A 60,948-nucleotide genomic window follows, 5' to 3' on the forward strand; every position below is an offset into this window, starting at 1 on the left:
CAAAACATTTGCTTAGAACAGCACTGCCAGGCTTTATGACTGTTACATCTCCAGGTTTCTAGAAGAGGTGTGGAAAACCCAAGCTACCCACCCAGCAAGATAATCCTGGGGTTTTTTTAAGTGAAGCTCTAACCTTCCTCCTGCCCAGCTGCTGAACCTGTTCAGTCAGACTCCATAGGCCAACCTCCAATTCTGGCATAGTGCTCTGGCTTCAGAGGGATGTAAAAATGTAAAGACAGAATGTGGATCAACAAACAGAATTCAGGCAACAGTGCTACATGTGCTGTACAGGCAGAAGCAAGACCACTCTTTTAGTGATTTCACCTACATGGAGCTGAAAGGTGAGTAATGTGCTAGCATTATTTCTGTAAATGAAACTAGCAGATCAGACTGATAAGTACATCCCTCTACCCCCTCCTTCACCTCTCCAGGGAAACAAATGCTTTTAGTTGAAACAAGTAATTGGCAGAAACAGATGGTGATCGTATCAAGCAGCTAAGAGAAATGCATTCAAACAGAGCATTTTGGACTCATCACATAGGGACGCTCAAGAAAGTTTCAGGTGCAACATTCTGCTTTGTTGCTGATGATCTTGTAACCTCAAGTTAAAGCTTAATGAGAACTCTGCCCATAGACTGGAAGCCCACTATGATCATGTCACCTAACATGGTAGGTAGTTCCAAGGGGTGCCACCTCCAAGAATAGTGAGACATTCCAGGTGCAATCCAACAGTCCACAGGGCAGCTGATCAGGATTACTCCTAAGAACACCTCTTAACCAGTGCACACTTCCTCTTGCTCAGCAGAAGCAAGGTGTTTAAATGGCTATTTTGCTAACTAGTAACATTAGCATCCAAAGAAAACAGCAGCCAGCTCCCAGTGCATCGTTCTTTAACCATCTGCGCTGTTTTTTCTCTAGGAGATCTGTTAAACAAAAAACTTCTATAAAGTGTATGGAAAACTAATGCTAACTACGAAATCATACTGAGCTTCTGATTCCCTGAGGCCAACATGATGCTTTGGTTGCACTCAATCCTTCAAACCTTAAACAAGACACAACAAAAAATACCCTATTTCAAGTATTTAATGGCACTGCTATCACTGCTCCTGAACCCTGCAATACAGAAACTGGTAAATGCTGAAATGTAACATTTTCCTGCTTGTGAAGAGCTTTATGACCCAGCATAAACAAGTAACACAAAACACTGAGCAGCAGGTTAAACAACTGCTGGGGTGAGTGAGCAAAGGGGTATTCTGTGACCTGCGACCTGCAGCTGATTTTTTTACTATGCTACTGACTATCAACAAGCTGCATGCCAAATAAGCCAATCTTTTCAATACTCAGTCTGAAAGAATACAAAAGCCTGGATCAAAACTTCTACAGCAGAAAGAACAAGTTTTGCTGCTGCTTAGAACTTCAACAACACTAGTAAGGACTGCACAGAAAAGGCTGCTAACCTGTAACTGCTTCTCAGTTCTATTTTAAACTGATGTTTTGAAACACTTCATAACTTTACTCAGTGAAAAAGAATCTTTTAGTCCTTAATACTAGAAAACCCCCAGTAAATTTGAAGGAGAACTGTGCAATTCCGTGAGAGTTCTCTGAAACTGGCAGAATCACCATATTAACCAGTAACGTACATACCCATCTAGTGCTGTCTTGGCCTGACAGGCTTCCTCTGACTTTGGAAAACACTGCTCCATTCTGTCAAAACCAAAGAAGGAAAGTGGGAGGGAGAAAGAAAAGGGAGAAAAATTAAGTTTCGGTTGAATTACTGCTCAGGATTTCTTAGCAGGACATTCAGAGGTATTAATTCAGCCAGCATTTTAGAGTTATGGCTGTGGTTATTTTATGCCTCCGGTCACTCAACTACATTACTGAACGTGAAATCATAAACAACTGCTCCGGCATAGTGTATTTAGAAGGACAACACAAGCCTTGAGGACTTCCAGACATACAAGGATTCCATGATCAGACTTCAGGTTTCTAAGTCAACAGAAGTAAAATAGGAAGATGACAAATACAAACCCTGTTAGGCAAACACCACTAAGGGAAACACAACAGGATTATGCCTCAGTCTTTTCAGGTGTAATCCTAGAGAGTTAAATTTGAAAGCGAATAGATTCATATGACAAAGCCGAGGTGGCTAGCGGCTTGGCTTTTAGCTTTTCAAAAGCATGAAGAATTTCTCATTCACAGCCTTGCTGTTCACAGTCAGAAACTATAAGAAAATCAAAGGTTGTGGTACTACCCAGCACTAAGACTGCCTGCATTTGTTAAGAAAGTCCTCACCAAAAGAAAACAAACTCAGGAAGTATGATACCAATGCAGCTCTTCCATAAAAATAAAATTACTTAGTTCAATCTGCACTGCAACCGTAAACTATGAAGCCATAAAAAAACCCACAGTATTTAATTTACAATAACACTGAACCTCTTTTTCTATTACAGAAAATCAGCCTCACCTAAACATCCCACTCATAGTTTAAAAGCAGGATTTAATCTGTTACCTAGAAAATTATGAACCCTGAATCACAAAACACTAAGGCAACTGCAGGTCTCTCAAAAACATCACTGCTGGAAAAACTTGCAACCAATAAATGCTGTCTTCCTTGTTTCTTCAAAGCCCCGAGATAGCACTTGGTTTGACTTTACTTTCCACAAAAGTCACTTAAGAAGGCTTGTGAAGATTAAGCAGCTAACGACATCCCATTTTAAAATTAACGGGACGCCTCCGGCTGACACAATGACTTAAATATCAGGGTGACAACTTCACCTGATTACTCCTGACACCAGCACCTTCCTAGGGCTACCTACCTGCTCCACGTCAACACTGCAGGAATTGCTAGCCACACGAGGGCAGTTCGGAGGTGGCTCTGGCGCTGCTAAGGGACTCTGAAGAGAGTAGACATTATACCGGGTTTGTTCCACAAAAGGAAGCCTGTGCAGTACAGCTCTCTTACCTTCTGCGACAGGTAGAACTTGTAATAGTACAACTGGAAGAGAAGGAAAATCAGGCTGGTCAGAGAGAGGAGCGCCAGAACCACGTTCTTGTTGATTTTCTGCATTAGTCTGCGGGGCGCTGTCGATCACCGCCTGGAAGCTGCGCCGCGTCGCTCATCTTCCCCGGCTTCCCTGCTCCTCCCTGCGCGCCGCCGGAGGGAAGCGGGGACCGCAGCAGGCCGCAACCAGCAGGCCCGAGCTCGCCGCACTGCAGCTCCGCGCCGAGGCCCTTGGAAAAGCCGCCCGCGCCCCACCCGGCCGCAGTCCCCCTCACCCACCGTGCCACCCTCCCGGCAGAGCACCGCCCGCGGCTGCCCGCGCATGCGCGGCGGGGCAGAGCACGCCCGCCTCTGGGCCTGGGGTTCATCTGCACCGTATCGGGGTACCGGGCCCTGCCAGCCAGCCCCCCTCCGCGGAGGAAGGATGAAACGAGAACACGGGCACGTCCAGTTCCAGGTGTCTCTTTAATAGAAAAACCTCGCGTTCACACAAGTCACAGATCCCGAAACACCGCGCGGCCCCGAAGCCACGCCCGGGGCCCGCCTTCCTGCCCTTCCCGGCCGCGCTGCGCAGAGCCGCGGTGAAGCACTGATGGAGAAGACCTGAGGTAGAGCCAAGGGAGGACCGGGTAAACCCCGCGCCGGCCGCAGGGGTAGGCGCCGAAGGACGAGGCAATGGAGGACGCCGTTGCTTGGCGTGGTGAGGAGGGAAGACTACATTCAAGCTTCCCCTTCCACAGGGCATCCAGAGTGTCCGAGTTCCAGTGAGGCTGGGTGGGGCAATGATGAGCAGAAGTCGCTGCCATTGTCTATCAAACTAAGCATCATTCATAACCTGTGACCGTTATCAGACTAAGATACTGCTGAGCCAGATGTTCTTCCCGAGGGAACTTGTTTCCCTAGTCCTTGTACGAAGGGTGCAAAGCAGGAGGAAAAAGGATTTCTACATTAGCCTCTACTTTCTCTGCTGAAGAGGATGGCTAAAGAAATAAGCCTATTACCCTCCGCCATCCAGATGTGGTATCTGGAGGAGCACCTATCACCTGGATGCTTTTAAATGCTTTCTGAAAGCAGCATCCCTTGCTGCAGGCCATACAGCTTTATGCAGAAACAATTAAAGTTACACTTTTCTGATGTATTAAAAACTCCAGAGAAATCTTCAGCTCCTCGCAAGTAATTCTGAAGTTATTTTAAATTCCTTTTGGTCATACAGCAGGAAACTGCCTAGCCACCAGACAGCACTAACCCCACAGGAGAGGCTCACGGAATATTAAAGTCACCAGGCATGTTACAGTTAGCATTAATTGCGGGGCAAAACCTACATTCAAAAGGTCTAATCCATTGCCGAAGAACAAGCCCTCCCATCCCCAGAAAACGAAACAGTAGCTTCACCAGCCACACCCCTCTCTAGCTGCAGGTACAAACAGTGCACCAACTGTAACAAAGCATCACCAATACATTGGAACCCGACAGACACTAGCTCAGAAAAAAAGAAGAGTCGAAAAAAACCCTAAAGTGCTTAAGGCAATTCTTCATATCCCCATTTACTAGAAACAATTGGACTAGCTGTTAGCAGCAAAAATCTGACATCTGTGCAAACTATTATGTAACAAATTTATGTTTTAAGGGTAAAAACTCACATGTTAAGATCATCTAGGACATCAGTTAAAACTTGCAAGTCACAAGTCACAGTATGAAATACTTCAAGCTTTCTTCTAAGTGTTAAATTACATTTTTACTTGTGCATATCAAATTTACCTTGCAGGTTGCACAACATCTTGCTAGAAAAACTCCATCCTTTAAATGCTCTTATGAAGGGCTGGAGATTACTCATGGTTCTTTCACATCCCACATTAACTACTGTAAACATCCCCTTTCTTTTCAAGAAGGGAAATTTAAATAGGAACTGTAGCTGAACACCCAAAATGAAGCAAGTGACTGGGCACTGTGAATAGGTACTAGCCTATTTCGATGTCTGTCACAATCATTCGGTAGAACAAGTCTCGAAAGATGAAGCATCTGTCTTAACCATCCTCATTCTAAACATCACCTGGGCCCAAGCATGCAATCCTCCCTCACATACCACTGAATTGATAGCAGATGAGCCCCTAAACATCCAGTCAGCTACAGCTGAACCCAGGACAACTGCAGTAAAAAGGAAAGAAGTGAGGAAGAAATATTGAAGATTACTACACAGACTATGTGAACAACAACAATATCTGTAGATAATGTGTGAAAGATTCAGACACTGTTGATTTTAAAACCATGTCACCTTCCAGGATTTTTCAAGACCCAAAACGCTTAACTGGCAGAGGAAGGTGCAGTTAAACTGGGAATTGTTTTGCGCTTTCCTCTGCAAGAACTATTACAGCTAAATTTGTTCAAAATACAAATATTTAGAGATGCTCAAGTTCCAGATATGAAATTAACATTAGGGGCTCAACTGTCCTGTCAACTTCAAGATTTCTCAAGGGAAACAAAACTTTCTGGAGCAGGTATTAGGGAAAAAATTAAGTTTTCCACTGAAAAGGAAAACTTCAATATTCCACTGAACATCACAACCAGTTTATTACTTTTAAGAAATTTCTCCTCCTCTTGAGAAATCCTGATGGATGCAAAGGACCCGCTGATACTAACAAAATTTCACACAGTCAGATGGTTATGTTTTTTATGGGCTGAGAGATACACACACAAAAAAATCTTACTCCTTTCGTACTTTGGCCCTGTAGGAATGGACCCTATCAGCATGAATTAGAAACAGTTTTCAGGTGATCTTAGGGAAAAAAAATCTTCAGTTAGAAAATAGTCAATTCAATTGTGTATCTGAAAATTGCTTCTAGGCTCCTGGACTTGATTAGAGGGAAGAAAGCAAATTGAAGCAGTCTATAATACACAAGTTATTCTCATTGAAAAGCTGAGATTTTTCCATGAAGAATATAACATGATTTTATTTTTTTTTTTAGCTCTCCCACTGTTAATAGTAATTTGACTGTGTTTACTAAGCTTCCAAATAGAAATTGAGATGATGGAACACCAAGGCTCAACATTTCATTTGATTTGTGAAAGAAAACGTAAACCTGCAGATCCAGCAGCAGATTAGGTTAGCTGGGAAAGCACTTGCTCACTGTACACTTTGTCCTTGCCCTTAAAAAAAGGAAATGCCCTAAGTTGGAAGCTATAAAGAGACCTTCCAACACCCCTGCCGTGGGCAGAGACACCTCACACTAAATCATGTCACCCAAGACTTCGTCCAACCTAGCCTTGAACACTGCCAGGGATGAAGCAATTATTGCTTCTTTGGGCAGCCTGTTCCAGTGCCTCATCACCCTCACAGTAAAGGACTTCCTCCTTATATCTAACCTGAACTTCCCCTGTTTTAGCTTAAACGCATTGCCCCTTGTCCTACTGCTAGTCCCTGATGAAGAGCCCCTCTCTGGCATCCTTGTAGGCCCCCTTCAGATACTGGAGGGTTGCTATGAGGTCTCCACGCAGCCTTCTCTTCTCCAGGCAGAACAGCCCCAACTTTCTCAGCCTGTCTCCATACGGGAGGTGCTCCAGGCCCCTGATCATCCTCGTGGCCCTCCTCTGGACTTGTTCCAACAGTTCCATGTCCTTTTTATGTTGAGGACACCAGAACTGCACACAATACTCCAAGTGAGGTCTCACGAGAGCAGAGTAGAGGGGCAGGATCACCTCCTTCAACCTGCTGGTCACGCTCCTTTTGATGCAGCCCAGGATACGGTTGGCTTTATGAGCTGCGAGCACACACTGAAGCCGGCTCATGTTAAGTTTCTCATAGACCAACACCCTCAAGTCCTTCTCTGCAGGGCTGCTCTGAATCTCTTCTCTGCCCAACCTGTAGCAGTGCCTGGGATTGCCCCAACCCAGGTGTAGGACCTTGCACTTGGCATGGTTAAACTTTATGAGGTTGGCACTGGCCCACCTCACAAGTGTGTCAAGGTTCCTCTGGATGACATCCCTTCCCTCTAGTGTATCAACTGAACCACACAGCTTGGTGTCATCAGCAAACTTGCTGAGGGTGCTCTCAATCTCACTGCCCATGTCGCTGACAAAGATTTTGAACTGGATCGGTCCCAACATCAACCCTTGAGGGCAAATGGACATTAAGCTGTTGATCGCAAATCTTTGCATGCAGCCATCCAGCCAGCTCTTTATCCACAAAGACAGTCTTACAGCCACATATACATAGTGTATGGAGCAAGGCAAGCAGGTAATGCGTGAAATTCCATGTTTATTCTGGGTAAAAAATGTCATGCAATTTTTGGAGTTACCTGGTTATTCAGAAAGTTCCCGGAATCCTCACCAGGCTTGCTAGTCAAAGCAGCTGGCAAAAATGTGTGCCTGGACTCAAATAAATATCCTTTTCAAATGCATGTTTCACATCACAAGTTCTAATAGGAAGCCCAGTAATAATATAGTGATGTAATTCATGTTAGGACAGCTAAGAAAATGGTATTAATTATATTTATTCTTCATAAAAAAATAAAAATACTCAAGTCCATAACAAAATGTTTAAATACAGTATTAGAAAAGTACATAAGTTACAGCTTTTGATTTCTCACTTATTTTTTTCAAAAGGGCAACATTTCAGTTTTCTGACATTTGTCTTAATTCACAGTAGGTTTTATTAACACTATAGCCTCAAACCTTTGCACTATCAGTACCCAGGCCTTAAACAACAGTAGGTAGCAAACCCAGTGTAACCCAGTGCTCACAAGCTTCTGTGAGTACCAGCTACACAGGGAAAAAAAAAAAAAAAACATTCAGAAAGAGAAGTGTTTATCAGACATTAGTAGGCAATATTGTTTAGGCTGTTTGTTGAACCACTCAATCTATTTTCACTTTTCTGGACCATGCTAATAGCACTTGGCACCTGCAATCCAGTACTTACTGTAAGCCCACCACACCAGGTCTAAGGAGAAATAAAAAAAAAAAAAAAAAAAATCAATATTCTGAATATTATGAAACATCTGTATCTCTCTTCTCCCATCCCACAATGGAACTACCACAAAACTTATCCTGCAGCTGCATCTGTCTTCTCTTGTTCACTAGTCACAGCGCTCTGTAAAACATTCTGACATAATAGAAGCTAACTTTTAAGACGATAAATTTAAGATAAAGTTTAAGATGCTTCACATGCTATACTTGGTTATGAACTTGGAGCAACAAAGTCTTAACATATAATACAAAAAGTTTTCCCAATAAGAAAACTTCTTTGAAGACCAGCGTGCTAGCAGCAAGTAGTCAGAATGACAATGAAACGCAATACTCTTACTATGCTCCAGTGTCTGAAAGCAGTGCTTAGTTTTAGTATGAGACAGCAGGATTATGCCAATTTGTGTACTATGTTTACATTAAATTGTGAGAAGCTTCAGCAGCACAGGTGCCAGTGACCTTTATTTTACAATTAAGTTACATTCTTTCATGTATCTCCATGTTTATGAATGAATTTGAGAACTGTAATTAGCTTCTTTGTTTTTATTTTAACTGTTCAGGCTAACCCAAGTCATGTCTGCAAGACTGCTGTCACTAAGTACTAAGGCTGTATGAGATGCAGACTAATAGGCTGAAGTGTGGTAAGCGTTCCCTTGGATGCTTTAGGAACTGACTCAAAGAGTCAGTCTTCACAATGCAAAAGGATGACTAATACTTGCATCCCAACAGTTCTGAAGCTATTAAGTTACCCATATGTTGGAAGGGATTAGTAAAGCAACTTGCTTAGTCATCTCCAAATAGCTAGCTATTAAAAGTCTAAAATCCTATTGTCAGTACATCTAACTAACAGTAGAAATTGTGAAAAATATTCTGTCCAATAGAAGGAAAAATCAGGTGTTTGGAAATGCTATATATAAAGGCTGCTGGGGCAAATTACTACTTTTCCATTCCTCCTCCATATCCAAGAGAAAAACAACTTTTATTAATTGGCCTAATCACGCTTCAGAATTACCATGCTGTGTTTTCTATGGCTGAATTATAAGAAGCTAGAGATCAGTACCTAGGCAGCTGAGTTGTTAGTATGAACTAGTATGCTAGCCTCCTCCAGATTCCTAAGTTTTCCTAGACCTATACTCTGCACCCAAAGTATGATGCACTTGATGGTAGCTTATAACGCAACTGAGGCCTCCAGATTTAGTTACTGAAATCATTAAAGGCAAGCCTAAATACAGTAATTAACGCTTCTCCTGTGCATTTTTTTTTCCCCACATAGAATTGCAGCAAGTTTTCACTGTTAAGCTTAAAGCCACAAAAAAGTTATGCCAACCAGTGAAACAACTGAGCTTTTAAAGACTTGAAAGCTAAGAGTTTTGTATCTCAAAAGGGATGCATTTGGTGGTGTTTTATCTCATGACACCTATTCTGACAGCTCACAGCATCTTGGATTCCCACCTGCATTGGTCTGGACTGGTTATTACAGCAGGTTCATCAGCTACCAGAATGTGCTGTTAATTTACCCTACAAAAATTTAATGACTTTAATGTACATAGGCGAGACATCCAGGTGCAGATTTCTCCTACTGGAGTGCTATTATAAGCACCATATGAAATCAAAGAGAAAACAGTTAAACATTTGAAAACCCTACTAGTTAGCCAAAACCAGTGCTCCCAGTTTTCTCCTCTAAAAAAAAAAACCACCACCCAATAAACAAATAAATAAACAATTAAGTCTTCAGTAAACTTAATTTACTGCAGAAACTGAAGAAAATTTTATGAATACTGACCATGAAGCCTGGTAATAATGGCTGAGTAAACTTTGTTCTGAAGGTGTATAACAGCTCCTTTGAGTTTGCATTATAAAATGAAAGCTGACCTAAAAGAGACAGAAAACAAACTGAAATACATGCTTAAGTTATTATGTGTTACTGTATAACTTTTTGTGAAGTTCATTGTTCCACAGTGAAAGATTTCCAGAACACACTAAATACAGTCTACATGGACTAGAAAATTCTCAGTAGCTCAGTATCTACATAGATGAACTCAGGTAATTTGACGTTACAATCATTATTACACAAACAGCTCAGGGCCTTATTTTCATAAAAGACTGTATCAGTCTTGAAGCAATGTACTACTTTAGCCTTGTACTGTTTCAACTTCACACAGGTAGCCAAGTTTTTAAATTAAGATTATAATTTACCTCCATCAAAGTCGCAGTATACTCCTACCCTGTCTGGAACAGATATATCTAGAGTCTTTGTTTTGTTATTGTGTTTTGCTGAAAGTATAGTTTGCAGCCAGTTGTTGATATGGATGCACCAGCTTGAACTAGTCTTTCCCAGTTGATCAAATTTCCCCAGGTTTCTATAGGTTACTCCCACACTGTACGATTTGCAGTCCTTTTGGGCTTTCACCTCCCAGTAGTGCTGTCCACTTTCAATAGCGGTGTCTCCTACCAAAAAAAAAAAAAAAAAAAAAAAAGCAGTTGCTATAATTAAGTGCACCTTGCTATGCTTGCTCCCTTGCAGACACCAGTAATGCCTTCTCTGTTTTACTTTAAGATGAAATACAAAAATCTGAACCATAAGGAACAAAGTTAACGTACAAGACGATAGAATACAAATACGAAGTAGAATAATGATACAGTTTTACTTATACTCATTAAGATACACTTAACATCAACTCCCCATTTAATAGCAGTGAATGTCAGTGACTAAAAGCTTTGTAATAGAGAGCTTCAATAGATTTGAAAACCCTTGCTGTAGCACAAGATTCTGGTGTCATATAGGCAAAACTACCTACTGACAGCATCAAGTACACAACCTTGAACAATCACATATCCTAATCTGCCATTCCACAGCAGTATGCTGTGGAATTTTTTTACTTCTAAGAAAAATTAAAAGTTCACCTTACCTAACACTGTGTATGATTCACCAATAAAACGATCTCTGCCGCCCCTCGCTGAGGGTCCAACAGAAGCCCTCTTTGGAGACAGTGCACCACTTCTAAGAAGAAATGAATTGTTCGTGATTGGCACCATTACAGAAATGCACACTCAAATTCTCCCCAGTCAGTTAGGGGGCAATAAACATACATAAAGCTGACACATGAGTTCAGCCACTTAACACCTCTAATAGTACGCACGCACAAGAACAGAGAGAAAAGACAGCCAGAAAATATACAAGACATTGTAACAGACAAGTTTGGAGGCAGGTGAGAAAGGAAACAGCAGGAGAAAAAAAAAAGCCAATGTGGGGCACATGGTTTGAACGAAAACCTGTGTAAAAGTGTTTTACCTGTGCTACACGGTACCTTGGAGAACACATTTGTGGTTCTCCGCATTTGATTTCTGAAAAGTCTTGTAGACCAGCTACAATCAGGTAAGCATGAGCACACCAGGCCAAAATGCCTAATTATTACTGGAATTTTAATAGCAGTGAATGAGAAAACAACACCATTTGCATTAAAGGTAGTTTTTTCAGAACACGTATGGCTTGTATAAGCAGTGACTGAAATCCCAGGAAACAGTGTAACCCAATGAAGAATGAAAGGAATAAAATTGTAATAATTTCATTTCAAAATACACACAAGGGTGTTGAAGCTAAGCACAGTTTATTAAAAAAAAAAAAAAATAATTGAGTGAGACTTCTGGAGTTCAGTGGATCAGAATTCTCAAAAACAAAACAAAACCCAACCCCCCAAAAAAGCCCCAAACCATACAAACACCAAACGGGTGGGGGTTTATTTGATTATATTACCTGTATCAAAGACTACAGACAATACAACTGTGTCACAACACATCATGCTAGGAAGCACACAGCAACTCCTTAGGAGTCTTTATAAAATTTAAGAGTCTAATCCCAATCAAGAAAGGCTTAGATTTTCTAATCATACTTTTCAAAAGCATTCTCAGGAAGCAACAGCAAAATAAATGGAGACACACTTTGCTCTGGAGAATATTCTAATGAGTAATCAGATGCATAAAAGAATAATTTTAACATAATGAGGTTTTCAAGCATTCTATTGTACCTCAGCTTTGTCCTCAAAAATAATTCCTAGCAATTTAACCATTAAAGACAATGAAGACCATTTGCAAGTTACAGCAAATATGAAGCCTCAGTAGCCAGGGAATGACATCTGGTTATTGTTTTAAAGGCACTTAGTAGCAAAGAATTTTAACTTCTCAGAAACAGCTATGCAGTTTATACAGTCTACAAGAAATCACCGATCAAAAGGTTGTCCAGTTTAGCATCACTGTTTACCATATAAATTTCCCACTACTAATCAGAAGCTTCTAAATAGCCTGTAAGTTACAGGAAGAGGATAAGAGTATATACTGCAGGTGCACCACATCATGCTTTTGAATTTTGTTAACATGGAAGAAGCTGTAGTTTACTTACCAAAAGTTGAAAAATGATAGCATAAAAGAAACAAAACAGCAAAGCCAAGCATTAAAGCATAATTTCAAGGGGAGACATAACTCTTTGCAGAATCCATCCTGCTTCAAGTGCATCAGAGATCATTCACTCATACTCCCAACAAAAGCTGCTGAAATTTTTCTGTTAGATTCAGTATGAGTTATGCAGAAAGCAACATGGTCATTTAAAGAATCACCGTAAGAAAAAATGCCTGTGCCTCGTTAGTATTTTCTCAAGGTTAGCAAGGCATTAAAACATCCTCAGCATCATTTACTTTGTTCAAGTCTTCTGTAAACAGCCACTGTGGCATGTGCTTTATCTAATCCAAATCTAATAACCTTTAACAGTTTAGGTAATGACATCAAATATTTGGCATAAAAGTTTCAGAAAAAAAACCAAAAAAAACAATTTTGGGTTTGTTTGCTGTAGGAATTGTTTGGGGTTTTTTTTTTCCCTTTTTTTTTTTTTTTTTTTTTTTTTTGTGTGGGTTTTTTTTTTATTTCTGAGCACTTAAAGAAATCTAAGGCAATTTTATAGCAATCCCAAGCACAAATACAGGTTGGGCAGAGAAGGGATTGAGAGCAGCTTTGTGGAGAAGGACTTGGGGGTGCTGGTCTATGAGAAACTGAACGTGAGCCGGCTTCAGTGTGCGCTCGCAGCCCAGGAAGCCAACCATACCCTGGGCTGCACCAAAAGGAGTATGACCAGCAGGTTGAAGGAGGTGATCCTGCCCCTCTACTCTGCTCTCGAGACTGCACCTGCAGTACTGCATTAGCTCTTGGGCCTCCAATATAAGAAGTGGACCCATTGGAGTGAGTCCAGAGGAGGACCATGAAGTTGCTTACAGGGCTGGAACACCTGAGAGACAGGTTGAGAGAGCTGGGCTTGTTCAGCCTGGAGAAGAGACGTTATAGGAGGCCATAATCTAAAGGGGGTCTACAAGAAAGCTGGACATGGACTTTTTACAAGGGCATGTGGTGAGAGGACAAGGGGGAATGGCTTTAAGCTGTCAGAGAGTAGATCTAGATTAGACAGTAGGAAGAAATTATTTACTGTGAGAGTGGTGAGGCACTTGCACAGGTTGCCCTGAGAAATTGTGGCTGTCCTATTCCTGGAAGTGTTCAAGGCCAAGCTGGATGGAGCTTTGACCAACCTGGTCTAGTAGAAAGTGTCCCTGCCCATGGCAGGGGATTGGAACTACATGAGCTTTAAGGTCCCTTCTGAACCAAACTATCCTATGATTCCATGAAATTGATGCACTTCGTGTAGAAGAGCTCTCAGCACTGGAGATTTACTGCTGATACCAAGTCAAAAGACAGATCCACCTGATGGATGAACAGAAAGGAATAAAACTTCCTAGAAATTAGGAACCTGAGCCCTTGTTTTGGTCCCACAGCTTTTAAACCAGTGAAAATGCAAGACAGCAAAAACAGGAGAAGTAATTTTTCTATCAGGATTTCTGTTAGAAAAATTATGGGGAAAATTCTACTAAAAACCACAACTGCACAACAAATAGGAGAGTATTTTAGCTGCCTTTACATATCAAAAAGAGAAGTGCTCTTATTTGAGCAACTGGTTCCACAAGTAGAATTGCCATGAAGCTTTTCACACATGTCATTAGGCTACATTTTCTCCTCTCTGAATTGTAAAAACAGTGATTTATTTTCATCTGATCTCTAATAACAGTTACAGCACAAGTTCAGAGGCAAAAAGGTTAACAAAAAAAATTTAAAGTTCTCAAAAGAACTCTTTGTTGTGTTTGTAAAATTTGAGTGTGCCATAAGGTTAAATAAGCATCAATAGGTCTGTAACAGGGATCTTTGTATCAACATTAGAATACATAATGCTCTTTCAACCACTGCAAATCAGGTCTTCTACACACTAGGTAGGAAGCATCCTTCCAGGAAGACTGTTTTCCAGTCACTGAAAAATATATACATAATCTGTGAACAAAAATAAGACTTCAAAATAATTTTAAATTTATTTATTACTGATGTAATGTATTTTAAATGTATTTATTACTGATAAAGGCTATTAGACTTCTCACTACATCAAGCAAAGCAAAGTAGAATGGACTGGCAACAAAATCAGGTGCTAGGTCCTACAAGTAAGAGGTATATTAATCACCTTCTATTGCTCTTCAGCAGAAGATTCTGGCCACTGTCAACGGAAATAAATAGCCATTAAACAACTGCTCTATTATCACACTAAATTACGCCATTTTTAAGATGCCACTAAAACTTACTCTACCGTACTTCTGGCAGCATATGCCTATAGGGAAGGTATTTGTTCATAAATTATCTCAAGCAGCACTCTTTATACCCCAGAGTGCATGTTGAAAGTCAGTTAATTGTCTTTGAGAAAGTAGCCAGCTCAGTGGACAAGGCAAGACAAAGGGACACTGTTCATACCTTGACTTTGGCAAGGCTTCTGACCCATTCCAACACAGTATCCCCAAACCTCAGGAGCTGAGATACAGACTGGGTAGTGGGCCATAAGCTGTGTACAGAACCAGCTGAAGAGCAGGCTCACAGCTGTGGAGAGTATTCTCCAAATGACAGAACCCCATGCAATAGGACAGGCTGGGAGATAACTGAGGGAAGAACAATTCTGCAGAAAGGCAGCTGGGAATCTTGGTGGACAACAGGAACTGACAACATACTGCAGTATGCCCTTGTGGCAGAGGTGACCAGTGACATTCTAGGCTAGCAACAAGACAGCAACCAGGAGGCCAAAGCAAGTGACTGTTCCTCTCCATCTGGCAATGAGCCTCTCCATTTACTAAGCCTGAAGACCTGTGTCCAGGTCTGAGCTCCTCAGGACCATATACTAACATACTAGAGCAAGTCCAGTGGAGGGCCAACACCACAATTAAGGGACTGGAGAACAGGAAGACAACTGAGTTTGCTCAGGATCAGAAAGAAGAAAGCAAACGGCTGTCTTTAACAATATTAACAGGAAGGTACAACAAAGATCAAGCTAGGCTTTTCTCAGAGGGGTGCACACTGATAGCTGTGGGGCACCTGGTACTCACTGTACCACAGGAGATTACAGTCAAGTATCAGGATATTCATTCCCTTCCATGAAGGTGGCCTGGACTGGAGGGCCAGTGGTAAAGAGGGAAGGGTAAAAACTGCTGTGCAAGAGCAGCTGGGAGAGAGGAGTGAGAATATAGCCACCCTGCTATAGCCAGCCCATGGACAATCCCATGCCAGAGCAGGCACATGTGCCTTGAAGAAAGCTGCAGCCCATGGGCAGAGCCCACACTGGAACAGGCTTGTTAGCATGACTTGTGGCCCCACAGGGAACCTACATGTGAGCAGTCTGGTCTTTTAAGACTCCAGCGCATGGAAAGGGCCCAATGCTAGAGCAGTTTGTGAAGGACTGTCTCCCTTGGATGGGACTCCATGCTGGAGCAGGAGAAGAGTGTGAGTAGGAAGATGCAGCAGAGAATGTGTGATGAGCTCACTGCAACCCCTACACCTCATCCCCCTGCCCTGCTTGTGGGGAGGAGGTAGAAAAGTTGGGAGTGAAGTGGAGCCTGGGAAGAAGAGAACAATAGGGGGAAGGCATTTTAAGATTTGTTCTTATTTCTTACTATCTTACTCTGATTTTTAATATGCAACAATTTAAAATTTCCCCAACTCAAGTCTGTTTTGCCCACTACATCAATGACAGATTATCTCGCTGTCCTTAATCTCAACCCACAAACCATTCACTGTGTTTTCTCTCTCACTGTCTAATTGAGGAGGGACAGCTTGGTGGGCACCTGGTGATTAGCCAAGGTCAACCCACTACAAATAGAATTTAGTTATTTTTAAAATAGACTGCATGATTAAGGCACATTTCTAATAGCTTCCATAAACAGCCTCTGCATCTCTCTGACAAAAAAAGGGAAATAATAATTTCTTCCAGATAAAGACTTCGGAACAAAAATTCCTTTGGTGTCCCACTGTCCTCAAGTGATTTTTATTCCTCCTGCCTACTTCCTTTAACTGCCAGACGTTACATCCCAGACAATGTTAACATTTACAAAACAGTTCTTACCTGCTTTTATTTTCCTTCCCTTTTATTTTCAATTGGCCTTTGCCTCCACTAGAGTCCCATTCAACATAGGTATCTTCGACTTTCAAGTTTAGATGAGATGAAGTACTGTCCAAACTGAACACAAATGCTGATCAAGAGAAAATGTAAGTCACTGAAATGGTATAATGCTCTCTCCCAGCCAGTGGCTATTCATAGAAAATGCCAAAAGCACTAGTAAAGCTGTAGCAGAGTACTGTTCAACTTCATAGAAACACTAGCTTTTTAATCTGGTACTTGTAATCAAGGTAAGCAGCTCCTTAAATAAAGCCCAACTACCCACCTTCAGTGCACAGGTTAAATCAAAGTAAGGTTTTCTTCATTTTTATAATGCTGCAATATCAGCAATTAAATTCAGCTAGTGCTTTCTACTAGTTACAGCTTACTTCCTACATTCTTGCCATCATGAATGATTTAAAATGGTATGCTTATTTTCCATACTCTGCAGCACTAATTCTCTTACAAGGTGTTAATGATTAATAAGGACTGCAAACTTGGAGAATACTGAATTGACAGGGTAGCACATACAGAGAGAGTTGAACTGTGAAGTCAACTGCAGATACAAGACAGCACAGGATGCATGCAGCTAGAAGAGACTTTGTATTCATTGCAGCCAAGTCCTTCATCCAGTAATATGAAACTAATACAAAATGCCAAGCTCCCTAAAGATGTTTATTTACAAACTATTCTGCAAGTGTCCTAATATCATCAGGTATTATACTCTGATTCTGAAAGAAAGCACACTTGAGATTTTAAGAGTTTAGAGCTTAACAGTACCCAGGTCTGAAAAACAAGGTAAACTCATAGACAAGGATACTGAATTCCTATGGGCTGATTATTAAAGAAGGTGAACTAAATGCTCAAACAAAAATAGTGAAAATATGGAAAGCATAACTGACCAAACAATTAAAAACAGGATTATTTTTCTGGTACTGGAGTAAGGAATGCAAATGGCTATTAAATGGATACTATAAATATGACAATTACTGTTGCTTCAGAGTATAAAAAGCATTTTAGAAAAGTTACCCAAATGCCCACCAGTTCATTCAAATTGCATACAGCTTTGTTTTTATGAAGTAACTTTCACACTCAACTGACATTTTACGTATTTTATATTGTCCATTTTCCCTTCACACAATAGCTTTGGCTATAAATTAAAGCATCAAGATCTTTATCTCCATCATAATAGTTAAGGTGTGTTCTGCCAAAATATCACTTCCAAGATATTTTTCATATAGTTTATTTACAAAACTATGTTAGGAAGCCACTGCCCTTAGACCAACCGATTTCTAACAAAATGACTTAATAACTTGAGCAATTTGGAACTGCCTGGTTTTTTTAATATTGGCAGCGATTAGAATCTATAGCTACAAAGTAGCTAAAAAAAAAAAATAAAATAAATGCTTTTCAGCCCTTTCTATTTACAGGAAGCTATTACCCATCACACCTTAAGTCCAACTACACCAACAGTTTAGATGCCCCAAGAGTCCTACCGATGTTCAGCCACAAAGTTTTTCTTCTTTTGCTATATCATGATGTGGCAGCACATAGTCAATCCACAGTTCAAAACTACCAACGCCAAGCTCTGTTAGGAACGTTACATCACTACCTCATTTTTAGTGTTTGAACACTAAAAGGCCGGCTCTGTGCCAGTAAGTTTCTTAATCCTTTAAAGACATAGTTGTTTTCCTTTTCACTTGGGACATGTTTCAGCAGCTCTCATGCAGAAACAGGATTAGCATAAAAGTTCATACATGAAGACAGAACAGCAAGTATATCACTACATCTAAGGTCAGAGTTTCTCAAATTTTACCTTTGGTTTCCAGAGTCGCAGGATCGGAGTATTCCCCTGCCACAGCTTTGTTGCAAGCTTTTACTCTAACATTCACATATTTCTTATCAAATTTCAGACCTAAAAAGTGAATGTTCAGAGACTTGAATTGATACTAATTACTGACAATTTTTACAAGACTAAGATCTATTCCATGTAGCTGTCTTCCATTTATATCAAACTACAAGTTTTTGTTGTTTTTTTTTTTACACGATCTCAATAACAAAATAAAAGGAAGAGCTATTATTGTACAAAACAACAAAGAGTAACATGAAACAATGAAAGCTTCGTTACATACAGGAAAATGGGTATTCTGCAAAACTTCCAAGCATTAAGAATTGTATCAACATTCCTGATTTTTTTAAGTATAATACAAACCTTTACCTGGTATTGTATATTCAGTAGCTTTAATATTGTCTATCACTTCCCAATGCTGTTCATCTTTTACTCGAGGAAAGCCTCCAAAATTGGTTTTCCTATACTCCAGTACGAAATGATCAATTCTGCTGTCTTCTTCAGGCATTCTCCATGATACTGTTATGCAATTATCAGCAACCACACAGGCTGCTACATCTATCTCTGGAGCTCTAGGGACTGCAGAAAGACAAATATACAGATCAGTTTAAAGAAGAAAATGGACTGAATATTAGTTTTTTCTCCTTGGATTTAGAGTTCAGAAGTTGCCCTTGGCCCAGTAACATGCATTCCTTTTAGATGATTTATTCCATTAGCAAGGCATCACAGAAGACAAAGTATATAATTTGCACTTAACATGCAGTTTACAGAACAAATTTTGCATTAGCTCTATGCTGAACATTTGCATCACATTTTCCAGATGTTTTGTCAGTAAGCTGGGCTTGATGCCCTTCTGTAAACAGTAGGAAGGAGATGCTAGAGTGGACACACATTCAGAATAATGTTACACAATAAGAACAGTAAGAAGCAAGCTTACTGTGTTCTTCTGCAATTATGTCCCAGTGACCAAGTCCTAATTGTAACTGCCTTTATGCAGGTGAAACGACTATTTCTTGAACAGATTGTCAGCCTTGATTCCCCTCCACAATGACTAATGACAATTAGCATCACACTAATTATGGTTGAGTCTTGTAGAGATGTGTAATTTTATCACCCAGATATCAACACCTCCTAGCTACAGCAGGTCCACCTGAAGCAGAAAATATACTTCATTTTACGCATACCATTTCACACCTCTCCAAACCTTCTCTTCATGATCTGTTCACATATTTTAACATAGCACTACAAAAATGCACCTTTTTACCTCTCACATCCTTGTGGTTTAAGACAAGCAGGGATTACACTGAAAGTGGTGGTATAGGTTTAAAAAGCTTTGGGACAAAGAATCAGCACAGAAGAGACTGAAAGCAGACATATTCAAATCCATACCAGTTTTTGCTGGGACAAAGTTACATTTCTTCATAGAGGTTGTATGGTGCCATGCCTTTTTTTTTTTTTTTTGTTTTTTTGTTTTTTTGTTTTTTTGTTTTTTTGTTGTTGTTGTTGTATAGTTTTGATAACACAGTTTTAGTCATTGCTGAGCAGCATCAAGGCCTTTTCTGCTTCTCACACTGTCCACCAGCCAGTAGGCTGGGAGTGCACAGATACTGTGAGGGGACACAGCTGGGACAGCTGGCCCCAAATAACCAAAGGGGTATTCCATACCATATGACATCATGCTCAGCATATAAAGCTGGGGGAACAAGAAGAATGGAAGAACCCTCAGTGTCCTGGGTTTAGCAGTTGTAGTCATTTTTTTTTTCTCCTTCTTAGTAGCTGTTGCAGCGCTGTGTTTTTGACTTTCAGCCTGGGAACAGAGCTGATAACACTGATGTTTGGTCTGACCAAGGACTTTGTGAGTCTCATACTCTGCCAGGGAGGAGGGGAAGCTGGGAGGAAGCAGGGACAGGACACCTGACCCAAACTAGCCAAAGAGGTATTCCATACCACAGCACGTCATGCCGGGGATGTAACTGGGAGTTACTCGGAAGGGCAGTCTCTGCTCGGTCGGGCTTGTTTCAGCAGGCGGTATCATATTCTCTTCCCTTGTTATTTCTCTTATCATTATTATTACTGGTGGTAGCAGTAGTGATTTCTGTTATACCTTAGTTACTGGACTGTTTTTATCTCAACCTGTGAGAGTTACGTTCTTTCGATTCTCCTCCCCATCCCTCTGGGTGGGGGGAGAAGAAACTGCGTGGCTGACTTGCTGAGAAGCTTAAACCACAACACTCAGTTATGGCATTTTGTCTTCCCAAGTAACTGTTACACACGATGGAGCTCTGCTTTTCTGAAGACGGCTGAACACCTGCCTGCCAATGGCAAGTGGTGAATCTCAACCCACAAGTTCTCACTTTTACACTTCTTATTCTCTTCCTCCCAACCATGGCAGGGGGCGTGAGCAAGCAGCTGTATGCATTGCTTAGCTGCCTGACAGGACTAAACCATAACAAATTCTGAAATGCTAATCACATGCCTTTACCATCAAATTTCAAAGTCATCTAAAAAATAATTTGAGAATAATATTACTAAGATCCCTTCTTAGGCAAAATCAAAATTAAGATGAGACGTGCTTCAGAACATATACCTAAAAATTTAATTAAATATCCCAACTATTTTTGTTATGGTATAAGATACCAGATAAAGAGCCTTCCATGTGTTTGAAGTAACAAAGTCTTCAGCATAATTCTGGCAAGCAGTGTTCAAATACCTGCATTACCACACCACCAAACCTGTTTCCAACTTCCCAAACTAGTAGATTAGTATTTCCTGATTTTTGAAGGTCTATCAATGCTTAGTGCCATTTTGCCTGCAACAGTGAGCTATTGGTATTTCATGTCAGAGTAATTTGATAGCTTGGCACTACAATAGAAGAAAGCAAGACTGATACCCAGCAAGTTGATTTTCCTGTTTACAAATCAAAGGCCTAAACAATATAAATTCCTACATATTTGATAAGGAAAATGCATTTATATACTAAATATCATCTTCGCCTATATATAAGACTTTGTTCATGTTTGCTGTTAAATCTTTATACTCCCATTCCTGTTAAAAGGTGCACTGGGATCAGCTTACCTACCTTGTTCTTTTATCTATGAAATACAGACTCTGGGTGGCAATCATTGCTCTGGGACTAAAAGGTGAATTTCTGCCTAGAGACTACTAGCTGACCGCTAGGAATAATGCTGGTCATCTACTACACCTGCTACCACATACTGTATCTGCAGCATACAAGTGTGCACAAATGTAAACTGAAGCTGCCAAGTCCTTAACAGATCTGGATTAGTGACCTATAGATGAAACAATTTATATCCCTGCCAACAGTATTCTTGTCAATATATTCTTGGTAACAGTCAAGGGCAAAGTGGTTTAAATGGGAAAGCAATACGAATAAAAAGACATGAAAGATATATAGTGGTACACTGCACCTAAGTTTACTTTCAAACAGTAATAAATAGATGCATCAATACACATTTTGTATTACTGTAGTATTACTGGCCTAGAAAATTGCCCCTCTCTTGCATTTCAGATCATATCATATCACTACTCTTTAAGGGATGTATTAGCTTACAGTTCCATGAATAACACTACTGCAGATGACTAGGACTTTGGAGTGTCACCATCAAGCTAGCAGGTACAGTCCTGAGAAACTTAAGAACTTCAGGAAATATAGAGGAACTGGCGACTCAAGAAAAAACAGTCTAGAAGACTCATCCTCACTTCTGAGATCAGTTATATTCTGAAGTTATATAGAAACTAACACAATAAAACTAGAAAACTCTTACTTTCAAGGTATTCAGCTCAATATCTAATGAGTAAGAATGAGTTTAGGTACTCTGATTTGCTCATTAGGATGCAAAAGGTGTGTTTTTCTTTTGTTTAAATATGGCAAATTATTCCTGCAGTAACAAAATCAAACTCACTGCATACAGTTTTTACCTGGCAAAAACTTTATAGCCTGGAGCATGTGCCTCTCCATAGAGAAGTCCACCATCAAGTGAGTCATACTATCACTGACCTCTGGTTTCAGAGACAGGCGGAACGCTGAAGCCACGGTGACTCTAAAGTCAAGAAAGCAGCATTAGCAAAATGGATTTGCATTTTCAAAACCAGACAGCAGTCAGATAATCTGTACTGTTAATGTCAAACTGTTAGCCAAAACACTGGTCAGCAACCAGAACATTTTTCTAAATAACTATTTACCACTTAGCCCAGAGTCCAAAATAGAAAGTTTTCCTAATGTGATTGTCTCAGAATATGGTATAAGCTGCTCCCAGTTCTTCCATATTAATGCATAAGAAAATGACAGAAGTAACTAACTTCGTTTACTAGTGAAAAAATTGGAAAAGTGACAAATCAAAATTCAGACAACTTCAGACAAAATTAAGAAGCATGAAATAATCTAAAGCACTGCAGAATACGACCATGTTTTATGCACTTAGAAATTTGAAACTTCAACTCTTAGTTTAAAAAGGCCCAAAGACTTTTCTGGTCAATAAGATCCACTCATTATCTCCCAAGTGCATTTTCCACATATTAAATATTGCTCAGAAGGCATTTGTAAGTAGCAGTGAACAAGCTGAGTATTCTGATTTCATATCTACCTCTGATCTTACCAGAGAATGAAGAAACACTTTAAGATGCAGACAGCATACTGCTCTGGAACATACAAGTATCTGATCAGTCTTACAAGAATACACTGAACCACAGCTTCTATTTCCACTTCCCAAATCTTTGCTCAGTTCTTATTCTGAGCACTCCTAAAACACTTCTGACAGTTCTGGAAGGACTACTCAGCAACCCAGCCACAGTCCAGGAGGTTCCTCCAGTGTATGGATGATAACTTCCTCATCCAAATGGTGGATGAGCCAACCAGGAGAGGAGCGCTGCTGGATCTCATCCTCACTAACAAGGAGGGTCTGGTCAAAGCAGTAAAGGTTGAGGGCTGCCTTGGTTGCAGCGACCATGAGATGGTGGAATTCAGGATCTTGTGTGGTAGGACCAGTACAATAGCAAGTAGAATTGCAACCCTGGACTTTAGCAGGGCAAACTTTGGCCTTTTCAAGCAATTGCTAGGGGAAATCCCATGGGCAAGGCTGCTTGAAGGTAAAGGGGCCCAAGATAGTTGGTTGGCATTCAAGGATTGCTTATTTCGAGCTCAAGATCAGAGCATCCCGACACGTGGGAAGTCAAGGAAGAGGACCAGGAGATCTGCGTGGCTAAATAGGGAACTGCTGGGTATGCTCAAGTGGAAGAGGAAAGTTTACAGGTCATGGAAGGAGGGGCTGGCCACTTGGGAGGAATATAAGGCTGCTGCTAGAGGATGTAGGAAGGCAGCTAGGATGGCTAAGGCCTCCTTAGAATTAAATCTGGCAAGAGGGGTCAAGGACAGCAGAAAGAGCTTTTTCAAATGCACGGCTGATAAAACTAACACCGGAGGCAAGGTAGGCCCACTGGTGAATGGGATGGGTGCCCTGGTGACAGAAGATACTGAGATGGCAGAGTTATTGAATGCCTTCTTTGTCTCTGTCTACTCTGCCGGAGGCAGTCCTGAAGAGCCCTGTACCCCTGAGACCTCAGATGAAGTCAGGTCAATGGAGCAGTTTGCCTTAGTCGATGAAGAATGGGTTAGAGCCCAGTTGAGCAATCTGGACATCCATAAATCCATGGGTCCAGATGGGATGCACCCACAGGTGCTGAGGGAACTGGCGGAAGTCATTGCTAGACCACTCTCCATCATCTTTACCAAGTCTTGGGAAACGGGAGAGGTGCCTGAGGACTGGAGGAAAGCAAATGTCACTCCAGTCTTCAAAAAGGGCAAGAAGGAGGACCCGGGTAACTATAGACCCGTCAGCCTCACCTCCATCCCTGGGAAAGTAATGGAGCACCTTATCCTTGGTGCCATCTTAAGGCATATCAAGGGTAAGAGGGTTATGAGGGGCAGTCAACATGGCTTTACCAAGGGGAAGTCATGCTTGACTAACCTCATAGCCTTTTATGAGGAAATAACATTGTGGATGGATGATGGCAGAGCAGTGGATGTGGTCTACCTTGACTTCAGCAAAGCATTTGACACAGTCTCCCACAGCATCCTCATAGCTAAACTGAGGAAGTGTGGTCTGGATGATCAGGTAGTGAGGTGGACTGCAAACTGGCTGAAGGACAGAAGCCAGAGAGTTGTAGTCTATGGGGCAGAGTCTAGTTGGAGGCCTGTATCTAGTGGAGTGCCTCAAGGGTCAGTACTGGGACCAGTATTATTTAATATATTCATCAACGATTTAGATGAGGGAATTGAGTGTACTGTCAGCAAGTTTGCTGATGACACTAAGCTGGGAGGAGTGGCTGACACACCAGAAGGCTGTGCTGCCATCCAGCGGGACCTGGACAGGCTGGAGAGTTGGGCAGGGAATAACTTGATGAAATATAACAAGGGAAAGTGTAGAGTCCTGCATCTGGGCAAGAACAACCCCAGGTTCCAGTATAGGTTGGGGAACGACCTGTTAGAGAGCAGTGTAGGGGAGAGGGACCTGGAGGTCCTAGTGGACGGCAGGATGACCATGAGCCAACACTGTGCCCTTGTGGCCAAGAAGGCCAATGGCATCCTGGGGTGTATTAGAAGGGGGGTGGTCAGTAGGTCGAGAGAGGTCCTCCTTCCCCTCTACTCGGCCCTGGTGAGACCGCATCTGGAATATTGTGTCCAGTTCTGGGCCCCTCAGTTCAAGAAGGACAGGGACCTGCTGCAGAGAGTCCAGCGCAGGGAAACAAAGATGATTAAGGGAGTGGAGCATCTCCCTTATGAGGAAAGGCTGAGGGAGCTGGGTCTCTATAGTTTGGAGAAGAGGAGACTGAGGGGTGACCTTATTAGTGTATATAAATATATAAAGGGGGAGTGTCACGAGGATGGAGCCAGGCTCTTCTCAATGGCAAACAATGATAGGACAAGGGGTAATGGGTACAAACTGGAACACAAGAGGTTCCACTTAAACTTGAGAAGAAACTTCTTCTCAGTGAGGGTGACGGAACACTGGAACAGGCTGCCCAAGGGGGTTGTGGAGTCTCCTTCTCTGGAGACATTCAAAACCCGCCTGGACACATTCCTGTGCAACCTTATCTAGGTATTCCTGCTCCGGCAGGGAGACTGGACTGGATGATCTTTTGAGGTCCCTTCCAATCTCTCGCATACTGTGATACTGTGATACTTCTATACTCCATCAATGACACCAAAAAAAAAAAAAAAAAGGACAAGTCTCTTGTATAGTTCTGTAACAACGAAGATATCAGGCCACGCAGAAGAATCTGAATACCACTGACTGCAAGAGAGATTGTGTGCTAACTCCAGGTGCATTAAATAAGGAGAAAACTAAGACATTCAGGTAGTAAAAAGGGGAAGAAAACATGAAGTTGAGCATTAAAGACATAAGCATGTCAAGTGACAAGCATTACAATTTTGGGATATAGACAATTATGACACTAAACCAAACATCTTAAGAAGAACAAATCAACTGATTTCCCAAGACAGAGCTGATGTTCTGAAATTCAGTATGGGCTCCCTAGCAGATTCCACTGCTTGGCCAGAGAGGAAAATATCACCTTAAGAAAGCATAATCCTCTGATTAGCAGTAAGACAGTATCAAATAGTCAGCTGCACACAGCTTTTTGACTTCTGTTTAAGACTCTCACAAGGTCATTATCATTCTTCCAAATGAAGAAAAAAATAACCTTAGCTTTTTTTTTTTTCCAAAACAGTAATGTTTTGCTTTCTAAAAAACAGTTTGAAAACACAGTTCAAAGAAAAACTAGTAGAAATAGCAATTTCCCTGACAACAGGCAGTGACTTCACCCAAAATATTTCAGCAGCTACAAGACTTCTTAGATTCAAAGAGATATTAGCTAGAAAAGTCTGTAAATAAAAACCAAACAGCAACAAGATTCTCATAATTTAAAGGGACAGAGTCAGCTTGAAAAATTATTAATTTCAGCCATCAAGTATCAACAACAAATCAGAAGTTTATTATTAATAATATATAAAGATTATGATAATGATAAAAGTAACATAATAATAATAGCTACTGCAGAGATCTGGTTCCCTACATTAAAAACATCTTTTTCTTTACTAGGGCCAACAGCAAAGAAAAACACTACATGAGAAGCATAGAAGTTTTTACTGCTCTCTCAAAGTTGTGACATGCCATGGTTTAAACCCAACCAGGCACCTAGTTCACTCACTCCCCCCCTTCCTCCCCCCACTCCTGGAGAGATGGGAAGGAGAATTGAAAGAATGTAACTCCCACAGGTTGAGATAAGAACAGATCAGACCAAGGCACAATGCTGATTTATTGGCTCTCAAAGTTGTTTCTCTTGATGTCACAGTTTCAGTATGCCGTAGCTTACTTAGAGCCAGTATTTGCTGTGTTAGTGTTTATCGAGTGTGGGGCTTGGGCTAGGGTTCTTGTTTCACTGTACTTTATGGTAATGGCTTGTAATACGTGCGGGCTCCAGCAGCAGGGCGGGATGGACGTGGCCATGGACTTGTACCTGGCCGTCCCGCTGCTCTTCACCGTCCTGGCCCTCGTCCTCACCTTGGTCTTCGTGAGGCTGCAGGGAGCTGAGGGGGAGCGGCCCCGGGAGCCAGGGGCGGCCGAAGCAGCCCCAGAGAGCAGCCCTGGAGACCAAGCGGCGGCGGGAGCAGGGCCAGAGGCCGGGAGGGAGCGGCTGCCGGTGGAGGAGGTCAGGGAGGTCACAGAGGGGAAGGAGGCGGCTGCTGAGCAGCGGGAGGAGGTGGCGGAGGAGCCAAGCCCAGCCCCACAGCAGCCGAGAACATTCCCCAGCAGCAGCCCTCCGAGCCCAGCGAGCCCGAGCCCCAGGAGGATGCAGGAGACCCCGCAGCACTTTCCAGCAAGGCAGAGGAGAAAGATCTGGACTCAGAAAAAGAGAAGCTGGTGGTGAGAGAGCCGGCAAGCACAACAGCTACACCAGCCCCAGTGACAAGTACAGCAGCATCATTTGAGAGTTCTGAAGGTTTTGAATGGCCTCTGGGTACCCTTGGGACCTGCCTGCTGATTGTGATGGGGATCACCATGTTGGCACACATACAGAGTGTGTTTTACCCACGTCCATTTTGTCTGATCTTGAAAGTCAAGCAGAGTCCGGTTTGGGTCTTGTCTGCGGTTAAACGACGATACAGGAGGACCAAGAGGTTTTCCCCAAGGCTGGACAGTCATGAGTGGCAGGGTGTGTAGGACAGTATGAGCAAGTATCTGGTCCACTGGGCCCCTCCAGTGCTTTGGAAGCGTCAGAGATGGAAGGCAGCTGCATGGAGTCGCCAACGACAAGTTGCAGAAACTGCAGAAAGGGAGGGTGAATTACTGTGAGCCTGGTGGGCCCATGACACTTCAGGCCATCAGGGCAGAGATGCAACATAAAGATGGACTCATGATCGAGGAGCAGACTTAGCAATGGACACGACTGCCCAGGTTATTCACGAGTGTGAACACTGCACACAGCCTCTCCTGCTCTGAAAGACTGTTACAAGAGATGGAGCCCAACATCATGGACCAAATGGACTCAGCAGCTTTATAGGGACTGGTCCGTGCACTAAGATAAGAGTGCACTGAGACAAGAGTGACGGTCTATTGAAAGTGTGGGAACTGAGCATGACATGAATGGTATGGAATAAGGGGTGGATACTGTCCTGGGTTCAGCAGTAGCAGTCATTTTTTCTCCTTAGTAGCTGGTGCAGCGCTGTGTTTTTGACTTTCGGCCTGGGAACAGTGCTGATAACACTGATGTTTTTAGCTGCTGGCCAGAATGTTCAGTCTGACCAAGGACTTTGTGAGTCTCATGCTCTGCCAGGGAGGAGGGAAAGCCGGGAGGAAGCAGAGACAAGACACCTGATTCAAACTAGCTAAAGAGATATTCCATACCACAGCATGTCATGCCCAGGATGTAGAACTGAGAGTCCCCGGAAGGGCGAGTTCACTGCTGGGTGGGGGCGAGGTATCGGTCAGTGAGGTGTTGTATTCTCTTCCCTTGTTACTTCCTTTATCATTATTATTATTGGTGGTAGCAGTAGTGATTTATGTTATACCTTAGTTACTGGACTGTTTTTGTCTCAACCTGTGAGAGTTACATTCTTTTCGATTCTCCTTCCCATCCTTTCAGGAGTAGGGGGAGGGAAAGAAGGGGGGGGGAGTGAGAGAGAGACTGCGTGGCTAACTTGATGACAGGGTTTAAACCATGACATGACATCACAACAAACACTTTGGAAAGAGTCAAAGAACTTGATCTAAGCTGACTATGACCCTTTCAAAAGAAATGCATTTTCAAGGAAAAGATTAATACAAAGACAAAAGCGACAGACTTTGTACTGTACCTATCTTTGATCTCTGTGCCAGCCTTGATGCATGTCAAGGAGAAGAGAGAGAAAGTAGTTAGTATTTCCATGCAATTTATCAATGGTGGTAACATGCAAAAAAGTTGAGAACAATCTCAGATGTACTGCTCAGATTTGAAGATCAAAATGAGTTTAACATTTTCATTAAGATAAATTTTCCCATTAAGCAGATGAATAGTATTGGTTAGAACTGCAACAATTAATCACAAATGGAAAAAAAACTTGTATCAAGAACAACACCAAACTAATTCCAAATGACTCAGCTTTCTGGGTCTGACCATGTCTTCAGATTTATCTTAATCAGTTAAGTTGCTCTCCACTACATTTTGAAAGACCAACTCAACTAAGTTGGTAAAATTTAACTATTATGGTATTTTCTTTAAAATATTAAGTGCTTATTAGTGGCATGTAAACATACCCAAGTTGTTTGTGTATACATCAGAGAATATATACTCTGACAAACTCAAAAAAAAAAAAATTAGGGCTTGTTTCCACTTTTCTTCTGAACGTGTTGTACTATTCAAGAAATACTTCATAAAAGGCTCTCTCCTTATGCCACCATTCAAAACTACAGAACCTAGTTTTCCTAGCATTTAAGTGCTACCACTGAAGGAGATGCAGAAGTGGTGATGGCATATTTCAAAGATAAACATTAACTGTCCTTTGGAAAGACAAAATCCCTGTCCTTCACCAAGAGGAACTGCAAACACAAGATAAAATGTTACTGTTGAAGTAGTGATGGCTTAGTTAGGTCTGCTGAATCCATGCCTGGAGTTGACATTGCTACTTGATCTAACTGCCATTCAGCTGAACCACTCCCTTTCAAAGGGGAGACAAACATCAGGTAGTTTTCCAATTTAAAGTCAAGCAAAAGTGGAGGAATTCCAATTATTTCATTAAATACAAAGCACACTCAAAAAAAAAAAAAAATTAAAATTGTCCATATGTCCCTACCACAAAACCAACTTTATATTCCCAAAGTCAGAAGCAGAAAAAACCCCACATGTTTAGAAATAATTTAGCTTAAGAGTTACCTTTGTTTTACCTCAAACCAATGTTATTGTAAGAACTACTTTCCAAAGTAGCTGGAATTGTAAGAATTTTTTTTTTTATTGTAAGAACTTTCCAAAGTTGTATTTGTATCGTAAGAACTTTCCAAAGCTATTTTAAAACAAAGGCCTTCTTCATAACCTCTGTGCCTTGTGTAAAGTGTGGTAGCCAGGACTCAACAGTCTACTGTAAGACAGGCCTGGCTTACCTCCTTTGAATTTACTTGGTTTCCAGGCTGCAGACAATGATAGGTTTCAGCCCACCTCAGATGACCTGCCCAGCAGTGTCAAATCACATCCTGTCTAATCACCAAACCCTTCTGTGTGGGTGCATTCATGTTCTTTTGACCTTCAGGTAAGTCAATTCAGCAAATAAAGCCACCAAAAACCTAACACAGAAAAAAGAAATTTAAAGTAATCTTAGCTCAGTCTTATGCTAGTTTCTCCTGATCTGATTTACTGGAGCATCCAAAGAAAATTTCAGCCAACAAAAAAATTGTCAGGTCTGAAGCTTTCCTGTGTTCCAGGAACACTTGGTATTCCTATTAGCAGAAAAATAGATTTAGCTAACTAATAGCTAAGGCAATATTACCGTAAAACACCATATCCAAATGCATATTTAGAAATGTGACTAGTATAAGACATGTTTCAAATCTTAAACAGATCAGATTTCAGTATCCTAAATACAAGACATCAAATTTGAAACTCCCAGCAAACAGTAATTTTCCTAAATGTATATGACTTTAAAAAAAAAAAAAAAAAAAGATGTATTAGGTACACCTGAAACGAAACAACCTGCAATAAATTCAAAGCTACATTCTGCCTAGTGCTCAAGAGCTAACTTAAGTTTTACACATCAGAATGACAAGACAGAAAGGACAACTCAAACTGACGTGCTAAGAAAAAATACTCGGTTTAGGAATCGTCACTCTTCAAGGCAAATAAATCAAAGGTGACACTCAGGACACCACACAAACGTGTTGCCAAAAGGTATAACTGACATTAAGACAGCTTTCCTGCCCACTCTTTTAGACTGATTTATGTCCTTGTTCCAGTTAAAATTCAGCAATACAGAAGTAATTGGGTCTTGGATTTGGCCCCACTACTAATGAGAAGATTATGCTAGCAAGCCTAGGGTACTGACTCAGTCCAGTTGCAGAATTGTTTCACTAATTTTTAAGTATATTCTTCCAGTTAGATAAATTGCCTTGTTACAAGTCTGTTGTAAAGTACACGTGTGTATTAGAACTGCAACATGAGGCCCAAATTAGGCTCTCACTTATACGGTATATAAATGCATTAGAAGGTTGAGGAATAGAGGAAGACTTGCCCTGCATTCATTCAGTTTCATAAGACCTTTCAGTACAGCCACAGAGTTCAGGCTTGCAAATTAAAGACCCACAGGTTGCATAAGGCCTGCAAAACAAGGTTTGTCATCCACAGATGGTTACAGCTAGAATCATAGAAAGCTTTAGGTTGAAAAGGACCTTAAGATCAACTATTCCCAACCACATGCCATGGGCGGGGATATCCACTACACAATGTAGCCAAGGCTAGGTCCAAACTGGACTTGAACACTGCCAGGGATGGAGCACTCACAGCTTCCCTGGCAGCCTGTTTCAGTGCCTCACCACCCTCGCAGTAAAAAGCTGCTTCTTTATATCTAAACTGAACTACCCCTGTCTAAGTTTAAATCCATTGCCTCTTGTCCTATCACTACAGTCCCTGATGAAGAGTCCCTCTCCAGCAACGTTGTAGGCCTCATTCAGATACTGGAAGGATGCTATGAGATCTCCGCACAGCCTTCTCTTCTCCAGGCTGAACAGCCCCAAATATCTCAGCCTGTCTTCATACAGCAGCTGATCCAGTCCCTTTATTCTCCACAGTGACATCCTCTGTCACTACCCTCCCTTTAATCTTGGCCCATAAGCTTTCAGTTGGTTCATCAATCCATCCCCAGGCAGAGCTCCACACACTCTATCTACTCATTGACATAAACGGCTATACCCCCAGACCTGTCTTGCTTAAGAAGCCTGTAACTTTCCACTCCAACACTTCAGTCATAGGAGCCATGCCACCATGTATTCCCTCATGCAAATGACATCATATCCTTATAGACGTGCACACACCTCTAATTCCTCATTTATTCCCCTTACTATGGGCATATGTATAGAGGCATCTTAGCCGAGCCTCTAAATAAAGCCGACTCATTGGCTGGAACGGCTGGATTAGCTCTGCATTGTTCTAAGCATTCACTGCAAGTGCTGGCATATGACTTGGAGTTTTGTGATGGATCGGTCTCCCCTCCCCCAACAAATCTGATTTAAAGCTGCCTTCATCAGCCTGGCAAGGCTCCTACCAAGGATGCTCTTCTCCTCCTTGTCAGGTAGACCCCATCAGCCCCGAGTAGACCTGGCTTCCCAAAGCAAGTCCCATGGTCTAAGTGACCAAACCCCTGACTATGCACCACCCCTCTAACCATCTGTTAACCTGTCACCTTTCCTTGGAAGCACCAGTAACTTTCTTCTTTAGTGGCAGGGCAACTAGCTTTTGTTGTGGAGAGTTGTCTTGTTAGCCCCCTGCAGAGCTGCAAAGCAAGTGACTCTCTGCAAGTGTCACGTAACAGGACTGGCCAACTGATGGGTCACTTGCCACAGCTTTGAGTTTTGGCCATCACACACTTTGTATGTCCTGGTTTGGTTTTAGAGACTTATTTTATCCTCACTTTCTGGGTTCACTTACCTAGCATCAGTGCTAAGTCTGCTTAACACTGACTGTTGCCCATGAGAAGTCATTACTTTCCCCTCCCCCACCACTCTAAGAGAAAAACTTTATTTTATTAGAGATTGCATAAAACTTCAAGACTATAATGCCTGACTCTGCCTCCTCAACAGAGCATTTTCATATGCACTTTCATATGCTTCTCTATCCATATTCTCCACATTCCTGTAAGTTTGCAGTACAGTAATGCACGGATATTTCAAACAGACAAAGAGCAACATCTGCCTTACACACATTTGTTCAATGTTTTCTACCTTTAAGAACTCCACAGGGTCCTTTATGTCCAGTGACTGAGTAGCAAGTTCCAGTAGCTCTTCAGAACTCTCTAGGGCATTACGACATTGGCTAAGCTGATCCTGAAGCAAAAACAGAAAGTAAGAGTAATTAGATGCATTCACATTAAAAAACTGGTTTATAAACTACCAGTACTAGAACAACATGGCTTTGCTATTCATTTGTAACAACTTAATACCTTATCTGATCAAGGCTATTACCTCTGACACATCATGTTAACTAGAACTTCACTGTGCTTGACAAGTGCACAGTGATATATGGCACACCTTATAAATCCAAAGGGGAAAAAGTTGGATAGGTGCTGAAGTCTGATTTAAAAATCAAATTTCTTTTTAAGGCCTTTTTCTCACATCATCAGGATTCCAGAAGCAAAGAAATGTTTACATTTATGTGCACCACAATTTTTATTTCCAAAACTGTACTTCATCAATGAACTGATACTGTTTAATGCAACAGTAGTCTTGAAAAAGACAATGATTATATCCCCAACAAGCTCTACAACTATCACAAAAACAATCCTGAAAAATCAATACTGTTGTATAACAAATGGGGATAGTAGATGAAAAGGAACAGACAAAGAAAGACAGCAGAGAAATTTTTCAGGATTATATAAAATTCTATTCTTAGTAAACTACCAATCCCAGTATATAAAACAGTCCACAGAGAACTTCAAGTATTACAGATCATGTAAAGATTAGTTCTGAATACACTGCAGGATCCTAAACATACCATAGGCTTAATGATGCACACTTTAAGCCTGGCAGCAGCTTTTGCATCAGCATTCACCCTACAGTTGGTTTTATACTGTCGTGGTTTAAGCCCCGGCTGTAAATTAGAACCACGCAGTCTACTTCCCCCCCCCACTTCCCAGAGGGATGGGGAGGAGAATCGAAAGAATGTAACTCCCACGGGTTGAGATAAGAACAGTCCAGTAACTCAGGTATAACACAAATCACTACTGCTGCCACCAATAATAATAATGATAAGAGAAATAACAAGGGAAGAAAATATGATACCGCTCGCCGGAAAAGAGCCCGACCGAAAAGAGGACGTGCCCTTCCGGGTAGCTCCCAGTTACATCCCCGGGCATGATGTGCTGTGGTATGGAATACCTCTTTGGCTAGTTTGGGTCAGGCGTCCTGTCCCTGCTTCCTCCCGGCCCCTCCTCCTCCCTGGCAGAGCATGAGACTCACAAAGTCTTTGGTCAGTCTAAACATCAGTTGTTATCAGCTTTGTTCCGAGGCTGAAAGTCAAAAACACAGTGCTGCAACAGCTACTAAAAAGGAGAAAAACTGACTGCTACTGCTGAACCCAGGACAGTATCCACCCCTTATTCCATACCATTCACGTCATGCTCAGATCCCACATTTTCCATATACCCTCACTCTCATTTCAGTGCACTGTTATCTTAGTGCACGGACCAATTCCTATAAAGCTACTGAGTCCGTTCGGTTCATGATGTTGGGCTCCATCTCTTGTAACAGTCTTTCAGGGCAGGAGAGGCTGTGTGCAGTGTTGGATCGTTGTCTGCTGATGCTGATCGTTCCTTCACTGTAGAACTCATCCGGTTCTATCAAAGTTCATTCTCTGTTGGGATGATGGTCGGAGGGAAGTCAGGGCCAGTCGCTGGTGCCCTGCAGACTTCTAGTTGATGGCTATAGCAGGCAACAGCGTACAATTGAGTTCATTGTCTGTTTTCCCCTAAAATCAAATCCCCTTGAGGTACGCATCGGACTTCCCCATCTTCCCGCATTACCCACCAAGTATATCCAGGTCCCTGAGCAAAAGCAATCCCACGAGTGGGTTTGCCTTTACCTGAAGCAGGAATAACCCAGACTGTCTTCCCCAGCAAATTCTTCATGTGCACCACAGGAACTTTGTCCCCCTCTACAATATGTAAAAGTTCCGACTGGGCTGGGCCAGCCCTGTTGGCAGATCCTCTGGTGTTGACCAACCAGGTGGCCTTTGGTAAGTGTGTATCCCAATGCTTGAAAGTTCCCCCACCCATTGCTCTCAGTGTAGTTTTTAACAGCCCATTGTACCGTTCGATTTTCCCAGAGGCTGGTGCATGGTAGGGGATGTGATATACCCACTCAATGCCATGCTCTTTGGCCCAAGTGTCTATAAGGTTATTCCGGAAATGAGTCCCATTGTCTGATTCAATTCTTTCTGGGGTGCCATGTCGCCACAAAATCTGGTTCTCAAGGCCCAGGATAGTGTTCCGGGCAGTGGCGTGGGGCACAGCGTATGTTTCCAGCCATCCGGTGGTTGCTTCCACCATGGTAAGCACATGGCGCTTGCCGTGGCGGGTTGGTGGGAGTGTGATATAATCAATCTGCCAGGCCTCCCCATATTTGTACTTCAGCCATCGTCCTCCATACCAAAGAGGCTTTAACCGTTTGGCTTGTTTAATTGCAGCACATGTTTCACACTCATGAATAACCTGGGCAATAGTGTCCATTGTTAAGTCCACCCCTCGATCACGGGCCCATCTGTATGTTGCATCTCTGCCCTGATGGCCTGAAGTGTCATGGGCCCACCGAGCCAAAAATAATTCACCTTTATGTTGCCAATCTAAGTCCATCTGAGCCACTTCAATCTTAGCAGCTTTATCCACTTGTTGGTTGTTCTGGTGTTCCTCAGTGGCCCGACTCTTGGGTACATGGGCGTCTACATGGCGTACCTTCACCACCAGGTTCTGCACCCGGGCAGCGATATCTTGCCACAGTGCAGCAGCCCAGATGGGTTTACCTCTGCGTTGCCAGTTGCTCTGCTTCCATTGCTGCAACCACCCCCACAGGGCATTTGCCACCATCCATGAGTCAGTATAGAGATAAAGTACTGGCCACTTTTCTCGTTCAGCAATGTCCAAGGCCAGCTGGATGGCTTTCACCTCGGCAAACTGACTCGATTCACCCTCCCCTTCAGCAGTTTCTGCAACTTGTCTTTGAGGACTCCATACAGCTGCCTTCCATCTCCGATGCTTTCCCACAATACGGCAGGACCCATCAGTAAACAAGGCATACTGCTTTTCACTTTCTGACAGTTTATTATATGGTGGGGCCTCTTCAGCACGCATCACCTCCTCTTCTGGTGACATTCCAAAATCTTTGCCCTCTGGCCAGTCCATGATGACTTCTAGAATGCCTGGACGACTGGGATTTCCTATTCGAGCTCGTTGTGTAATTAGTGCAGCCCATTTACTCCATGTCACATCGGTTGCATGATATGTAGAGGAGACCCTGCCTTTGAACATCCAGCCCAGAACGGGCAACCGGGGTGCCAGGAGGAGCTGTGCTTCAGTGCCAATCACCTCCGAAGCAGCTCGAACCCCTTCATAGGCTGCCAGTATCTCTTTCTCAGTTGGGGTATAGCTGGCCTCAGATCCTTTGTATCCCCGACTCCAAAAGCCGAGGGGTCGACCTCGAGTCTCCCCTGGAGCTTTCTGCCAGAGGCTCCAGGTAGGACCATTCTCCCCGGCTGCGGTGTACAGTACATTTTTTACATCTGGCCCGTTCCGGACTGGTCCAAGAGCTACTGCATGAACTATCTCACGTTTAATTTGCTCAAAGGCTTGTTGTTGCTCAGGGCCCCATTTAAAATCGTTCTTCTTCCGGGTCACATGATAGAGAGGGCTTACAATCGAACTGTAATTTGGGATGTGCATTCTCCAGAACCCCACAGCACCCAAGAAAGCTTGTGTTTCTTCCTTATTAGTTGGTGGAGACATTGCTGTTATTTTGTTGATCACATCTGTAGGGATCTGGCGACGTCCATCTTGCCATTTTATTCCCAAAAACTGAATCTCCTGTGCAGGTCCCTTGACCTTACTCCGTTTTATGGCAAAACCAGCTTTCAGCAGGATTTGGATTATTTCCCTCCCTTTCTCAAAGACTTCTTCCGCTGTATCACCCCACACAATAATGTCATCAATGTATTGCAGGTGTTCTGGAGCTTGCCCCTGTTCCAGTGCATTCTGGATCAGTCCATGGCAAATGGTAGGGCTGTGTTTCCACCCCTGGGGCAGTCGGTTCCAAGTGTACTGGACGCCCCTCCAAGTAAAAGCAAACTGTGGCCTGCACTCTGCTGCCAAAGGAATTGAGAAGAATGCATTGGCAATATCAATCGTGGCATACCACTTGGCTGCCTTTGACTCCAGTTCATACTGAAGGTCTAGCATGTCCGGTACAGCAGCACTCAATGGTGGTGTGACTTCATTCAGGCCACGATAGTCTACTGTTAGTCTCCACTCTCCGTTAGACTTTCGCACTGGCCATATGGGGCTATTAAAGGGTGAGCGGGTCCTGCTGATCACTCCCTGACTCTCCAGACTACGGATCAGCTTATGGATGGGAATCAGGGAGTCTCGATTGGTGCGATATTGCCGCCGGTGCACTGTTGCGGTCGCGATTGGCACTTGTTGTTCTTCGACCTTCAGCAACCCCACAACAGAAAGATCCTCTGAGAGACCAGGCAAGGTGGACAGCTGCTCATTTTCCTCAGTCTCCAAAGCAGCAATACCAAAAGCCCATCGGTACCCTTTTGGGTCTTTGAAGTACCCTCTCCTGAGGTAATCTATGCCGAGGATGCATGGAGCCTCTGGACCAGTCACAATGGGGTGCTTTTGCCATTTCCTTCCAGCCAGGCTGATCTCAGCCTCCAGTACAGTCAACTCTTGGGAACCTCCTGTCACTCCAGAGATATAGATGGGTTCCACCCCTTGACAGCTTGACGGCATCAGGGTACACTGTGCACCGGTATCTACGAGAGCTTTATACTTCTGTGGGACTGATGTGCCAGGCCATCTGACCCACACAGTCCAGTAAATCCGATTATCCCCTACCTCCACCTGGCTGGAGGCAGGGTCCCTCTAACAGTCATCACAACGTTGGACACCTAAGTCGTATTGAAAGGGATTATTCTTCGTTATCATAGGAGCTGGAGTAAAATCAGCTCTTCCACTCCATCTGGGAACCTGCTCACCAGAGACTGAAGCCGCAGCTCTCATGGGATGATTAGTCTTGACCCTTGTTCCTATTTTCAATTCATGCACCCGTTCCTCCAAAGCTGAAGTAGGTTTTCCATCCCACTTCGTCATGTCTTCTCCATGATCCCGCAGGTAAAACCATAGGGTGGCCCGTGGTGTTTGCCTTCTATATCTTCTGTCTCGAACAATAGGACGTCTTCTGTTAACAGCTGAGACCTGTGTTGGTACACGTGAGGAGCTGGATAAATCAGATAGATCGTCCCTCAATTGTTTGACATCCTGGGACAGTTTTTCCACAGCTGAGATGATGGAAGGGGTGAGATTGTCTTCGAACTCTCGGAGTTTATGAATCATTTCATCCACTGTTGGTGTTACTATGTCACCCCAGGTTACCGTTGCCAATGAATGGGCATATGATGACGGTGCATTCCGTGTAAGTTTTCGCCACATGGGTCGTGTACATTCGACTTCATCTGGGTCTATGGGTATATCTCCGTTATTCGGTTTGATGTGATAAATCATCTCTACGATGGCTGATTCCCTCAGAGACTGGATGCCTTTGTCTAAAGTAGTCCACTTGGCCGAACGACTCGTAACATCGTCCTTGTATGGAAATCTTTCTTTCACAGCTGCCAAGAGCCGCCTCCAAAGACTGAGGGACTTTTTCTCTCTTGCAATTGCTTTGTCAATTCCCCCTTCTCTAGCAAGTGATCCCAGCTGCTTGGCTTCCGTACCTCCTAGTTCGTGACCATCGGCCCCATTGTCCCAGCATCGCAGCAACCAGGTGATGATGTGCTCCCCTGGTTGACGGGTAAAATCTTTTCGCATATTCCGTAGCTCGGTTGAGGTCCGAGGTCGAGAAGTCACCTCTTCTTCTTCTTCGTCATGTGATGATGACTCCTGACCAGATGCTGTCCTGAGTGGTGAATACATTGTTTCTTCATCTCGCTTCACCCTTCTTGCCTCTTTTTTGCTTTTTCTCTTGCGTAGAGGGGCAATCGATATTGGTACGAATTGGTCCTCTGGTTTAGCTGCAGTCATCACTGTGGTTTGAGTAGCAACAGTACTTGTTGCTGGGGGTGGTGTAGCTGCTGTGGTTGGAGCTGGGGTAGCTTCGCTGTCTGTTGCAGTTGAAGTTTGAGTAGCGGCTGTACTTGTCGCTGGCGGTGGTGTAGCTGCTGTGTTTGGAGCTGGGGTAGCTGCACTGTCTGTTGCAGTCGAAGTTTGAGTAGTGGCTGTACTTGTCGCTGGGGGTGGTGTAGCTGCTGTGCTCGGAGCTGGAGAAGCTGCGCTGTCTGTTGCTTCGCCCTCAGATCCAGGGACATTTTTTCCCTTTTGAAGGTGCTGGATAGTGTTGAACAAGGCCCGGTAAGCATAGGCCAAGCCCCAGCACGTTGACATGATTTGTCCCTCTCTGGTATGACCAGGATGACAGCACACCTCATTTAAGTGTTTTACTAATTCTTCTGGATTTTGCAGTTGTTCGGTGGTGAAATTCCAAAACACTGGAGGGGCCCACTGACCTAGGTACTTGCCCATACTATCCCACACACCTTGCCACTCATGGCTGTCCAGCCTTGGGGAAAATCTCTCGGTCCCCCTATTTTGTCGTCTAACCCCAGACAAGACCCAAACCCGACTCTGCTTAACTCTTGAGATCAGACGTAATGGTTGTGGACAAAACACACTCTGTATGCGTGCCAACATGGTGACCCCCATCACAATCAGCAAACAGGTCTCAACAATATTAAAAGGCCACTCAAAAATTTCAAAACTCTCAAACGATGCTGTAAACGGTCTGGGAGGGGCACTGGGAGGGTAAAAGAATGTCTCCTTCATAGGTTGACCACCCAGGAAGGAGAAAAAAGATGTATAGTTGCTAAGCATTTGTATTATATACCTCCCAAAGTATAAAGGTGGTGACCACACTGGGAACACAAGCCAGATCAGTTTCATGATCAATCCTTCTATTGTATTACAAGTCATTGCTACAAAATACAACGAGACAACAACCTTAGCCCAAGCCCCACACTTGAAAAACACCAACACAGCAAATACCGGCTCTAAGTAACCTACGGCATATTGAGACTGTGAGATCAAAAACAACAACTTTGAGAGCCAATAAATCAGCATTGTGACGAGTGACTATTAATCTAAAACACTGAATGCTTATCACAAATACGATTAGACACACTCCGGTCAGATCTGTCGTTATCTCAACCCTTCGGGCCCCACGTTGGGCGCCAAAAAGAACTGTCGTGGTTTAAGCCCCGGCTGTAAATTAGAACCACGCAGTCTACTTCCCCCCCCCACTTCCCAGAGGGATGGGGAGGAGAATCGAAAGAATGTAACTCCCACGGGTTGAGATAAGAACAGTCCAGTAACTCAGGTATAACACAAATCACTACTGCTGCCACCAATAATAATAATGATAAGAGAAATAACAAGGGAAGAAAATATGATACCGCTCGCCGGAAAAGAGCCCGACCGAAAAGAGGACGTGCCCTTCCGGGTAGCTCCCAGTTACATCCCCGGGCATGACGTGCTGTGGTATGGAATACCTCTTTGGCTAGTTTGGGTCAGGCGTCCTGTCCCTGCTTCCTCCCGGCCCCTCCTCCTCCCTGGCAGAGCATGAGACTCACAAAGTCTTTGGTCAGTCTAAACATCAGTTGTTATCAGCTTTGTTCCGAGGCTGAAAGTCAAAAACACAGTGCTGCAACAGCTACTAAAAAGGAGAAAAACTGACTGCTACTGCTGAACCCAGGACATATACTCATGTTATACTTGCTGTAGTACCTTAGAACAAGTCAATAGCAAAACACTTAAGGAAAGACAGCTTGTTCTAAGGTCATCACTGCCTCAAAAGCAACCAACATTTGCATCAACTTCAAGCACAGATCTGTCTGTGCACTTCAGAAGCACAACTAGTTCTGGCAATTGTGCTGAGTTGACCTGAGCCAGTTGCACCTCAGATTTACTACTCAGAGATAAAACAGCAGAAAGGAAACAGTCCAACAGCTAGAAGCTCGTACACAGTTTCCAGATAACTTCTGAAGCATGCCATTAATGCAAGCTGTAATTCATCTACTACAGCTGCCCTCCTCTTTGAAAGATATCCCATGCTGACAAACTCAGATACACTATGATACTCCCAAAACATCCCAGGCAAATACCCCAAAGCAGAGAAGCAAATGCCAAAGGCATTTTCAAACAGATTTGCAGGACTGACACAGTAACCGGGTGCTCCCATCAGCATCTTTCTGAGATGTACTTGCATTTCCGTTAAAAATCAATACTTTGTTATTAAAATACACTGCCCCAAAATATAACAATATTTTCAAAGCAAGGGTTTAAGGAAAACTTCTGGGTTTCAGCCAATCCAAGGGAATTATTTTTGAGGGATCAGTCTAAATATTAAACCCTCACCCTTTTCCACCATATGTAGCCCCAGTATTTTAAGTTACAGCTTATTCTTCACAAGAAGATCTTGCCAACTACAGAAGACTAACTACAGCAAAGCACAATTAACTAAGGACACAAGTACAATAAATTAAGCAAGTCCATTCCTTTAAGCAGGATGTTTTATCTCACTGAAGTTCCTTGGTTTCTTCATACAAAGTTAATTTTCAGTTCCAGACAAAGATAATAGCTCAAATTAATACATTCAATGCAACAGTTTTCACGTGTTAGTTTGGTTTGGTAGATTGACTGTTGGAAAAAGCATGCCTGCAGTGTCTTAGAGGAAGCTTAGTCTGTTATAGACCAAAGTGAATGTCCTCTGGCCTCCTGACTAGAGAACAGCCTCAGCTGAAGAACAAGTAAGGCACTTAACTGTGTCAATGATTTGTAACATTCCACTTCTCTTCATCCGCTTCTGACTAAGCAGCTCAGCTGTTCAACACAGATACTGGGCAGCAGTTCCTGATACAACTGTACCCCAACAGCAAGCTTTCACAATAATTTGGTTCAAACACACCTGAGCTTGATCAAATTAGATTAAATTTCAGATATTAACAGAAAACTAACAGATATTAACAGAAAATTTCAATGGTCAAGTTAAGGTGTCAGATGAGTAGCTATCAAACAGTTTTCAGTTCCAGAATAATTGCTTGCAAGATTAACATTAGGTTTTCTTCATTAAAAGGCAGAAAAACTGATACATGCCACAGCTGAATTTCACCTGCAAGCTGTTCAGTGTTCATTCTTTAAGCATTTAAGTCATAAGCATGCCTGGATACGGGCAAACCTCTGTGTCTTGAAACACTTCAGAAGGACTTAGAACAGACATACCGGGAGATGAAACTGGAGGTTAAAAAATGCACTTAGGTACCTAACTTCAGTAGTGCACTGAGAAGTTCTGGAATGTTTTACATCCAGTCTTTAAGTATGGACATAAACAGACCTTATATAAAGAAGCCTGTGGAATTTGTTTCAGGAAACTGCTCCTAGAACTTCTTTAAACTGACTAGACATGAGAAGATGAAGTTTTTCAGGAACAAGTATCTTCCTAATTCATCTGCATAAGGAAAGAGCCAGACAGCAGAATGCTGAAACTAGAATAATTTCAAGAAAAAAGCTGGAGAAACAACTTCTGCTTAGAAGTTTTAACTGTGCTTTGGCCCCAGGCAACCAGACAGTGAAAGCTAGAGCCAACCTGCTCCCTGCTAGTGGGGAAGAAAAAAACAAAACAAAACAAAACAAAACACAAAACAAAAAAAAAAAAAAAAAACAAAAAAAAAACAAACAAAAAAAAAAAAAAAACAAAAAAAAACAAAAAAAAAAAAAAAAAAAAAAAAAAAAAACACAAAAAAAAAAACCAAACAGACTTTATGCATGTTTCACAAAGTTAACATTTTTCCTCTCTGAAACCCATCACAAAGATTCTTCTTTATGAAATTATAAAACTACAAGCTGCCAAAACTCACACAGCAGGTTTAGTAGCAGGCACCAGTATAACCTGTTCCCAAGAAATTCCCATATGTCTTTCCCTGTGCATGAACAATTTCTTTCATACTAACTAGTGGAGTGGCCAGTTCTGCCAACAGGAGACCAGACTTTGTGCTTAAGATACCTGATGTGATTCTCCAAGTTCAAGCCTGAGTAAATCACTCTGGTGTGTATACAGGTTCAGACACTAGTATTCCAAACTGGAGAAAGACACCAACTTCAGCCCAGAAAGTGTTCATTAATTTGAAAGTAGTAAACATAGATCGAAATCCTGCCCCTGCGCAGCCACTCTCCACCTCTAAGCTCTACAAGTATTATCACTTCCTTTCTACATAATCTAGAGAACATAAAGACACTAGACACCATTAAGTACCCTAGAAGAAGGGACTAGAGAAACACTTGCATCAAAGAAAATATTTACACTGCACTTTCTGCATTTCTTGCAACACTACCAAAATACCACTTTCAGCTGAAGTTTAAAATAGCACTTTAAAACTGCTTCTATTCAGCTGCAAAGATTTGCAGATATCATTACACAGTTACCTGTAGAGCTTGAATTTTCTGAGCGGCCTCTTGCCTAATAGTGTTGGCCATAGTCCCACTCATCTCATACAATACAGAATACAGACGATCAAATTCTTCATCCAACTCACTGATTGCACTAGAAGAGTTCACCTGAGGAGAGAATTGAAACTGATTCAATTTGTATCGGCAACAGTGCAGGCTAGGCTCTTAAGACTGTAAGTCATTGTTTGCCTAAACATGTTTTGCCACAGCTACTGGATACTTTGTCATTGCTCCCCACCTTATCAAGAGGTAAAAAACATTAGGAATGATGGACACCTACTAATCAGACTTTACATCAGGACACCAAAGACTGAAATCCACGCAAATTCCATGACACTCAAACTTGCACAGAATCCACATACTTGGCAACCTTGGTCCAAGCCAAAAGACCTTGACTTCCCTCTCTCATATACGTATATAGAGATTGCTAGATGTTTTTAAGGAGGTAGTTATATATAGTTCCACATAAAATGGTTTCATTTGATTCTAAAAACTGCACTTAAGAAGCCAGCCTGCTGGATGATTTCTATTTCTGCTGTTAACCTGGCCCAGCTTTAAACACAAAACAAAATTACAGTTTACTGATAGGCTAAAGGAAGCAAAGTCTCATCCTAGTGTAAATGCTCTATAAATTAGGTCTAACTTAAGCCCAAAATTTGCAGCTACTGAGAAGAGGAAGAACATAGTTTTTTCTCACAAGTATCGTGTACGTGATCTCATTTTTCAGTCTGCACAGGAGACCAGAAATTTAAAGATACAGACTATTTCCAAATAACAGGATTTGAAAATTTTGCATTAATCCGTATTCTCTTCCACACAAATCAAATCTTATAACCGCTTTCCACAAGAAAAGAAAACCATCATGCCTTTCTACTAGAGACAGACTTAAAAAGTAAATTTTTTTTTAATTTGGTTCCAACATGAATATGTATATTTTAAACTTGTTATAGCCTTACACACTACCTAAACAGTTTGAAACTGATAAAACTGGAAATCTGCTCCCCTCTCAAATACAACTTATGAGCCTTAATGTATATTTATATATATACACACACACATACCTGAACATTCTTTATTGTGTAGTTCAGGATATCAATAAAGTTGTGAATTTCATCATTCTTGTTTGCTAGGGTAGAGACAATCCTTTGCAGAGTTTCCTAGAATTACAAAAACAAGTGAGAGAAGTTGTGAAAGAACCTTCTCATTTTTTTTAACTACCACCATTTCACTATAGATGGAAACTCCTTATACATATTCTAGTTGGGGCTAATTCAACTCTTATTCTGATGGGATTAAATAAGAGTTTGTTCAAGAAAAGAAAGAATAACAAAGGTCTAAACAGCATTCCTCCAAACTAAAGATCTCCAGTTGTTAGTTTAGGAGAAATCACGAATCTATTTTATGATACACCATTTCACATGTTTTGCTGCAACTCCCAAGAAATCTAAGCAAGTCTACCTAGTGGCACCACACTCTGCCATATACAGCTTCTCCAGATGAGAAAGCTAATGCTTGTGCAACCAAATATAGAACCAATAGAGAAAAAAGCTGGTAAAAATTAACCTAGAAGAAAAACTAGTTATTTCCTACACTCAAAAGAAGCTAGTGTTTAATAACTAAGCTGACAGTTTGTTCTATAGACAGAATAAATCTGTAATGTTGATTTGAAAATTCGTTATTTCACAAGTGGCAAGATATTTTGGTGAATAATTTCTATATTCCACCTAAAAGTGACCTCAAAAACCTACTGATAGCTGAGAAAGAGAGTCAAGGTTATTTCTGTGGTGTACTACTCCAGCTATTAAAAAACAGTAGATTCAGCTTACAGAACACATACTAGGCAGGAAAACAACATTAAGCACATGAAAGTGCATTTTTAAATTAAGTAAGACTACCAAGTCCGATTATGTTGAGTACTCAATCACTTTCTAAGAATTTTACATCAATGCTTAGTACTTAAAACTATATCAAGCTGTATAATTGTATAGTAAGTTCAGAACACATGAGCATATGCAAGTAAAAATAAAGGACAATGAGAGGGAGTAAGTAAGAATTTTGTTATTCAATTCTGGCTGGTTGATAGTAAGTTCTATAAACAAAACTGATTTCAAGTTGCTCAGCTTAACATTGTTATTTGAGTACATTTAGGAAATTAAGGCATAGGGAGCAAATAAGCACACCTTAAAAACAGCCAAACCACCAAGAAGATGTTGCAGAAGTCCCTCCCATAAGCATTTTTTTAATAAACATTTACTACTTAGATCATATTTGTTTTCTGAAAAGCAAAAAAAATATTTCATCCTTACACAACATCCACAGCAAACCCAGACACTACATCCCATGTGAGGAATCTCTACGCTAGTCCTAAACCATGCCCATACTTGTCCTCACCCCTTCCTCTGCAGTTTTCAAATCTGCAGTGATGTGTTTATTGGTACTCCAGCCCACTGTCTGTTTGCATACTGCCATGCTCACAAAGTTAGAGCACCAGCAGAAGTGAAAATTTACTGCTTTTACCACATACATTGTGATAATGTTATGTAAAAATACAATGGCCTAGCTATGACTGCAATGACTGAAATTAGGACTTTGAGGAAAAGAAACAAAACCAGATTGGCTTCCTTCAGAAACAAGGAATACAGCAGGTCTTAATCACTTCATTAAAGAATCCATCCATTGTCTGGTTAAACAACATATTTAAGGACAATTCTGTACACATCAGAACGGCAGATGAAACAACATTGTCCAACCAAGCTGCTTCTGCATTCATTACTGACCAGAGGCAATTGTTTTGCCATGTCAGACAGCCTGCAGTTAAGCCTTAGATCCTATAAACATAACTGTCAATTTGGATGAACAAGAAAACTCCCAATCCTCTTTCAGACAGGATTTTAGGGCTTACTCAGTTACACCACACAGAAAAAAAAGTTGGTCTTCTTGTACATAGTACTACTGAACTATGTTTGGAGGCTTTATAGCTTCATATGACAAAAGGAAAAGATCTGCATGGGAGAAATGCTTAGAAAGCCTTTGCACAGTGAAATGCACAGCAGCAACTGAAAGACAGCCAGCTAACAAAGTTCTCCACTACATCTAAAGTTGAAGTCAACAGACCAAGCAGATCAGAACGGCTCTTTCGAAGTAAGCTACTAACTTCTCTGAATCAGAATTTTACCTGATTGGGTCAAACTTGCACAAGTTTGGACACTACCTATAAATGAAGATGTAAAAGGCCTAAAAATATCCATCAGCAGTAGACAGATCTTTTTCTTAAATAGCAATGCACATAAAGCCAGCTGCTACGAATCACTACTATACAGCATCTTCTAGTGGAATTTTCTAATCATCAATACGTAATAGACACACATGCCAAATTCAGCACACTGCACTGTTGCTATTTCCTCCTGTAGCAGGAATTTCTGAAAAGCCACTACAATTACATATACTGAAAAGGGTGCCAGAAAAATTACCAGCATAAGCAGCAGCTGATGCATGCATTCTAAGTTACTTCACAAAAGGATTACAACAGCACCATGCTCTGTAAAGCTTCTTCATATTTCTACACTGAATGAAATTTACATCTATTGTCCACCGAGGGATGCAGTATTTCACAGAATCCTATTAAAACCAATTTTCTCCTAGTTCACTCCAGCTAGAGTGCGTTAGATGAGGCCAGTTTCAAATTAACTTTTAAACCATTACGGCATGTTTATCACAGAAGTGATTTTTGGTGCTATCAATGAGCTTCATGCTGCTTTTCACTTTTACATCCTATTCTCACTCTGAATCCAATACATTCTTGGCAGAAAAAAAAAACATGCATGGCATTTATAAAGCAACGGAGTTAATGCGCAAGGGATGAAGAATATGAAACAACATGAAAAAGGACAGGAAGCCCTTTATTACAATCTAACATGTGGTGGCTTGTAATCTTGCCAAGAGTATAAAACTAGACAATATACCCTCCTTCGAAGAGCTAGTAACTAACATTACATAGCATATGCTGAAGCAGATGGGCACCTCATAAAAGTTAAAGTAAACTTTGATAAACTAAACAGTTTACATGAGTTCTGTTTAAGAAGCAAGTTAACAACTTGTTCAAGATCATACTGAAGTCTTATGACACAACTGGATGCAGGACAGAGTTCAGCATTTCTGCAGGCTTAGGACAAAATCCTGTGTCATATTAACCTTCACATGCAGACTGAATTTCAAATTTACTTAGCCACTATTAATTTAATTTTATGCACTTGTCAACACATTGAAGTCACCAGAGTTTGAAGAAATACCTAAGACAATACAGCTGACAATAGCAAATTAATAAAGAACTGTAAAATAAAAGATCAACTGCAAATTTAGTACTGTATTAAGACCCTCCGAGCAGCACTGAAATTCAAATAACAATGATGCCACTCAGGAACATCAACCTGGAGCACCCGCAACAGATGCAGCCCTCATTTACTCCTTCTCAGCAGAGACATAAAGCAGGCAGAGGCAGGCAGACTCAAATCCACACAGTACCTACCAGGAACACACTTTTTTGGCATTTCACATCTCACTTTCCAAAGTGCAGCTACGTTTCAAGTAGCAACACGCAAACACTTAACCAAAGTAGAAAACATCTGTGATCTGTAAATTTCAAGCCATTAGTTATCCAGACCCTACACACAAGCCAGTTACCAAGGCAAAGAAAACACCGTCTTCATCGAGACAGGAACAGAAGCCCTTCTGCACTGAAAGCCAAAAAGCTGAGTCAGAACTCTTTCCGACAGAGTATCATTTTTAGAAAGCCCAGCCCTCTACCAGGCACATTCCTGCTCCTCAGTGATTTCCCTGAAGGGGCAGATGGCAAGTAAGGGAAAGAGGGAATTAGAGGGCAGCAGCCACAGACTAAAAAAACCAAGAAACCAACTACAAAACGCTTTTATTAATTAGTTCCCTTCAACACAGGATGCCATCAGCGGGAAACAGAGTGGCCTAAGTACACTCATAATTACTTACGACAGGCATGCACAGCGTAAAAGAGCTCTACAGCAGAGCCGCGCCTCATTATGGTACAACAACCGCAGCGCCCGCAGCCAGCGTCCGCGGAGAAGCTCCTCCCCGGCCGTCCGCAGGAGGCATCAGCCCGGGACCGGGGAAGCGCCTTCCCGGCTCTGCCGCTCTCCCACAGCGCGGCCACCGCCCCTGCCCTCAGGCGGCCCGGCCGAGCGCCGGGGCAACGCCGACGCCGCGGGGAAAGGCCCTTAATGCCGCCCGCCGCAGCCTGGCGACACAGCGAGCTAAGGGAGTGCAGGCCCGCTTTCTTTTCCGGTCCCGGCCGCCGCCGGCACTCACCCTCTGCTCGTCCATGGTGCCGAAGGGAAAAGACAGTCACCACCAGGACCGCCCGCGGGTGAATAAATCCCGAACACGTCGCGCCCCGCGGCGGCATACGTGCGCACGCTGCCCGACCCCGCCCCACCCTGCCCCCTGCGCACGCGCGCTCTGCCCCGCGCCCTCCGCCCCGCCCCTGCCTCGCGCACGCCGGCGGCACGTGCGCCTCGCCTCCCCTCCCGGGGAGGAGCCTCTGGGCACGCGCAGTCCGGGCTCACTGCCCAAACCGGGGGACAGGTTGCGGGCGGGATGCGAGGTACTGCGGGTTCGAGTCCCGGCACAGGTTGGAGGGGTGCCGAGTGGGACAGTCGTGTCCGGTCCGGGCTTGCAGGTGGCTACGGCAGTCCCTTCGTCCGTGGAACGGGACACGCCGCGTCTGTCCTTTATTTAGAATAAGTACTACTAAGCAACATGTAAAATATCAGTGTGTTGTTGGCATTGTTCTCACACCAAAGCTAAAATACAGCACTGCACCAGATACTGGGAAGAAAATTAACGCTACCGCAGCTGAAACCAGGACAGGAGCATAGAATCCAGCAGCCTGCAGCTGCTGGGAGACACGGCTGGTGGTGGTAAACAGGAAAGCTATAAGACCAAATGATAACTGGGACTGCTCCATAGCAACCCATCTAGCCATCCTTCCTGCCTTCATATACATCCTTTCTGTTTCACACCAGACTGGCAGCAAGGGGTGTCAAAGCTGGGGAGTGGTTTCATCTTCTTAGTGATGACATCCTTTCAGAACAGAATTTACTTACCGTGTCTTCCAGGGAGTAAAAAAAAAATGCTATAGCTTTTCAAGAAGACAGCTATAGCTCTTAAAATGAACTTAGTGCCTGTATTTCTAAACACAACTTCTTCGGGAGACTGCAGACTTACCATGACTGTAATTCCATGACTTAAATATAAGAGGCATCGATGCCATTTTCCACAAACAGTTCAGCAACAAGCTACTAAACTCAGAAGGATTTTTAATGTCTTGGCCAGGGAGAGAAGCTGTTAGCTGGGTCAATAGTGCCTGTGGTCAGACACCAGGGAGCCTCAGGAAGGCGCACCTTTGTCTCTGAAACCCTTTACAGTGTGTTTGGTTGGGTGCCTATGTTGATTTCTGAAGTTGTGGGCCCACTTCTTAATTCTGAGTATGGATTATGTGGAAAGATTCACCCATACATTTTCCTGTATGCTTTCTAAATTCCAGACTGCAAATGCAAGGGAAGGGTCACCCTCAGGAAATTATTCCACGGTTTTATGAGTTCTTTCAGCGCTCTTGTAAACATACATTGAGCAACAAAGTACCTACTAAAAAGATTTTCTCTAGAGTTGTTCTAGAGAAAATGTTCTTTATTTTGCATGATGAGAGAGTTTTAAAAGAGGAAGGCTTGGTGAGGAGAAATACTTCAGATTACTAGAATTGCCCCTAACAGAGGCTGTAACGACATATTACTGCTTTATACACCGGGAAATCAGGAAACATGTCAGAAACATGTGCGGATGCTTCACAGCCCCTGGGAACTTGAGTCCTGGACAAAAACCTTATTAGGAGGGGTGCCTTTGCCAGGCTTTGCAGATGGTCACTAAACTAACATACGAGCAGAAGCGCTGCCGGCAGGATGCTAGAGGGGACAGAGAGTATCTTCCAAGTTAAGGCTGTTAGCCTATGTTAGGATAAAAAGAGATATCACAGTAAGAAGATTCAAAGGAAAAAAATGGTAAGAGGTTGGAGGAGGAAGAAATACTTGAGCTCCCTAAAACAAGAATGGACCAGCTTGGGTAATCACAGAATAATACAAGTGAAGGTTGGATTTAATCCGTCTCTGCACATTAGGCACATGAATTTACCAAATTTGTCTTTAAAACAGAGGTTAGAAATTTAAGGAAGGAGTTTGCCCCAGAGCAACTTTCTTCTGGCACCAGGCACACTGCTTCCTTACAGTTTAACACCTGGAGCAATAAAGCAAGATTTAGCCTTACCTGGCCACCTCCTAGGAGCACTTACTATCTTGAAACTCATGAGAATTGCAATATAAATATTGCTTTCTTTCAGCTCCAAGTATAAGATTATGCCGGTTTTGTATTTTCTTCAAACAATAGTTGGGTGGCAGTACTTACATTTATTTGCAGTGACAGATACATCTATGTATTGTGTGAGGAGGAAGCAGCAGGTTGTTGCATTTCTGTATGGAAGAAGGCTTGGAAGGAGTTAAAACTGATACTAAAACTCTGCTCGAGAAACCAAGCTAGCAAAATAACAAAGTAGGAAGACGGCCATCAATGGCCTTTATAACACAGGATATTTGCTTTGTGCTGGCTTTGAGAAGGGCCAGAGCCTGTGATGACTGCTACAAACATCAGAGTCAGAAACCACCAGCACAACCAGTAAGAGGAAGATTGGTGCAGCAGCAGAGAAGCCTGGATGCACCGGCACATGAAACGTGGTCGGCCCAAACAATCTAAGGACAATGAAGACTTCCTGGGTTTCTTTTCGGCAAGTTACCTGTAAATACCAGGGCTGGATAGCAAAGTTTTCATGGGCCATGCTCAGAGCTTCCTGGGAGTCACTGTGGATAGGCTGAGAGAGCGTGACAGTGCTGCTCATTCAGTCCTTATTATTGCTTCATTACCTTTATGAACACCAAAGCCTCAGGAGTCAGTCCAGTGATGGCTCCTTATATTAAATGTAATTACTGCAGGGTTTCCATCATGACTCAAGGAAATAAGATTCGTGCAATTTGCTTCTCCCCACTAACAACTTCTGAACTTTCAGTTAAAGCACTGAACTGAGGAATCATGCCCTTTGGTATTCCAGACTGGTAAGGGTGTGCCTCTCTCAGACTGTTCTGCTTCACATCAAGAACAGAGGACAGTTGGCAGAGGAAAACAGGATTTCCCACTGTTCTTTGAATCACTGCACTGAAGAAAACACAGTGAGGTTTTATTTATATGCACGCAGAGAAAGCTGTGACTATCAAATCTGCTTTATTGTTTCAACAGGCACTGCATCCATAGGGTTAAAATGTACACACAAACACTCCTTAGAGGTAAGACCTGTGTGTTTCAGACACAGTACTGTAAAGACACTAGAACTTTGATTTTTGATGAATTTTACTAGCGGTTTTCCAATTTGAAAGGGAGGAGAGTAAAATGTGTTCTGAGACTTGAATAACTGATTTTTCCTCACCTGGAATAAACATTAAAATCTACTGCATTGCTGGTTTTATGCACACTAAGGCATTAAATAAAAACCCAACAAAAACAAAACAAACAAAAAAAATCAAACGAAAACACCACAAAATTCCCCCACATACTAGAATAAAAACAAAATTAATTGCTCCTAACTTAATTTCATACCAGTGTAAATAAGGTGCCAAATGAGTTTTTTAAGTTTTAAAATATTATTTTCCTAATTTAAAGCACTGTAAGTCAGTGGTGAATCTGTCTTTCATGGCGCTGAATTGCAAAGAGGGAGTTTGGTGTGATTGGTAAAAAAAAACACCAGCACCACTTGTATGCCATAAATCAGGATAGGCTGGATAAAGTCCTTCTCATCCCATATCCAACTTGACATCATCAGTGTTACAGAAAAGCCTGGAGCATGAAGGACACATCCTGCACCAGGTAGCAGAGTGCCTGGTGCCTGTGCTGGCTCCCTCTCCTCTTCTCCATGCAGTCTTGGATATTTCTGTGCGGGAGGGAAAATAACCAAAAGAAGAAGAAATCTCCTTGTTCAGCCACAGGAAATAGATTCAGAGAATTTGCTGTTTTCCCATGTAGAAACCTGACTTCTGTGAGCACAGTTAGCTGGGAAGGTCATGGATGGACAACAGGGTCCCCAGTAGGGTGCTGGGTTCTGAGCCCAGTAGCTCGCAATGGGAGAATTGCTGGCCTGCCACTGAACCACAGCCTCTTCCAGAACACCTATACATCCTGCTCTGGGCACATTCATTCCGTGTTTTTGGCATATCCTGGTTTCAGCTGGGGTAGGGTTAATTTTCTTCCCAGTAGCTGGTGCAGTGCTGTGGTTTGAATTTAGTATGGGAACAGTGCTGGTGACATACCGATGTTTCTAGTTGTTGCTGAACAGTGCTTGCCCTGGTCAAGGACTTCTCAGTCTCTTATTATCTGCCAATGAGGAGGGGCACAAGAAGGCAGGAGGAAGCAGAGACAGAACACCTGATCCAAACTAGCCAAAGCCACTAGCCATACCACAGCATGTCATGCCCTGGGGGGAGTTACATGGAAGGCACAGACTGCTGCTCAGGTCAGGCTGGGTACCGGTCGGCGGGTGCTGAACAATGGCATTGTGCATCACTTGTGTTTATTGGGGATTTTTTGTTTGTTTTATCTCTTTCTCTCTCTCTTTCTTATTTCCCTTTCCATTATTATTAGTAGTATTATATTATACCTTATTTTTATTATTAAAATGTCCTTATCTGAACCCATGGATTTTACCTTTTTCTGATTCTGCTCCCCATCCCACTGGGGGGAGATGGTTAGCAAGTAGCTACATGGTACTCAGTTGCCAGCTGGGGTTAAACTATGACATAGTTTAACTTAGGGCTCACACACACTCCTGGTGCTCTGCATGTTCTTACAAAATTTATTAATTCCACATGCCCCAAAACTTGCTTGAAAAAATCTCCGAAGACACAAGAGAAAATCATACCTAAGCTAATCAGACACCTTGTGTTCTTCTCCAAAGTGCCTTTTACTGTTAAATTCCACATTTATTTTCTCTCCCACTTCTTACTCCCGTATCTGTAAGTTCCATACTCTTGATATGGCCACCATGTGTGACCCTCCCATGTATGCCACAAACCACTGCATACCTGTATTTTAAGTCAGCTCCTCTGCCCACCACTGTAAGAGTGTATTTCCCTTGGGACAGGCTCCTAAAGCCCCTGGCTCCCAGCCCATGCTGTGGTGCCAGAAGTAGCACAATGACACCTGCAGCTGTACTCTGAGTCACAGTCTTGCTCAAACCTGTAGGGTGATAATAAACACTGCACGTGCCTGCAGAGGAAACTGAACAGAGGTGGGTTGTGCACATGTGGTACACTAAAGCCTACAGAAAATACCCCTTCAGTGCTCCAGATTGTCACAGAGCTCATGGTAACTAGGACTGAAAGAAAATAGCCATCCTCCATCACAGGAAACCAGCCTTACATTGAAAACATGACCTGTGGGAGTAACAAAAGGGAGCATCCAAGCCTAGTAAAATCAGTTCTGTTAATGTCAGGCCATTGTCCTGTTCTTGTACCAGCTGTCTGGTAGCACATCAGTGCCTCAGCAAGGCACAAAGCTTGTGCAATCTCTGGCACCCTGCCTCGCTGTGAAGAGGGGAGATATATATATATATATATATATGTAAGATAGACCCATATATACCACTTAAGTAAAGCAGAGCCAAGGGAGAGCAGCTGGAAAGAAATGAAAGCCCCATTATGTGAAAGCAAAGTAAAGTACATTGCTCAGGGATCACCCATGCATGAAGATGAAGGCTGAGTTTTTGAAATCACATCATTTTGTCAGTTTCTGAAGTTGCTCCTCTCATGCCAAAACGCCTACTGGAATAAGCTTTGACCCATGTTGAAAAGCAGTGAGTCAGTACATTTTCTTAGCCACTGCCTATGAAGGCTTGGCCCAGAGCCACACAGACCAGCAGTCACTTCACGTTTTAAAACCAGATTTTGAGAAGCCCTGCAGCCAGCCAGAAGCGGAAAGAAGATAAGCAGAGTGAGGAGAGAATCCAGGGACGAGCAGAGGCAGCAGCAGGAGAAAGCACAGAGAAAAAGGGAGTTTTTCACACGGCATTAAAGCACACACACCTGGGAAAAAGGGTCTGATGCTGCTTATTCTTCCGTATAGTGTGAGAGAGCTGGAGGTAAGAGGAGAGGAGGAAATATGAACCCTAATGTCCAGGGAGAGATGTGCTGGCATAGCCAGTGGAGGGACCGCCTGCAGTTCGGGAGAGAGGCAGCATAATTCACAAGGTTTTCAAGGCTGGCTGCACTTCGCTGGGCTGCACAGTCGGCTGCACTCCCCTGGCCGCTAACAGTTAAGGTATACCACTTTTCCAACTTGCCACCTGATCCTCCTCTTTCCTTGTAAGAGGTTTCCAAAGCAAATCGCAGGCAAAGGTTTCTGTCCCCGTGGCAGACTGTTGCTAGTCCCCGGCGCCGCGCTGCTGCCGAGACTGCCTTCAGGCAGCGAGTCAGTGCTGGTGGAGAGGAGGTCGCGCCGTGGAGGACACAAGGCTCCCTAAAGCTGCTTCACAGCGAGGATTAGCCTCTGTCCTCTTAATGGGCTCAAGACTCCTAATCCCGTCCCTGTGCTGCACACCGGTTTGCCCGCCTCACCCGCGCAGGCACAGGCTCTGGTGCAGTGCTGCCCGCTGCGGCAGGCAGGTGATGGGGTTGTCTGCAGCCCATTCCCGCGGCAGCAGAGCGGCCCGGCAGCGGTGGCAGGCCGGCGGCTGCAATCGCCCAGCTGATGGCACTGTGTGTTCGCCCGTCTGCCGGCCCGAGGGAGGGCGGGCAGTGGGATCCGCGTCTGTCCGGAAGAGGGTAGCGCCAGCCGTGGTGCGCGTCCCGTCGCTTCTATCCGCTGGTGCCCGCTGTTTTGCTGAGCAGGGTGGTGGGCTCTGAAGGATCTGCAGAGGAGGAAGCTCCTGCGCACACAGAGCCCGCAGCTTGGTCGCAGTGAAGCTGGAGGCTGTGGCATGGACGGCAACCCTGGCCCTGCTCTTGGGGGCTGCGGGTGGTCTGAAAGCTGGAGGAGCAGCTGGGAACAGCTGCACACCTTCTTCCTAGGGACACCCACCTCCACCCCAACACCACCAGCGATCCCTGCAGAGGAAGCAATGCACCCAGTTCCAACCTGTGGCCAAGCAGACCTGTTTCTCTTCCCCACGGTGCCTGCCTGCTCTCTGGGGCAGGACGAACGTGCTGCAGCGCACCTGGAAACACCCTGTGCCCACCGTGGCCCGTTGGCTCCCTGTGCAGGGTGGGATGGCCGCCCAGATCAGTGCAGCTCCAGGGTGAAGCTGCACAATGTGTTCCTTTAGAAGGGCTGCCAGAGACCTGCAGTGGAAAGGAGGCTGCTGTTGTGCTGGAGAAAACAGCCATGCGTTGTACACACCTTTCTTCACAGAAACAGCTGCCTGATGCTAATGACATTTTGTGTGCATGGCTTGAAAAGCCTGCCATTTGCTGGCCAGCTGGCCAAATGGGCAGCTTGGTGGTCACTGACAGGCATTTACAGTTAATAGTGATTTTTACTGCATTCTGGAGGCATGTCCTCTTCTGAAGTGGCTGCAGTTCTGCTCAGGAAAATAGTTTTCTGAAGTAGTAGAGGACATCTGAAGACCTTCATAGAAGATTTGAAAAGCAAAGACAAGGCAGAGAATGTGAGATAGGAATTTTCAAGCACTTCTGCAGACTTTGCCATGACCTGTGTTACCCGGGGCTTGTGCCGCATCCCCACAAGCACCCCCAGACCTGTGTATGGCAGCATCCATTGCTGCTCTTCCTGTCCCACCCAGCCCCCTCAGTCCCTGCTCCTGCAGGCACCTGCCAGCACACACCTGAGGGGTGACAGAAGGCAGAAGAGGACACGATGGTGTCACTGCAGGTCTCCTGTCATTAGAAGAGCTTGCGTGTGTGTTGGTCTGTGTGCCCAGCCAGAGGGGTCTGCCAGCCGCCACTGTGGTCTCTCGGAGGAGAGCTGGGTAGCAACATGTGGCACTGTGCTCTGCTAATGTCACTGACTGAGGGAAGGTTGAACAAAAAATGCCAGGTACCAAACCCACTAGTCACTTCAGGGTGCTCTTGGGTTGAAAAGTGCAGTGAAATGCTGTGAAAATCAGTGTGAGTCTCCCCGTGCCACCTGAACTAGAGCTGCAGTGCAGTGCCTGACTTCCTCCTGTCTTCTCAAAGGGAGCACGTCAGATAAATCGTAGTGTTTAAATTATAACTGGACCTAAGGCAAAGTACTCCCTAAACCAAAGCTTTAGGATTGTCTAGATCTGAGTCTAGGCTCTTCCTCTGAGTGAAATCTAAATAGATTGCTGCTTGTATTTATGGTCGTGTTGCCATGCACAGAGTGCTGTGCCAATGAGGGATCCTGCATCTTGCATTTTCACTTAAATGCTACTTGAAGAATGAAGTTGCAGATCACCACACATAAGGCTTTTGGGTCCTTGTTCAAATAATTTTAGGGTGAGATGTTTAAAAGCATTTGAAAGTTCATTTGTATTCACTCTGCTTGTAGTGCAGTTAAGGGGGGGCAGAGCTAAGTGCAATTAAAATTCCATCAGTAACATTTTGTATTGTGAGACCCCTGCTTACCAAGCACTACACAATATAACCGCCCTACACGGAGACAGGAGCCATAGCTTGGACGTTCAATGAGGCAGCAACACATCTGTGTTCTCTGCTGCCAGAATTTAGCAATGAAGCGTGCACATTAAAGCTTAAAATAGCATCAGAACTGCATCGTCATCAACTGATCCAGTAAAAGGCAGGGCAGAGATTTGAAGCTGTTGTCTATCTGCCTACCTCCACTGAAGTTATTGGGGCAAGCCAGAGTTGCAGAATGTAAATAACTTCCATTTTCTTTCCCCAAGAGGTATTTAAAATGTGAGAGAGGCAAATTTGATTTCTAGCTTGATGAAGGGCAGAGAGAGCAAGGGAAAGATGAGGATCATTGTCCCAAATTGCAGGAGCAAGCGTCAGGGTGAGCAGCCATGGGTCTGAGCTGAAGAGCAGAGAGATGTCATGGAGGGAAGGTCTGGTTGGGGAGTGGTGGGAAGGGATCATACACGATGTTCAGGGCTGGGGCCTTGGGCTTGATCTGGGAAATCAGAGAGGACAGCAGGGAATCAAGAGAGAGGCACAGCCAGGGCGATGCTTGGGTGAGTGTGTGGGGAAAGAGAAGTACAGGGCAGACAGGGAGAGGGAAAGCAGCTGAGCATGTGAACAGTAGGAGCACAGACTGAGTTCTACCTGTATCATTAAGATCTCCTGTCTGTTCAAAGAAATGAAAAAACAGGACTGCAATGATTGAGATGAGGTAAAAAAAGGTGATTCGGGGGATGTGAGCCTCAATGATGAGAACTAAAAGGGTTGAAAGTTACATTTATGCACCTCTGTGAAAGCAGTGTTGTGTATGTTTGTGTGCCTCCCTAGGAGAGCAGCAGTGGATGATGGATCTAACCCCTTAACTTCCCATAGCTTGCAGGGAAGTCTGGCTGCACAGCAGAAGAAGATTGGCGGCAGGAGAAAAACACGGTATGGTTGGACATAGTAAGCCGTAACTCTCCTTAAGCACAAGAAGCTGGGGAGCATTAAATGGGTGTTCTAACCCTGTCCTACATTTACTGTAACTGAAACACTAAGGGAGCAGATGACCTTTGCCCCCAAGGCCAGTTTTGTGCTGCCCCTTGGAGAGCAATAACCTCTGGTGCATCCATCGCCTGGGGTCGCACGCTGATAACCTAGCTGGAGGAGGCAAGGACAGGAGCCGGGGAAGTCAGGTGCCACCAGTGCCACATCTCCTGACCCTGGGTTGGGCCAGTCCAGAGGCGAGCTCCTTATCTGGTCACGCTCCTCACGGTGCTCATAGGCTGGTGCATCCAGCATGGAAATCACGCCAGGTCCTTGGACCGCAGCCCGTGGGGGGCAAACGCTGGCGGGAGGAGGAGGGAGGTACGGGGGACACCGGTTAGCATCTGTCAGGCATCGAGATGGCAATACCTCTTTAGCTAAGAGGGCAGCAAAGCAATCCTGGCACAGCAAGGAGCCCACCCTAGGGCCAGGCTTGGACGGTAACAGGTTGTTACAACAGGAAGGGCTGTTTGGAACCACGCCGCCTGGCTGCAGCACCGCAGCTCATCTCAGAGCAGGGCTGTCCGGAACTGGAGCTGGCCCAGGAGGTGCCGTTGAAGACCGGGGGCTTCATTGCACCGGGATTATCTTTGTGGTGAAAGATTTCATGCCACAGGCTCTCAGGAGACAAGCTGCCCTTCGCTCGTTTGCTAGAGGCCTAGAATGGGTATTGAAGCAGTTTGCTGTTATGGGAGAAATTAGGGAAAAAACTGTGTGATTTCCTTCCAGAGAGCTGCGCTCAGTCTCCAGTCGGGACAGTGGAAGCACCATTGCTGGGGAGCTTCCGAATGCTGGAGACGGCATGCATCCATGCATACTGTGGGAAGCACTCCTGCATTGCCAGGGTATTAAATTAGATTCCCTGATGAGCTCTGAGTTGCTAGTGAGCTCCGGCAGCCCCAGCGATCTCCATTTTCTCCGAGCTTGGTAAAAACAGTGTGCGGTGCAACGGGCATGGCTGGTGTGGCTTCCTCCTCTCCGTGCACAGGGGAAAGGGCAGGCCTGCTGTGCCCCAGAGGGATATATATGGCTCCAGGCACGTTGAGCTGAGCTGAATGGAGTTATCTGTGGAGATGCTGCGTGCAGCTGGGTGGCCGCGGTGCCTCTCCAGCTGAGGTCCCTGAGGGAGACATGTGGGCAGCACAAACCTTCACAGCTGGAATGTGTAACCGCGTGCTGCTGGCTGTGCCTGGGGGAAGCAGATCTGCTCCTCATCCCAGGTCTGAGCACAGCGCTCTGCAGAGACGTTCCTGCCATGGCAATCGCTTGCTGGCTCCTTTGTGATGTACCTTAATTGAACACACAGCGAGGCTCAGGGAATATGCATTTCCTGTTGTGCTATTTTGGTGCCCAAATTACTCTGTCAGCAGCACATTTAAAATGGGGTTATGATGAAGCAGCAGTCTTATTAGCTAATTGTGCTTGCTAGTCTGAGGTTGTGTATTTCATGACCAAATTACAATGGCTGGCTGATGGGCTCTGCAGACAGAATACTTTTTAATTCCCCCCGGATTTCATTACTGTGACTGCAAAGGGAGAAACAGAATAGCAGATGAAGCTGTTGCTGTTCAGGCTCATGATGCTGCCTATGCCTCGTACTGAGATCTGCCCTTAGGCTGAGCAAGTTGGCAGGACTCATCTGCAAGAGTGAAAATGCAAATTTTATATTTGTCTAGGGTTTTTTATACAAAAATTCACCCTTTGGCTCAGGAGCAGCTGCTTTTTGGGGTTTTTTTTGTTTGGTTGGTTGTTTGGTTGGTTGGTTGGTGGTTTTTTTTTGGAAGGGTAGACAACTTCAGTGTGAAGTGCTTATCTTTTGTGATAGTTTCCACTAGGTAACCTGCACAAGCCCACCATAGGTAGGTCTCTGTATGTATGACATGCTCAGTACCACTTGCCTGCTTTGTTACTGCTATCACAGGAAGATGCTGTGTGTCCTGGTCTGCAGTGGTGCATAATTTCTTACCAGATATTCTTAACAGGCAGCAAGGACAGCTTTGCCCCCTTGTAAATGTAAGACTCTCAAGGGAGAGTCTCTCCTGAAGCTCTTTCTGCTGCAAATCCAATGATCCTCAGGCTGCAGGGGCTCATCTGTCTTCACACAGATTTCCCAGACACCTCCAAGCTGTAAGCTAAAATGCTAAGTTGTAAATTAAAACCGCTCTGCTAACTGTAAGCTAAGGTTGTAAATTGGGACCGCTTTGTTGAGAGCAAGATGGGCCAGTGTGGCCTTGGGTTATGTATAAAACAAGGGTAGCCTTTGAAGATAAGGAAGGAGTGACCAAGGCAGATGGGGTTCTTCAAGATAAGGAACAAATGAGAGCAAACTGACCTAAAACATGGTCAGAGTTGTTAAGTAATTCACAAGAGTCTTTTGCGCACACGCAAGGATAGAGGTCATTCAGCGGACACAGTGAGGAAGACTACTGCTGACCACCAGAGACCCCTGGAGACCACCATGCAGCCAGGAAGCTCATATGTGATTAAAATGGAGATACTCCAATTAGTTCCAGGAAATCTAGTGAATATGTAAAGCATTTTCGGGAAAGGCTGTAAATATGAGTAAGTTTGTGGGATGTACGGATGCTGCTCACCAGGAGTGCTCACCCTTGCGAAATGATCCGCATGTGTGCCCAGCGCTGCAGTAAAAGGAATGCCTGCTTTCTAAAACTCCAGATAGAGTCTTAGAGAGTTTCTTCGACCGTCCTCTGTGGTCACAATGCAAATGCTTAATTCTAGCCAAAGACAGCCTAATTCTGTTTAATTGCTAGCAGCAGCAGTTGTGTAGCTGTAATTGGCAGAGCCAAGCATAAACACCCACCCTGCAAAGAAATATGCTGCTGCCCTACCTCCAGGATGCGAGGAACAGCC

The 60,948-nt window shown here is 43.5% G+C and overlaps 2 protein-coding genes across 3 annotated transcripts in view; both read right to left on the reverse strand.

The window, feature by feature from the left end:
- Nucleotides 1-3,161, reverse strand: part of FKTN (fukutin) — a 15,718-nt gene extending 12,557 nt beyond the window's left edge. For both annotated transcript variants that reach the window (XM_080638155.1, XM_080638154.1), the window contains exons 1-2: nt 2,963-3,161; nt 1,645-1,704 (exon numbers count right to left, since the gene is read on the reverse strand). In XM_080638155.1, the coding sequence (XP_080494281.1) occupies nt 1,645-1,704; nt 2,963-3,067 (165 nt within the window). In that variant the 5' untranslated portion in view covers nt 3,068-3,161. The remainder of the gene's footprint in view (nt 1-1,644; nt 1,705-2,962) is intronic.
- Nucleotides 3,162-7,435: 4,274 nt separating this feature from the next.
- FSD1L (fibronectin type III and SPRY domain containing 1 like) lies at nt 7,436-48,670 on the reverse strand (the record flags this gene model as incomplete). Its single annotated transcript, XM_080638193.1, has 12 exons — nt 7,436-7,934; nt 9,741-9,829; nt 10,154-10,405; nt 10,867-10,958; nt 16,419-16,545; nt 18,268-18,366; nt 18,670-18,879; nt 22,240-22,361; nt 32,758-32,879; nt 43,295-43,426; nt 44,380-44,475; nt 48,656-48,670. 12 exons carry the CDS (start codon nt 48,668-48,670, stop codon nt 7,812-7,814), a joined length of 1,479 nt encoding a protein of 492 aa, XP_080494319.1. The 3' UTR covers nt 7,436-7,811.
- Nucleotides 48,671-60,948: the final 12,278 nt, after the last annotated feature.

This window comes from Psittacula echo (genome assembly GCF_963264785.1).
Source record: "Psittacula echo genome assembly, chromosome: Z".
NCBI classification, from domain to species: Eukaryota; Metazoa; Chordata; class Aves; order Psittaciformes; family Psittacidae; genus Psittacula; species Psittacula echo.